This window comes from Castanea sativa, chromosome 2 (genome assembly GCF_040712315.1).
Source record: "Castanea sativa cultivar Marrone di Chiusa Pesio chromosome 2, ASM4071231v1".
Taxonomy (NCBI): Eukaryota; Viridiplantae; Streptophyta; class Magnoliopsida; order Fagales; family Fagaceae; genus Castanea; species Castanea sativa.
The window spans coordinates 34,640,145-34,712,233 of NC_134014.1; the positions used below are offsets into that span (position 1 = coordinate 34,640,145).

Below are 72,089 nucleotides of genomic sequence, written 5' to 3' on the forward strand. Positions count from 1 at the left end.
CCAAGGAAAACCTCAGGGCCCAGGTCACTAGAGTCTGCAGAGGCTACTACCTCCAAGTGTGGAATAAAGCACTGAACCAAGTTGGGCTGGATGCTTCTTCAATACTAAGGAGGGCAGAAAATGCCTTCTATCCTCCAGCTTTCGTGTGGCAAGCTCCTCCAGCTCTCGAATTGACACTACCCCCAAAGCTCCCGAGCCCAGCAAGACTACTTCTGCCAGTGCTCTTCCAGCTTCAACTGTCCCTTCCAAAGAGGTTGACCAAGCAACCGTTGTGGAGAAGGATAAGGAACCAGCGAAGGAGACAGCTCCCGAGCCAACCAAGCTTTCACCTGCACCCAAGGACTCCTCCAAGGAGAAGGGAGCATCCTAGGGCCAAGTACTGGTACTTGCCACACTCCCCTTTACCACCAAGGAAGATCCTAAGGGCAAGGGTGCAGCTCAAGCAATAGTGCCTGAGGCGCTTGCCCAAACTGCAGTGAAGGCCAACCCTCCTCCCTCCAAGACCACCTAGAACCCTATTTAGACTCTGTTTTTTTTTTTTTTTTTACATGTACTCTCGTTGCCTTTTCAAGGCTTTATCTAATAAAAAGTACTAGGTTTCTTTGCATTCTCCGCATGTTTGTGCTAAACAAAATGTTGTTTCATTATTGAACATAGTTTAATTACTATAAGTTTAATTTATAACCTCTTCCAATTGAAATGTAGTAATGCCTTCAACCTTGATAGATATCTATGCAGCTAGTAATCTAAAAGTTAAATTCTCATGCAATTGGTAACTTAATAAATTAACTGCCAAGCACTAGATAATTTACAACTTAACTTAGAAATATACGTTATGCACCTGAGAGACTTAGCTCACGAGATTGCGTGTGATTTAAGGCTCCATTCTTAACTCCAAAAGTGACATGAGGTGTTAATTTATCCGAAACATATGGTTCGAGGAGTACGGCTTAGTGAAACCAGGTTTATCACCCAAGAGTATTTTATGGATATACTTGCAAATGCTTTAAGTGATGTTCATGGACATTTTTTCAGTTAGGATATTTGACAATAGTCTTCCTTATCCATTATGGATAGGTCAAATGCTAATTTACCCAAGGTATGTGGTTCGAGAAACCAGGCATAACCGATATTCTGTTTAATACTTAAATGAATAAGAAACATTAATTTACTCTAGGTATGTGGTCCGAGGAACTAGGCATAACCGAGGTTCTGTTTAATACTTAAATGAATAAAAAGCATTACATATAATATTAGAAACGAAAAATGGCGGGATTGCCTTTCATTAAAAGTAATACCTACGTAAGTTATTTACATTCCACAAGTGTGGTACAACATTTTCATCTAAGCCTTCTAGAAAGTAAGCCCCTATACCAACCACCGATGTGATGCGGTATGACCCCTCCCAGTTGGACCCTAGTTTTCCCCATGATGAGTTCCTTGCAGTACCCACAACCTTTCTCAATACCAAATCACCTGGTGCTAATGGCCTCGCCCTCACACCTGTATCATACCCCTACTTAAGCTTTTGCTGATAATATGCCAGTTGAACCATGGTAGCTTCTCTTCGTTCATCAACTAATCTAGGATTTTCTCCAATAATCTATCATTGTTGTCATTGAAAATGATGTTTCCCTCGTTGTCTGATGAGGAGTAGTCTGATATGTCTAGAGAATGTGTGGTAGCTCCTCTACCCACCTACCATTTGCTTCGTCCAACCTCTTCTTAAGCCCACTCACCATGACTTTGTTAATTGCTTCCGCCTGCCCATTTCCTTGTGGATAAGCTGGAGTTGAATACCTGTTCCTAATACCTAATTCACAGCAGTATATCCTAAAGGCTTTACTGTCAAATTGGAGCCCGAGATGAGGGTGCGAGGAATCCCAAACTGAGTAACAATGTTTTACCAAACAAACTTTTTTGCATCTATGTCCCTAATATTGGATAGTGGCTCAGCTTCCACCCACTTCATGAAGTAGTCAGTTCTGACCAGAAGCCATCTTCGGTTTCCTACAGCCTTAGGAAATGGTCCTATAATATCCAAGCCCCACTGAGCAAATGACCATGGACTAGACAGAAGATTGAGTACGCCCCCAAGCTGATGAATGTTCGTAGCAAATCTCTGACACTGATCACACTTTTTTACATACTCTTGTGCCTCTTTTTGCATACTCAGCCACCAATATCCTTGATTAAGGGCTCTATGTGATAGCGACCTGCTCTCTGTATGACTTCCACATATCCCCTCATGCAACTCCTCTAAAAGTGGCTCCACTGCCTTAGGATGAACTCAAAGCAAATATGGTCCAAAAAAAGATCGTTTGTATAGCTTTTGCTCCTTGGACAACCAAAAACAAGGAGCTTTCCTCCATACCTTTTCTGCCTCTCCCTTCTCATTAAGCAAACACCTTCCTTGAGAAATAAGATCAAAAGGTCCATCCAGCTAGGTCTGACGATGATCTGGTGAACTTAGATTTTATCCTTCTTCTCCTCGGCGGGTTTGTGAAGGTCCTCAACAAGTATGACCCGAGGTAGGTCTTGTCCAAAGGAGGTTGCCAGGGTTGCCAAGGAATCAGCATGTGTATTCTTGCTTCTTGGGATTTGTTGTATGGTGGAAGATTCAAAGTCTGACTGCAAACACCGAGCCTGATTCAAATACCTCTACATTCTCAAATCCCTAGCTTCTAACTCTCCTGTTACTTGTCCTACAACCAACCTTGAGTCTAAGAAAACTTCCACAACCTTTCCTCCCATTTTTTGAACCATAGCAATCCCTATTAGTAGAGCTTCATACTCGGTTTCATTGTTCGTGGCTGAGAAGCCTAACCTTAAAGATTTCTCAATGGTGATCTTGTCCGGGGACATTACAACCAGCCCTACTCCAAAACCTCTTTGATTTGCCTTGCCATCAACATATAACTCCCAGGATGAGGGCCCTTGTAGAGAAATTGTCTCAAATTGCTTTCCTTCTGAGTTATGCTCCCAGTCCTCTACCCCTACTAGAGACTTAGTAGACTCTGCCACCAAATCTGCAAGAACTTGTCCTTTAATGGAGGTCTGAGGCATGTACTTAATGTCAAATGGCCCTAAAATTGTCCCCTGCTTAGCAATTCTCCTCGTATAATCAGCCTTTCGGAGCAACAACTACAAAGAAAGTTGAGTTAAAACCACCAATGTATGAGCTTGAAAGTAATGAGGGAGTTTTTGTGTAGGATGCACCACTACCAAAATGACTTTCTCTAGTGGTAAATAATGAACTTCTGCTTCATGCAATGATTTACTCACATAATAGACTGGCCGTTGTACTCCATTCTCTACTCTTACCAATACCAAACTAACTGCATGGGAAGCTATGGCAATGTAGGCAAAAAGAACCTCTTCCTCCTCGGGTCTAAACATAATAGGTGGCCGAGAAAGGTAATCCTTCAATTGTTGAAAAGCTAGGGCACATTCTTCATTCCACTCAAACCCTTACCACTTGTGCAAAAGTTGGAAGAACGGCCTATATTTGTCTGCAGATCGAAAGATAAATCTATTCAAGGTTGCAATCATTTCTGTCAACTTTTGGACTTCTCTAGGATTTCGAGGAGGTTGTAAATCATTGATTGCTTTAGTCTGATTAGGGTTAACTTCAATCCCACAATGGGTGACCATGTAACCCCAAAATTTGCTTGAACTGACGCCAAAGGAACATTTAGAAGTATTAAGGCGTAACTTATGCTTTCTCAACACCTGAAAAATATTTCCGAGGTCATTCACATGCTTAGCCTCTGCCTTGCTTTTCACCACCATGTCATCTATATAGACTTCAATATTCTTACCAAGCCGAGGTCAAACATTCTAGTCTTCATCCTCTGATAAGTAGACTCAGCATTCATAAATCCAAATGGCTTCACCTTATAATAATAGTTCACATTGGACGCTACAAAAGTGGTCTTCTCCTGGTCAGCCAGAGCTAATAGTATTTGATGGTACCCCTGAAAGGCATCCAAAAAGCTCATCTAAGGATGACCAACCGTCGCATCTACTAACTGGTATATCCGAGGTATCGGGAAGGGGTCCTTGGGGCAAGCTTTGTTCAAATCTGTGAAATTCACACACACTCGCTATTTCCCATTCTTCTTCTTTACTACCACCGTGTTCGCCAACCATTCTGGGTAAAACACTTCTTTTATTGCCCCTGCACGCTTAAGTTTCGCCACCTCTTCTTTGACAGCATCAGAATGTTCTTTAGAAGAGTGCCGAGGTGATTGCTTCTTAGGGGAGACAGATGGATTAACATTCAGATGATGACAAATGAAATTTGAATCCACCCCAGGAGCTTCATAAGTACTCCACGCAAACACATCAACATTCTTTGGAGGAAAACAACTAGCTCTTCCTTCTCTCGAGGAGGTAGTTGAACTCCCACTTGAAAATACTTTTCGTCATCATTATTGATAGTGATTTCTCTAACTCTTCACATCTTTCCCCCTTTGCTACAGCGTCCGAGGACACTATTGTTTCCTTTGATTACTACAAATCCCTTTTTGTAGTGGCCGAGGATTCACCCTTAGATTGATGTCTAATTGCCGCAACTAAACATTGTCTGGCTATAGCCTGACTTCCAATCAGTTCTTCGACCTAGTCCCTTGAAGGATATTTCACCTTCAAGTGCAAGGTGGAAGAAACAGCTCCCATGGCATGAAGCCAAGGTCTTGCCATGATAGTAGTATAGGGGAAATATGTGTCCACCACAATAAAGTCTACCTCCACAACTTCTGATCCTGCTTAAACAGAAAATTTAATCTGGCCCTTTGGGAAAACTGTCTTCCCATCAAACCCCACCAAATAGGAATCATAGTTGACCAAATCCTTGAGCTTCAGCTTAAACCCCTTATACAGGTCGAGGTACATGATCTCTGCCCCACTGCCTTAATCCACCAAGACTCTCTTCACATCATACCCCCCTATTCGGAAGGTAGCCACCAAGACATCATCATAAAAGTTCCAACTTTATCCTTGTTAGAGAAGCTTAGAGCAAGTCGGGCCTCTATTCTTCCCCTCTTAGAATTAGGGCTCAAATCCTTAGCATGCGGCCTTGCTATGGACATAACCCTTGATGGAAATAAACCAGTCTGACCTAGGGCAGCAAGAATAACACAGATTGTTCCCAGGAGTGGTCTTGAGGAAGCATCCCTCTAGTGTGCCGACCCAACCTGGCTTCCTTGCCCAACGGGCTAATATAGGAACTACTTCAACTTCCCAATCTTGAATAGCTTTTCCAGGTGGTCACGTAAAGTCCTACAATCCTCTGTAATGTGTCCTCGGTCTTGATGGTACCGGCAATGAAGACTTTGATTACGCTTCATGGGGCCTCATCCCATCTTATTTGGCCATTTAAAATATGGTTCATTCTTTATCTTCTCTAGGATTTGGGGTACAGGCTTCCTGAACACTATGTTGACTACCTGGGCAGCAGCAGGCCTAGTGTGTCTAGCAAAATCCCTCCTGGACCAATTGTTGTTATACCTCTCTGACCTAAAATCCTTTTGGTCTTGGGGAATCACCTTCACCTTCCCCTTTCCTTGTTGCTGATCCTCCTTAACCCATTTATACTCATCAACTCGGTTCATTAGCTGACACATACTTCGGGCAAGCTTTCTAGTCAAGGACTTCCTCAGATCATGTTCAGCGGGCAGACTGACCTTAAATGTCCTTATTGCCACATCATCAAAACTTCCCTCTATCTCGTTAAACATCTCCCAGTATCTATCCAAGTATGTCTTCAAAGTTTCCCCCTCTCACATAGTCATAGATAGTAAGGAGTCTAGGGGGCGAGGCACTCTACTACAGGTGACAAATCGGGCGCCAAAGGCTCTGGTAAGCTCTTGAAAAGTGCCAATTGATCCTTCCTCCAACACATCAAACCACCTCATCACCATTGGTCCCAAACTAGATGGGAATACCTTGCACATCAACGCCTCATTCTGGGAGTGGACAGTCATTCTCTAGTTAAAATGACTAACATGCTCCACTGGATCCGTCCTTCCATTATACATGGTAAACGTTGGCTGGGTAAACCGCTGAGAAAGCTTTCCCTTCTCAATCCTCCGTGTAAACGATGATTTTGAAATTTGGCGCAAAGCCTTGCTCATAGCATCATTTCCCAAGCCCTTATAGGCCAAGCTTCTACTCCTTCGCCTATGATGGCGATCTTCATCACAAGAGAAAGGCTTATTGGGGGGCGTCCTTGATCTAGGTCTATAACTATCATCATCATCAGATTGAGACCCCGAGCTTGTAGGAGTCCCTCTCCTTTGCTTACGGTGTAGCTTCCATCTTAAATGATTTATCTCCAGCTGCAGGTTTCTAGTATCTTCTCCATGAGACACATGGCTCCCACTCCTAGAATGACTCCGACTGGTATGAGTAATGTGCACACTAACTTCATGGTCTCTCCTTCGTTCAAGATTAAGAATATGATCTTGACGTTGGGATCCTACAGATTTTTCATGGTTTGGTCCTGAACCCACAATGGTTGAACAAGCTCAAGAATGCTCAATTCCCCACAGACGACACCAATTGTAAGGACCAAACTCAGTCCACAGCCCAAGCGATTTAGTCAATGGCCCAATAAGCCAAAAACAATGAATTTATTAGAGAGTGGGCCTGATACTGAACGTTCAATGAGTTAGGTGGTAGGCTAGTTTGTGTTAGGATAAACAAGATAAATAGTTTGGACAAAGAAAAATGCTCCTCAATCAGGTCCAAGGAAGGTATGTTCTTATATATTTCTCTGGACTTTATACAAATGTTCATGTTCTTTGTTACACAGTGTTTTTCTTCTCCCTTAATCTCAGATCCCCTGTCATGGAGTTCTTCCCTTTTATATGTCCTCTTCTTTCATCCCAGTCTTCCACGTGTAGATCAGATTAATAATCTTCTTGATACTTATCCCATCAGCATCTTCTTAAAGTCTCTGTGGGCAGCTATAAGACTGGAAACTACCATTCAGGTATTACTTCCACATTAAATGCGGCCAGGAGGTTAGATGCAAAGCATTCAATGCGGTAGTGGCAGTTTTCTTCCTAGATATTTCTCAATTTCCCGTTGACTCATCTCTTTCTAATGCTTATCCTCCTAAGCATGGTTGCCTGCTGCCTAGTGCGTGATGGGTAGTTGGACTTCAGGCCTCTACTCTACTAGCCGAGAAGGGGTCGCTTCTCGAACAACATCAATTGCTCATTATGACTCGACCTCTTTTTTGGCTCAATAATCTATCTGTATTTGCTAGTACTTATCTGTCCTCAAGCTATCTGACGTCCTCGAGCGCAGCCCACGACCCAATATCCTTATTAGGGCCCTTTATCCCTACAACCTAATAATATCATAAAAATTTAATTGAAAGTTTGTTTCAATTTTTAAGATATTTTAGTTAATTTTGCTAACATTTACAAATTTAATACCTTTATTTTATTTTGATTAATTACTAAATTAACTATGATATTATCACGATTTGACCTCAGTTAAATCTTGGTCTAACCTTAAAAACCTTGAACCTCTCCGTTTACCGTATCTTTGAACAGTGCGAGTTTGAAAACCATGGATTAAAATGAATTGCTGAAGAAAGTAGGTTAGACTGATGCGTGTTTGTGGATTTTCAACCTTTCATCTTGGCATAATGGGCTATTTGTGAATTAAGTCTCGAAGAATTCAATTATAAAATAGCATAGCCTAGATCAAATTAGCAGGGGTCTCTTAAGTCTTAATAAAGAAATACATATGCCATTTTATTAGAATAATAGAATGGAGGGGATACGAATATAAAGGAAGGCAGACTATTATGTCATTATATAAAAGGCTCTTGGCAACAAGGATTGAGTTGAGATACCAGTTTCACGAAAGTATAGGCCTAAATTTGCTCGAGCCCTGTAGAAGGGCTCCTTGACGACATTGGTTGGATTATTGAAATATAGGAGGGTTTAAGCTTGCCTAGCAAAATTGGCTGAATATGAGCGGACTTGGAAAGGGTTTTGAATCAAAGAGTTTTAAGAGTAAAGCATTATGGAACAATGTTCTCTTTTCATTGGTATCATAGAATGGGAAGGGGGAGTTCTTGGCTGTGCCATCGCAAATGTTGCTAGGGCTGAATCCTTTGAGACTTGGCTATCAATGGAGGTATAGAGTTTGGGCTTAGATCCGGGCTTAAAAATAATGAGTGATTTTGTGGATGAGCGAGTAGCCGAAGATGCATCTGATTATGATGGGCAAGGGCGTTTTGCTTGGAAATTGAACCTATTCTGCTCGAGGCCCAGTCTTTTTTCTTTTTCTTTTGGACAAACGAGGCCCACTCTTATCGTGGGGAATGGGGATGGTTCCGTACGGTCTGGCCAATAGGGAATTGATTAATTGAATAAATCTATCTATATCTATAAAACCAATTCAATAAATTTCTCCTTCTAAAAAAAATAAATAAATTTCTATGTTATGTTTACTCATTATTTGTGTCCAAGTGTCATTTTAATTATATTTTAGATAATTAAAATTTATGCCAAGTGTCCTTCAATTTATAATTACCTCTAGCATTTATCTTTTTCTTTTTTATAAAACCGCTTCCAATCAATTTGAAACTAGTCCAAATTTTCTATCATAATTTATAAAAAATTCAACAATAAATTTCATTGAAATAGTTTACTATGTTTTAAAAAATTAGTTGTTCACTTTAAATATATTTTCATAATAGTTTAGTTTTCATAATTATTTGGAAAAAAAAAAAATTCATCACATCACTTTAAGTTAAAGCGGAAGCTCATTAAATGTGTTAAATTAGCTTAGATGCACTCTAAATTTTGTGGCAAGAGTCATTCTAAATAGATTTCATATACTTTAATTTTATGTTAAATTAGCATATAATCCATGCAAACACATTGATACATTTAAAATTAAACACAGTTTTTATTATAAAAATATAAACAATTAGTCAAACTATTAAAAAGAAATAGTATGTAACACATGCATATGTATAGATACATTTAAAATTAAACACAATTTTTATTATAAAAATATAAATAATTAGTCAATTTTTTTATAAAGTAAATGTAATTAGTCACATATTAAAATTCTTACCAAAATTTAATACTACTTATGATAATTCTTTTTTCCTAATTTTTAATAAGATAGAACGTGTGGTGATCTTTGTTGTGTGATGATTTTTATTGAGTATATGTGATTGGTTTTTTTCTAATTTTTTTTTTAATTTTATAGTTCATTAATATTAGATTCTTAGTATTTTGTGTAAGCGCGCAATTGCACCTGCCCCCAAGAACAGTTACGGGCTCAGGCCCAACGAGCTTTAAACAATATGAATTTGTAGAGTGTGAGCTTGGAACCCAGGTTAGAAGTGACTAAGGGTTAAATGACAAGTCAAAGATTACTAACACTTGAAAACAACAAGGAGTATGGTAAATCAACCTCCTCGGACGTAAGCCGAGAGTTGTTCTTATATTATCTCTTGCCCTCTTTTCTTTCTTTTTCTTTTTGATTACAAAAAAAAGTCCGTTCCCTTTTTCTGTTCTAGGTTGCTCCTTAAATACTCTTCTTTTTGATAATTTGTACACGTGTTGCCCTAACTCCCCCTTAGCCTAGATATTTCTTTTCTCAGTGCCTTTGAATAGTAACCAGAAGTTTCCCTTCCACTGTTCAGGTGTCACTTCCCCATTAATGCGGCCAGGGTGGTAGGTGCAGGGTCTTTAATGCGGATGTGGCAGCCTTTACCTTTGGTATTTCCCTAACATCGGTGCTTCCAGGACATTCAAAGGTTCACCCCTTTTAACCATTGGTCTTGGCCGTGTCATTCCCCAACCTTTACCATGAAGTCCCTGGTCCTCCAGTGTCCGTCCGAGGAGAAATTCACCCTCGGCTGTACTCTCGAATCCTCGGCGTATGGGCCGACCCGTAGTACTAACAAATTCCAAACCCAAGAGCAGGTCGGCCTTCCTTAGCATGGCCCAAAGGCTCACATCCCCATCAGGGTCTTTTTACCCCCACAATAGCCCCTCAAAACTCTAATTTTTGACGTCCGAGGAGAAAAATAGGGTTTTGATCTGACGAGAACTTACTCTACACACTTCGTAAATGGTTGCACGTGTGGAAATCGTTTCGCGTCCCAGAAGATGCCACTTGGCGGTTTTATTTTCAAAAACGCGCGCATTTATTACTATAAGTTACACTTTGTCCCCCACGTTCAACGGCGAGATGGGCATCCAACGGTCCTCGTTACTCCACAAAAATTTGGGCGGGACAAATGTAATTTCGAGGCCGCTTTTCCGCACGTCGTGACGCTTCGGGAACCTGCGCCTTCATTTAATTCCTCAGGGGCTAATCCCATCAAAACATCAGCCATCATACTTTACCTCGCAAAACCGTGGAAATTTGCACACCTTCAACTTTGTAAGTTCTTACTCTTTCTATTCTTAACCTTTTCTCCTCGGACCTTGTCCCCGCCGTCCCTATAAACGTTCTCCCTCTTAGAGTTTATTCTTTCGTTCCTCTGTAATGGGAAGATTCAAGTGTCTAGTTGATACCGCCGCTGGGATGGAAGGCTTTAGGGCCAAGTACCGTATTCCCAGCGACGTAGGTCTAGAATATTGTCCGGCGGAAGCCGTGGCCGATTCTAGGAAGGAGGGAGAGGTTATCATCCCAATGATAGCCTTTATAGAGGGTGGGATGACCCTCCCAATGAAACCTATAACTAGGGAGTACCTTCGCAACCACCGGTTATGTCCCAATCAATGCCTCCCAAACGTTTTTAGAGTTTTGGGTAGCGTCGATGCTCTAAACGAGCAAATGGGTCTAAACCTCTCCTGGCACGATGTCATCTTTCTGTACGAGTCCCATAAACTCTCCAATGTAGGTTACTACATTAAGTCTCGTTCTAGTGTCGTTAGGCTGATCTCCTGTCTGCCCAAATCCAACAAAGGCATGAAGGACGACCACCTGATCGTCTCTGGGAACTGGCACGACGGCCTCCATTGCCCGCCACGGATGGGGGGGACCTGTGTGCGATGCCATAGGATTAATCTCCCCACAACACAACTTCCTCTAACACACACAAAAATGCGTATTCATGTTTACTTAAACTTATTACATATCTCGTGTGAATCGACTGTGCTTGTTTGTTTTGATGTCTTTTTTGTAGATAAACAACACGTGCGCTCTCGTTTCGAGTCATCGTAACGTCGCGTACCTAAACCGAGTACTGCGCTCCGAGGTGTTCGTTAGCGAAGATCTACAACTTAGGGCTGCTCATCTGATCCTAGGGTACGATCCCATTTCCTCGGACTTCCAAGAGATAGAAAACGCCATTGTCGCCGGTGACCGAAGACGAAGGAGAATAAACGTAGCCCGGCCCCACTTTTTGGACGACCACGATCTCCCTGACGCCCCTAACACCGTCTTGTACAACTGTGCCATAGCGGCAATTCCCCTCGCCGTACATTCCCAGGCAACTATTGTTCCAGAGGAGCAGGTGTCTTCTTCTCATACACTAGACGAAGAGATAGATCAATTCCAATTCGAAGACACCGAAAGACCTCGAGGGAATCAATTCGTCGTGCTTTCAGACGAGAAGGAAGAAGCTACCGAGGCCTCCGAAATTGTAGGGTTCGTAGTTGCCCAACCGGAAGACGAAGCCGAGGAAGACATGGATAGGATGCAAGATCTCCTAGTCAAGAGAGGTGCGAAGGTTGCCGAGAAAAAGACGGGGGGGTCTAAAGCTCTTCAAACTTTGCCACCTCCTCCTCCCCCAACTGAGCCAAAACTTCCAGCCGAGGATCCCAAAAAGAAGAGAAAGGGGGAGGCCGAGGGGATGATCAGCAAAGACCCCAAGAAACCGCGGCAACAACTCCCACCGGTTCAGCAGCAGAAGCTGGACAAAGGCAAGGGTAGGGCCCGCTCAGTTGAAAGCGGGGAAATCAGGGACGAGGTCGAAGTGCGCCGAGCACCGACCACCTGGTCCCCCGACTTAAGACTAGACGGCGCACCCATCTCTTGCCAGTCCAGTATAAGGGCGGTTCAACAAGGCCATGCCCACCACTTGGCCGAAGTGTTGGAGCGCCCTCTTCTGTTGCCCAAGGACATGGAGACCTTGGAAAAAATGAGCCAGCCACAACTATTCCTCTCTTTAAAAAGGGATTTAGCGCTGGTAAGTCTCCCCATTTTTAGGAAGATTCCACTCTTAAAAATATTCATAAGTTGTTTATTATTCCTGATTCCATCACACTTTGTTACAGGCCATTCAGGAGGTCTTTGTAGCCGAGAAATTTATAGAAGACACTCGGAAGAAGGCCAGATCAGCCGGAGATTAGGCCGGAGATCCGAGAAGTCCTCGGGCACCGCTCTTGCCGAGAAAGAAAAGCTTACTCGAGGTGGCCGAGCCGAGGAGAGAGAAAATGGGGTCGAGTCAAACTCAAGACCATGAAGACCCAAATAGAAGCGGCAACCGCAAGCTCCTTCGCGAAAGAGATGAAGAGCTCTCCCAAGCCCAAAGGGAGTGCTCGGATCCGAAAAGGAACTCGCGCCGATGAAGGAAAAGCCAGCCATTCCAACGCTCTTCGAGGGCCGCCAAGGCGTACGAGCTACGAGGAAGGGGTAGCAACAACCGAGGAGCAGCTGACAGAGGCCTTCGCGGCTTTGTGCCGGGAGTACTGTTAGAAGGTCTGGGGGGAAGCTTTAAACGTAGCAGGAGTTCCTCTATCTTCGGATTTGAGGAAGTCCGAGAACATTTGGCTTCCCCTGGAGATACAGGAGATTGAAGAGGCTCCTGCTACTACTCCTACCCCTGAGACAACTCTTCCTGCTCTTCCTCCCATGGTTCCGAAGCCAATTCCAGATCCTACAGAACCTTCGGGTTCCAATAAAGACAAGGAAGGAGGCGGAGATGCCGAGAAGGGCCTTAGCCAAGTCATGGAGTCCAATGTCCCTCCAACGAAAGTAGCAGACAAAGAAAAAAAGGTTCTGTCTCCTTTTGAATTGGAGTTGAAAGAGACAGAGGGAACCAGCACTTCTCAGCAAGATCCTCCTCCAAAAGCTTAGGATTTAACTTAGGGCTTCTCTTTCTCCATGTTCAGCCTTTATATGTAATGCATGTCCAAATGATTAATGAAGAACAACTTTATTTGATTTTTACTCGTGTTGCATCTGTTTTTACTTTATTCTTTTTATATTTATCGCAAAAGTTTCCCATTAATACATAACAAAAGTTTCTCAGAGTAAACAAATTTAACCCCAAGGATTGCACAATCATAACTTCCACATAATCATACGCACATTATTAAAGATTTAACAGAAGGTGATATGGTTGAGATATTTAAACAACGCCTTTGATTAAAAAAGAAGAGAAGATGTCATATAACGATTAAACCCTTGTAATGTACAGCACCTTTTCTAGTAGGATGTAAGGTCCGAGGACCGTTCCTTACACAAATTTGCTTAACACTTAAAGATATAAAACTTAAGATCCAAGTTAATAAACAGCAACACATTAACACCCAGACATAATAAGAAGTTAACTTTGATCAAAGTCGTGGTCCGAAGATAAGACTTAACCAATTTTTCGTTTGATTCTTAAAAATTGTAACTTCAAATGTTAATTTTCCCAAAGCAGGAGGTCCGAAGACCCGGCATAACTTAGTTTCTGTTTAACAAATGAGAAGACATCAATTTCCACAAGGTTTGTGGTCCGAGGACTACACTTAACCAAGTTTCTGTTTGACTCTTAAGAACAGTAGCTTCAAATGTTAATTTCCCCGAAGTAGGAGGTCCGAAGACCCGGCATAACTAAGGTTCTGTTTAACAAATGAGAAGACATCAATTTCCACAAGGTTTGTGGTCCGAGGACTGCACTTAACCAAGTTTCTGTTTGACTCTTAAGAACAGTAGCTTCAAATGTTAATTTCCCCGAAGTAGGAGGTCCGAAGACCCGGCATAACTAAGGTTCTGTTTAACAAATGACAAGACATCAATTTCCACAAGGTTTGTGGTCCGAGGACTGCACTTAACCAAGTTTCGTTTCGACTCTTAAGAACAGTAGCTTCAAATGTTAATTTCCCCGAAGTAGGAGGTCCGAAGACCCGGCATAACTAAGGTTCTGTTTAACAAATGACAAGACATCAATTTCCACAAGGTTTGTGGTCCGAGGACTGCACTTAACCAAGTTTCTGTTTGACTCTTAAGAACAGTAGCTGCATGCGTCAGAGATACTCATAACTTTGAAATGTTCATTGACAAAAGCACATTTTATTAATAATAATATCTTCTAAGATTATTTACATTCCATGGGCGTGGTACAATTCTTTTATCTAGGTCAGCTAGCCGATATGACCCTATGCCTGCTACTGACACAATGCGATAGGGGCCTTCCCAGTTGGGTCCTAGCTTACCCCAGGCTGGGTTTTTAGAGGTGCCAACAACTTTTCTTAGCACAAGATCACCAGGTGCAAGTGGCCTTAGCCTCACGTGGGCATCATATCCTCGTTTCAGCTTCTGTTGATAGTAAGCCATTTGAACCATAGCTGCCTCGCGTCGTTCCTCAAGTAAATCGAGACCTTTCTCCAGGAGTCCATCATTGTTCTCCGGGCTAAAAGAACTTGTCTTTAGGGTAGGAAAACAGTATTCCAAAGGTATCACCGCCTCGGCCCCATAAGTCATAGAGAATGGCGTTTCTCAAGTGGACCTGCGCGGTGTGGTCCGATACGTCCACAGAACATGAGGGAGCTCTTCTACCCATCTGCCTTTCGCATCGTCCAACCTTTTCTTCAGCCCACTGACAATGACCTTGTTAACGGCCTCGGCTTGCCCATTTCCTTGAGGATAAACTAGTGTGGAATATCTATTTATGATACCCATGTCACCACAATACTTCCTGAAAGCCTTACTATCGAACTGAACACCATTGTCTGAGATGAGTGTGTGTGGTATTCCGAATCTAGTGACGATGTTTTTCCAGACGAACTTCTTGGAGTCAACATCTCTAATATTTGCTAAGGGCTCGGCCACAACCCATTTAGTGAAATAGTCTGTTCCCACGAGAAGCCATCTTTTGTTACCTGTTGCCCTCGGGAATGGCCCAACTATGTCTAGTCCCCACTGTGCGAAGGGCCAAGGACCGAGCGGGGTTAAGAACTCCTCCGTGTCGATGAATATTGGGGCGAACCTCGACACTCGATCGCATTTCCCCGGCATAGTCTTGAGCCTCCCTTTGCATATATCGGGCCACCAATAACCCCGAGTTAGAGCCCCGTGGGCTAAGGATCTTCCTCCGGTGTGGCTACCACAAATCCCTTCGTGCGCCTTCCGTAAGCCCTTCCGTTGAGTCGTGTGTACACACAACAAGTACGGTCCCGAAAAGGATCGTTTGTCCGCTCGGTCCTCGACAACCAAAACGCGGCGCCTTCTCGGCGTATCTTATCTCGCCTTCAAATTTGTCCTCGTGAAGGACATCATTCCTAAGAAAAGATATGACCGGTCAATCCAACTAGGTCCAGTGCCTTATTAGATGGATGCGAGGTGCGTTGGCAATGACAACGTAGGTTGTAATAAATCCTCAACGAGGATAACCCTAGGTAAACATTGAGCCGAGGTAGTTGCCGCCGTGGCTAAGGAGTCCGCATGGGTGTTTTCGCTCCGAGAGATACGGGTTAAGGCGAAGGAATCAAACTCGCCGTCGGCGTTCGATCCGCCAAATATTCTCGCATTCGTGGGTCTCTAGCCTCCATGGTACCCATGACCCGGCCGACCACCGCTGAGAGTCCGAGAAGACATGGACTTCCTTACCACCCATCTTACGTACCATCTCGCATGCCTACCAAGATCGTCTATACTCGGCCTCATCGTTGGTAGCCGAGAAGGCCAATCTTAAAGATTTTTCAAAGACAATTCCTTCAGGGGACATTAGAACAAGTCCAATACTCGTACCTTCTATGATTAGCAAACCCCCCCATCCACATACACTTCCCAAATCGAGACACCGTGCAACGTGATTACCCCAACCGATTTTTCACCCATGCGGGCCTCTTTCGAGTTTCTTCCAAGCAATGGCTCGGCAAATTCCGCCACCAAGTCAGCGAGGACCCGGCCCTTCACCGAGGTTCGAGGCTTGTATTTAACACCAAAAGCCCAGGATGGTCCCCCACTTTGCTATCCTCGCCCGAGTAGTCCGCACTACGTAGCACCGCCGAGGGGCAATGGTCGAACAACCACTGTGCGAGATCGAAAATAATGGGGAAGCTTTCGCGTGGCATTAACCACGGCTAGGAGCGCTTTCTCTAAGGGTTGATAACGCACCTCGGCTTCACCTAAAGACTTACTAACATAATATACCGGTCTTTGCACCCCGTTATCATCTCTTATCGACCAAGTCGACCGCGTGGACGGCCACCGCCAGCATAAGCAAACAAAATCTTATGTGCCTCCGACGAGACAAAATGGGTGGCCGAGAAAGATATTGCTTCGAGCCGTTGAAAGGCCGACTCGTAGTCCTCGGTCCATTGAAACCCTTTCCACTTATTCAACAGCTTGGAAGAAAGGACGACACCGGCCACTCGACCGAGATATGAATCTATTCAAGGCGCCGATCATTCCCGTTAGCTTCTCGGATTTCTTTGGGTTCCGAGGAGACCGCAAGTCCCGAATAGCCTCGACTCGCACCGGATTTACCTCTATGCCTCTATGAGTAATCATGTATCCCAAAATTTTCCGTACCCCACGCCGAAAGAAAGCACTTTCGAGGCGTTGAGGCGCAACTTGTACTTTCTCAATATCCGAAAAGTGTCGGCCAAATCTTTCACGTGTGAGGGTATTGTTTTGCTTTTCACCACCATATCGTCAACATATACCTCAATGGTTTTCCCCATTTGCCGTTCGAACATTCTGGTCATCATTCTTTGATAGGTAGCCCCAAAGCATTCTTTAAGTCGAATGGCATGACCTTATAATGATAATTCCCCGTTGGTGTAATGAAGGCGCTTTTCTCCGGTCCTTTAATGCTGCGGAATCCGGTGGTAACCCTAGAAGGCGTCCAAAAAACTCATCCGAGGATGCCCGACAAGCTGGCATCCACCGCTGATCAATACGTGGCATCGGGAACGAATCTTTAGGACAGCCTTGTTCGATCGTGAAGTCCACACATACCCTCCACGTTCCATTCTTCTTTTGACAACAACCGTATGGGCCAACCACTCGAGGTAGAAAACCTCTTTGATAGCACCAGCTTCTCGAGTTTAAGCACCTCTTCCTTCACAGCCTCGAATGTTCTCTGTAGAGGAGCGCCGAGGTGGCCGCCTTCTCGAATAATAGCTGGGTTGACATTTAAGTGATGACAAATGAAGTTCGATCCACGCCCCTCGGAGCTTCCATAAGGATCCCACGCGAAAACATCAACATTGTCCTTCAAGAATTCTAACAATTCCATCTTCTCTTGGGTGGCAAAAGTACTCCGACTTGGAAGAATCTCTACGGGTCATCGGCTACCGGAAACTTCTCCAACCCCTCGCAACGTGTCTCATCTCCCGTCACCACCTGCATGAATCAGGAGCCGTTAACTCGCTATAAGTCCTTGGTGATTAAAGCCGAAGTCTCGGCTTCGTCCGGGTGCACATCGCGTACCGATATGCACTACCCGGCTACCGATCGTCGTCGAGGATTTCCTCAACACATTCCCCCGAGGGGAACTTAACTTTAACATGTAAGGTAGAGGAGACGCGCTCCAAGCGCGTGCAGCCAAGGTCCGGCGAGGATGGCCGTATATGGTGAGTACGCGTCAACCACAATGAAATCCACCTCAACCGTTTTGTGGATTGAACGGGCAACGGATTCGTCCCTTCGCACAACGGCTCTCCCTTCGAAGCTTATAAGCGGCGAATCATAAGGAGTAAGGTCTTCCAACTTCAACCTTAACCCTTAAATCGCATCGTGGTACATGATATTCCGCACTGCCTGATCTATCATCACCCTCCTCACATCATAGTTCCCTATTCTAAGGGTGACCACAAGAGCGTCGTCATGGGGCTGGATAGTCCCCACCTTATCCTCCTCGGAGAAATCTAAGACGGGCAAAGTACCCTTCAATCTCTTCGGCCTGCGACCCACATCATCGGCCGAAGGATGGGAAACCGCCATTACCGTAGTGGGACCTGAGCCGGTCCTACCAGGGGCAGCGAAGATAACATTAATTGTTCCCAATGCTGGCCGAGATGTATTGTTCCTCTGGTTTTTTGAGCCAACTTGACTGACCGCCGCTGGGCCGACACAAGTGCCGTTTAATTTTCCCTCACCGACGAGCCGCTCCAGATGGTTCCACAAGTCCGACGCGCTCGTAGTGTGGCCCACATCCCGGTGGTACCGGCAAGAGGTTACAATTCCTCTTCGCAGGTTCTCCGCCATCTTATCGTGCCATTTAAAAAAGGGTTCCTTACGAACTTTCTCCAAGAACTGATGTACCGGTTCCCCGAAATACGGTGTTCACGGCCCGAGGTGCCGCCGAGGCGGACCGTCCAACGTAATCTCTCCTCGGCCCATTGTTGTGGTATCCGTCCGACCCGAAATCCCTTCCTCTCTCCTACGGATAACCTTCGCCTTTCCCTTTCCTTGCCGTCGGTCTTCCTCCACTCTCTTATACTCGTCAATACGGTCCATGAGGCGACGTACACTCGCGAATGTGCTTTTTAGTCAAAGACTTTCTCAGGTCGTGATCAGTAGGGAGGCCTACCTTAAAGGTGTTAAGCGCCACCTCATCAAAGTCGCCATCTATTTCATTAAACATCTCCCAATAACGATCGGAGTATGCTTTCAACGTCTCCCCTTCCCTCATGGTCATGGATAACAGCGAGTCCAATGGCCGAGGTACTCTGCTACACGTAATGAACCGTGATGCGAATGCCCTAGTGAGCTCCCCAAACGAACTGATAGACCCCGACTTAAGGCCGTTGAACCACCTCATAGCAACAGGTCCCAGGCTAGAGGGGAAAACTTTACACATCAGGGTCTCGTTGTGAGAGTGCACCGCCATCCTCTGGTTAAAGTGACTCACATGCTCCACCGGATCAGTCCGGCCATTATAGATGGTGAAAGAGGGCTGGGTGAACCTTCTGGGAAGCCTTCCTTTCTCAATCCTCCGTGCAAATGGAGATTTGGAGAGCTGATGTAACGCCCTACTCATAGCATCGTTGCCTAAGCCCCTAGAATGTGGCTTCTTATGCCTGCGAGTTGGCTGGTCGTCCTCCTCACCGGAGGATGTTGCACTGGTGGGAGAGCACGACCTTGAGCTGTAGCCAGCTCCCCTATCCTCCTCTGAGGAAGAATTAGACGAGGACGGTGAAGACCTACGCTTGGCGCGGCGTAGCTTTCTCTTTAAACGGTTGATTTCCTTCTGCATGGATTTAGAACCCTCATCGTGGGTGGTGCTACTCCCCTCACGAATATGGCTAGCACCTGGGTATTCAGTATGGACACTCCCCTCACGATCCCTTCGATGTTCAAGACGTTCGAAATGATCTTCCGGCTGTGATCCCAGTGACTCTGCATGGTGAGCACCTAAGCCTGCCATAATATCCCTACCTCTTCTAGACTAGATTTTCCACAGACGGCGCCAATTGTAAGCGCGCAATTGCACCTGGCCCCAAGAACAGTTACGGGCTCAGGCCCAACGAGCCTTAAACAATATGAATTTGTAGAGTGTGGGCTTGGAACCCAGGTTAGAAGTGACTAAGGGTTAAATGACAAGTCAAAGATTACTAACACTTGAAAACAACAAGGAGTATGGTAAATCAACCTCCTCGGACGTAAGCCGAGAGTTGTTCTTATATTATCTCTTGCCCTCTTTTCTTTCTTTTTCTTTTTGATTACAAAAAAAAGTCCGTTCCCTTTTTCTGTTCTAGGTTGCTCCTTAAATACTCTTCTTTTTGATAATTTGTACACGTGTTGCCCTAACTCCCCCTTAGCCTAGATATTTCTTTTCTCAGTGCCTTTGAATAGTAACCGTGTTTCCCTTCCACTGTTCAGGTGTCACTTCCCCATTAATGCGGCCAGGGTGGTAGGTGCAGGGTCTTTAATGCGGATGTGGCAGCCTTTACCTTTGGTATTTCCCTAACATCGGTGCTTCCAGGACATTCAAGGGTTCACCCCTTTTAACCATTGGTCTTGGCCGTGTCATTCCCCAACCTTTACCATGAAGTCCCTGGTCCTCCAGTGTCCGTCCGAGGAGAAATTCACCCTCGGCTGTACTCTCGGATCCTCGGCGTATGGGCCGACCCGTAGTACTAACAAATTCCAAACCCAAGAGCAGGTCGGCCTTCCTTAGCATGGCCCAAAGGCCCACATCCCCATCAGGGTCTTTTTACCCCCCACATTTTGCACTCATCAAAAATTAAAAAACTTTACTAATTTTTAATAAAATATAACATGTGGTGATTTTTATTGAGTATATGTGATTAGTTTTTTTATTTTTTATTTTATAGATCATTAATATTAGATTCTTAGTATTTTTCACTCATTAACTCACTTGGCACAAAGATTAAAAAACTTAAGTGGATATATGGTACAAACTTAAGTGTATAATTATAGTATGGTTCCCACATAAATTTAGACAAATAGCTCAAAATTATATTCTAATTTCAAATTCTAATCGAATTTTTTCTAAGCCTTTACCTATATATATATATATATATATATATATATATATATATGTTATTGTAATTAGATTTTCTGTCAAATGTCCCTTGGTTCAATTTTAATGTAATTTTATTATATCTCAATTTTCATAGCTCATTTGTAAAATTAGTTATTGTTGATACTCGTTTTTGCAAATCCGTACCCAAAAGCCCATAAGGAGGAAAGCAAGCCCAAAGGCCCACCAAGAAGACCAAGAAACAAAAGCCTAGGCTTATGCCTGGGCTGAAAAAGAAATGCAAGGAAAAGTGATCTGCAGCATAATACAAATCTGCTGCAATACAGGTTTTCTAAAGAATACAAGTCTTCTGCAGAAGATAATCAAATTCATATATGGTGACTCTTACAATTTATTATGGTATATTTCAAATATAACTTAAAATGCTTATAGTCCTAACCATAAAGAATTCATTAATCTAAAATTTGACTACTAACAACAACAACAAGAATAATCATAATTATAATCATAGTCATATAAACAATATTAACTCTAATACAACTGTACATAATATTTTACAATGTATTATTAGCTTCTTATATTTACAAAGCATATATTTATATAATAATAATAATTCTGTTAATTGCTAGAGTTGTAAGATAATAAAGCAAAGCAAAAAACTCATATTAACCCAAAACGTACAATCCTAAGTTGTGCATACTAGAGCAAAGCAGAAGAGTAATAAAGTAAGAAACAATCAGAAGTAAGTAAAACAATCAGAAATGTTAATACTTTTTGTGAGGAGATGCAAAAATTGATGATGCATTTTATAACGATAGGGAGAAATAAAAAGACAAAAAAAGAATCTATACATGACATAGATTCTATGTGGTGTGATATCAATAGGTTTTATTGGGAATGAATAAGAATATATTCTATGTATTTCTTTTTACTTTTTGGAGAATAAGAATTTGTGTTTTGCTTTGACTAACTCTTCCAATTTTAGGCAACTCCATTACCACAATTCTTTTTTTTTCCCCTCCATCTTTGACAACTTAATTGCCAAAATTCTTATTAAAATTTTCTCTCTCCTCCCCCTACAATTTCGGCAATTGGATTTCCACAATTGCTTTTTTCCTTTCGAGCACTTCTTTTCTTCGAGAACTTCATCTAGGTAGCCAAATTTGGGCAGTAGAAATTTCAGTAACCCTATTACCGAAATTCAAATTTTTTCTCATTTCAGCCATCATATCATTTCTCTCTCCTCTCTCATACTTTTTGTTAGAATTGTTTCTTTTCTAATTTTTCAAAATAACTTCCAACAGTTCACATATTACAAATAAACTCACTTTTTTACAATATTCAGCCAAAAAACTCCTAATTATATTATAATTTTTTGCCAAGTACGGAGTACCCCTCTAATCTAAAAACACGGAACTACTATTTTATGATTGGGGTGCCCTGAGCTCTATCTCGTGGCCTTAGTAAGAATTATTGAACTCACATTGTTTCAGACTTTCAGTAGGTAAGAATGTGTGGTGGATGGTGAGATAGTATAGTTTTTGCATTTTGGATGGTCAAGTCTTACCCTTCATCTACTTTAATTCTTCTTCTTCTACTTTTAAAATTTTTTATGGATCTTTTTCTTCTTAATTAAGTAGAGAAAAAGATGGTCAACTCTTACCATTTGGAACGGAAATATTCTGATTTTGCCATTGAAGAGAGTAATAAGAGCATAGCATTTTAGCTTGAACTAGAAATTAATTTTACTTGGGAGGCTCGGAGCTTCGTGCTTGAATTTGCACCTTCGAGGCGACATACAAAATTATTAAATGATTTGGCGTACCGTATTATTTATATCTAGAAATTAATACGAAGGATTAAACAAATAAAAGAAGGATGCTTAACGGTCACTGCATCGGATTGGACACAATTTGTCTTGTTCTTAATTTCACTTTGAATATTTTATTTGTGTTCCCTTTTTTCCCTCATTTCTTAATTATCAATTTGTCATTGATGCCATGGAAGGACAATTGGAGAATCTTTCGGTCATTGCTATTTGCTTCATATATTCCAATGCCGGTAAAGCAAAAAAAAAAAAGACGTGGAAACAGGGCTTTTATTATTCCCCCATGACTTGAGAAACTTAAATCGAGGGCAAAGCCAAAAAAGATAATTGGTACTTCCACTTCCACATGGTACAACACAACAGACTAGATTTCAAACCAGATAAAAAAAAATTGATTCCAATTCCAATAGGGTCACGACTCATGAGTCATGATCCACAAAAAGTTCACAAAGTGGTTGAGCTTGGTGACTGACTAGTTTTGATCTTTCTAAGTCCCATTTCCTCCTGCTTAATCCAGGGGCTAGTGGGACCTGAAAACTTGGGTCCTTGTGTCTTTTTCCTCCACTGCCTCGTAATAAAAATGAAAAAAACAGAGGGCCGACAGAGTAACCCACGTGTCACCCTAATAATATAGAAAACTCGGTGAAGCTGTACTCAACTAAACTAATGCCCCAACCCAACCCAACCCTACCCTTGGGAAAAGACAGTTCTTCGAGCCAGAGTGTACACCTCGGACCCCACACCATTAACGGCTACATTTTTACTCGCCAGTCGCCACAACAGCCGGGAAGTCTTTAAAGCCACGTGACCAACACACAGATCAGATAAAATAATTAGTACTTTTCCTTTTGGCGGGAAATGGACTTGTGGGCCCATCATTGTCCATTTTCTTTTCATCCAACTATAACTGAGGCTTTGTTCAAAATCGTTGACTGTGATGGGGTGAGAGGGAGTGTGTTGAATTTTTCACTACACTCTCAAACCTTGTGGACCCTACCTACTCCCTAGGTCGGCATCAAGTTAAAAAAATGCAAATAATGGCAAAAGCATGAAAAACATTACCAATTAAAAAAAAAGGCAAGCTTTTTCTTTTTTCTTTTTTCTTTTTTTGTTCCCTCAAAAACCTCTAAAAAATTCAGCTAACTGTTACAATGAGAAATTAATAAAAACCAAAAAAAAGAAAAAGAAAAAGAAAAAAGAAACAAAATGGTTAACGTTGGTTTCGGATTATGCCGGTGAAGGTTGAGAGGTTGGATCCGCGGAAGAAGGAATATCGGGTCCGACCCGACAACCCTCTAGCATGAACACAATGTCTGACATGGTGGGTCGGTCAAGCGGGTCAGGTGCTGTGCATAGCAACCCAACTTTCACTCCTAGTAAAAACTCTTCCCATTCTGATGATTCAGGGTCAAGCTCAAGCAAACCAGGCTCTAATAGCTCTGTAATTTGACCTCTTTGCAATTGCTTTTTCACCCACTTCACAATGTCTTCGTCCTGTGTGAACATTACTGGTCGCTTTCCAGTTAATAGTTCGAGTAAAACTATGCCAAAGCTGTAGACATCTGATTCTTTTGTGGCTTCCCCCGTTAGAACTGCTTCTGGTGATACGTAGCCTAAAGTCCCAACTGAAGTGGAAGTTGAGGCGGCTTCAGCTGGAGTTGCAATTGTGAGGCGGTCTAGCCCAAAATCGGATAAATGGGCTTCGAAATCTGCATCAAATAGAACGTTTTGAGGCTTGACATCGCCATGTACCATTGAGGAAGTGTGTAGAAAGGCTAATCCACGGGCAATTCCTAGTGCAATGAGATGGCGCATTGGCCAATTGAGGACATGACCATCTTGGTGAGACGCTTCTTGAAGCAAACTTGCAAGATTTCCATTTGGCATGTAGTCATACACTAGGAGCCTCAAGTCGGGTGAAGCAGCATAGTATCCGCGAAGGACTGTCAAGTTTCGGTGCCTTACTTTCCCTAATGATTCAGCCTCTTTTCTGAACATGTTTTCGTCTAGTGATCCATCTGGGAGTCTGCGGATTGATAGCACCATTCCATCATTGTAGCTGGCCTTGAAAACCAACCCATACCGTGTTCTGCTCAGCACGTTTTCTTCATCAAATTGTCTAGTTGCTTCAATTGTCTCTGCAAGTGTGATTTTGTTGTTGAACATAACAAGCTTTGGCCCTCCATTATCAGTGCTTCCACGACCTCCACTTGCTCCCGAGCTTGCCCTTCCAGGACTCCTCTTCTTTTCCCCAGATGCTTTTTCTTTGAGTTTCTTGCGCCACCTCAAGAGGCTGAAAATGTAGAAGCAACAACACAATGACAGTAAGAGAGCTCCACCAGCAGCTATGACAATTAACAAAATCAGCCTCTTCTTCCTACCCCTATCCATTATATCCACACAATTTCGATCCAATGGCTTCCCACATAAGCCTTGATTACCCGCAAATGCAGATGGATTGTTGAATCGAGAACCCAGCATTAGGGGGATCTCACCTTGGAGATTATTATTCGAAACATTGAAGTTCACCAAGCCAGAAAGCATTGTAAGATTAGCTGGAATTGTTCCACTTAAGTTGTTAGAAGAAAGGTCCAGCATCGTCAAATTTGATAGCTTGGAGAATGAGACAGGTATGCCACCTGAAAGATGATTGAAGTCTACTAACAAAGCAGTTAACGAGGAGCATTCAGAAATTCCTGCTGGGATTTCACCTGTTAAATTGTTCATACCCAAATCAAGCACTCTCAAACGCGAGAGACCAGAGAGATCTGCTGGAATGCGAGCCGTCAAAGAATTAGACCGGAGCTCAATAACTTCAATGCCAGAACAATTTCCCAGCTCCGGTGGAATTGAGCCCGAAACATGATTATCAGACAATGACAGAACCACCAATGACTGAAGAAAACCATAATTTGCTGGAATGTGACCAGAAAACGCATTGCCACTGAGATTCAAATATCGCAAACTCATCAAACTACTAAACCCTTCAGGAACATCCCCAGACAACAAATTTTCCTGCACAGCAATAACCTGCAGATTCGGCAAACCCGAAAGCTCAAATGGCAACTCACCAGAGAGACTCTGTTTGCTCAAATCAAGACTCCTGAGCCTGAAAAGATTGCCCAAACTCGCTGGAATTTTCCCTGAAAAACCATTACCGCTCAGATTTAGAACCATTAGCCGACTCAAAGTCCCAATACTTGTAGGAATCATACCAGAAAAATTGTTCCCACTGAGGTCCAGTGTACTCAAATTGCTCAATCCCATTAGCTCTACCGGCACAATTCCATTTAACCTGTTAGCTCTCAGATTCAAAGTCTCAAGCACCGAAAGGTTGCCAAAACTCGCGGGAACTGAGCCGGTAAATGCATTTCCTCCAAGAGATAAGACCTTCAAATCTCTCAATTCTCCAAAAAATTCAGGAACATTACCGGTAAAGCGGTTTCCTTCAAAATCTAGATACTGTAACCAGCTACATTTCTTGATTTCTGTTGGAATTGCACCGCTAAACGAGTTATTCGCAATGTTGAGACTCTCCAACTTCGTGACGATTCCAATCTCAGCAGGAACTACACCAGTGAAGAAATTGTTCGAAAGATCCACCTTTGTTAACGTGGAGATACTCGTTAACCACGAAGGAAACGCGGCGTGGATTTGATTGTGTTGAAGATCTAAAACCTGGAGAACACTGAAACACGTCACTGTCTCTGGCTTAACAATGTCCGTGAACGCATTAAACCCTAACTGAACATAACGTAGCGACGACGTATAGAGCGACACATTGCAAAACATCGAAGCGGGAACCGAACCGGAGAGATTGTTTTGAGAGAGAGAGAGAACCTGAAGTTTCGGCAGAGCTCCGAGCGCCGCCGGAATCACTCCTCCGAGCGAATTGCCTTCTACGCTTAAGTGTATGAGCGACGAGCAATTCGCGATCGCCGAAGGAAGAGTTCCTTGTAATAGATTGTAGTCAAGCCAAAGGTACTGAAGCTGTTGAAGCTCTCCAAAGCTCGCCGGAATCTCACCGGAGAACTGGTTGTACGAGAGGTTGATGAGCTGAAGCTGAGTCAAGTTCGCGACACTCCTCGGAACCACACCGGTGAAGGCGTTCGATGAAAGATCAAGGTAGTTGAGGCCGCTGGGAAGTTCGCCGGAGATCTCGCCGGAGAGATGGTTCTGCGCGAGGTTGAGGATTTTCAAACCGGTGAGGTTCCCAATCTCCGGCGGAATGCTTCCGGTGAGCGAGTTGTACTGCAAGAACACGGAGCGTAGGAGCGTGCATTTGGAGAGAGAGCGAGGAATGGTTCCGTTGAAAGCGTTCGAGCGAAGACTCAGCTTCCGCAACATGGGTAGGTCAGCGAGACGGTCACTGAGTCGGCCACCGAGTTGGAGGCGAGGCAGTCGGAGCTCGGTGACTCGGTTGCTAGAGCACGCGACTCCACGCCAATCACAGGGAGCTAATGGCGTCGACGAATCCCAGCCGTTCAACGCTCCAAGTGGATCGTGGAGATTGAGTTTGAAAGATGTTAAGGCTTCAATTTCCGTTACTGTCCCGGCGCACGATAAGAAGGGTGCGCAGAGAACCACGACACAGAAAAAAAGAGCAGTAACGGCCATGGTTGGTAGTTATGGAAGAAATATCAAATATCAAAATAGTTAATAATGGCTAAAGAAGTAGTTGGGGGTGGAGGTTAAGGGAATGGGCACGAGGAGCGTATTTTAGCAGAGACGAATAGTATAACGATGAGGAAGAGAAGAGAGGAGGAGCGCCCATTTTGAGAGAGTTTACGTTAAGTGTTCAGAGAGAGAGACCCACGAATGCTGCACGGAGAGAGACACAGATACTCTCACAAGCGCAAACCCAAAACTGTCTGTTTGGTATTGTGGGGTTCCCTCTTCCCCAAAACCCTTTGAACAAATACTAAATTTTTTTTATGAAATGGCATATGGTGGGGCCTACTCACTTTTTAACCTCATATGATGTGGGATGGGTTGAATCATTGAACCTTGTGTGACCTTATCTTTGCTCTGTTGTTTTGTTTAACCCTTTTTTTCCTTTTCTTTTCCCTCCTTTTTTGGTTATTTTTGTTGTCTTTTAAAATTTTGGGTAAGTGAAATCGGTAAACAATTAAATATAGGTTGGAATAGTTTTTGTAGGTCAATTTATTGTTTGTACAAATTTTTAAATGAATATCATTTAAGATGATGTCTATTAGTTAAAAATGTAAAGGTTTTTATTTTTTTCTTACCAATTTAAATTCTAGTGGAAAAGTAGTACTACAAAATATTGTATTTTGAAGATCAATAATTTGAGATCAACAAATTATTTTATTTTGTGTTGTTGTTGCTATAAGCATTAGCATCTGGAATTGCAAAAGGAATTTTATTTTGCCATCTAAAAAGCTATTTTATCTATTATATTATCTTACTTTATAATACACCAAACATTCTAATTTTTAGTTTTACATACAACAATTAAAATAATATAAATTATATAATAAAATAATATAAAGCTATCTCTCTCTCTCTCTCTCTCTCTCTCTCTCTCTCTCTCTCTATCACTGCTTCTCTGTGTCTCTTTCTCAACCACACCACCACCAACAATAGGAGGCACCACCACACCAAAACTCATTATTTAGCCACCACCAACCTAGCCAAGAACAAAGTAGCAAACCCACTATGACCCAAGAACAAAGCAGCAACCATGTTTCCTTTTTTTCTTTTCTTTTTTCTTTCATCTTAATTTTCTTTTAAAAAATAAACCATAATCATCATCATCATCATCATCCCTTTAAAATTATGAAAGATAAATATTATTTACAAAAATATATTGAATATAAAAGACCCAGAAGATTGCCTGGAAAATAAACTACTAAACACAAACTAAAAAAATTAAGAAATTTGCCCAATTAAGAACAAATCCCAGCAAACCCACCATCACTGCAACCACCATGACCCAAGAACAAAACCATTGTGACTCATCCACAACTACAACTCCACCATGAACCACGATCTCCATTCCTCCACCATAGCGTCATCTCCATGCCAATCTATGAGAGAGAGAGAGAGAGAGAGAGAGAGAGAGAGAGAGAGAGAGAGAGAGAGAGAGAGAGAGAGAGAGAGAGAGAGAGAGAGAGAGAGAGAGAGAGAGAGAGAGTAATAAAATATAATAAAAATAATTTCACAACTTGCTATAATATCTTCTAAGAGTACCATCTTACTATAGCTAAGTTGCAAAAATTTTTAGAACTAGCATCGAGGGTAATGCTTGTTTTTGTTGATTTGATGGTAAAAAAAAATAGCAATTTGGGGGTTCTACAACCCCAATGTTAATGCTCTAAGTGTAACATTTTTTTTTTTTGGTAAAGAAGGAACCTGATATAAAAGATTAAGGACTATTAAGGGTTATTAAGTGAAATAAGCTTTTCAACATAAAAACTAATCCAAACATTTGAGCAAATTTGAAAAGCTTTATTATCACTTACTTATAAAAAAATATAGGGAAAAAAATGGAGGCAAGTTTTAATTTTAGTGTAATACCACACAAATAAGCACAAAAATTATAGAAGAAAATTGCAACTTTTTTGCTCTTTGCCCAACTATCCTACTGTACTAAAATGATTCTAAATATATATATATATATATATATATATATATATATATATATATATATATATATATATATTTTTACTAAAAGCTTGTTTGCTTATTTACTAAAAATATTGCAAAATTATAATTAAATCTAAAAGTAAAGCGATAGATTTTAAAACATTATACATAAATAGCTTGTAATCTCATGCATATGTATGAATACACTTAAAGATATATAATAAGATGCATAATATAATTCATATATATATATATATAATTTAAATATTATTGATAGTCATTTTTATATTTTATTAACTCTTTAAAAATTTTTTTAAGGATATTATTAGGTATAAAATGTAAATTGTCAATATTTTTTTTAAAAAAATTATTGTGAAGCACTTTTTTTTTTTTTACGATTCATTTATTATAAACACTTTGGCTTTTGTACTTAATAATTCACTTGGATTAATATTTATGATGTGGTTCCACATTTGATTCTAAAATTAAGAAATAAAACTCCTTAAGAATAAATAATTTAGGATACATGGCGCAAAACTATAACTTTAATTTGGAATTCTAATTTGAGTTTCTCTCAGTTTCATCTATTATTATATACTAGTTTGTAACTCTATGCATATGCATGAATACATTTAAAGATAGACAATAAGATGCATAATATAATTCTTATATATAATTTAAATACTATTGATAGTCATTTTTATATTTTGTTAACTCTTTAAAAAAATTGTAAGGATATTATTAAGTATAAAATATAAATTGTCCATTTTTTTTATTGTGAAGCACATTTTTTTTTTTACGATTCATTTATTCTCAACTTTTTAGTTTTTGTACTTAATAACTCACTTAAATGAATATTTATGATGTGGTCTCACATTTAATTTTAAAATTAAGAAATAAAATTATCTAAGAATAAATAATTTAAGACACATGTTGCAAAATTAGAACTTTAATTTGTGTTTCTTCCTATTTCACTTATTATATTACATAACATAATTGAATGACAGAATAAGTTAAAAAATTGTGTCAAAAAGATATTAGTCGGCTAGAAAATGATCACGGGCCCATTTCTGGCCGTGGATTATATCTGCCGAATAAAAATATGCCTGCTCTGGCCTTTTAGGGGGCTATTAATTTCAAATCTAAGCTACATTATTGATATAAAAAAAGGGGCTGGGGGATGTGATTTGATGCTGGTTACTCACCAAAATCCTTATTCTTTTTCTTCTTCTTTGACAAAATTTTTGCCTACTTTTCCACCTTTATTCTTTCGTCCCATTATTCTGACTAGATGTCTCTATTGCAAATCTTGCTTCCCTTTTACTTTTCTTTTTAAGTTGATTGGTCAAAAATGTCAATTGAAAAGGTGAAGAGTAAAGAGGGAAAAGACGAAAAGTTTTAGTGTTATTAATAAACATTCTCTTAATCTTGATGAAATCTTTAACTTGTCAAGAAAAGGGACACGAGCTAAAATCCGGTGGAGTTAATTTGAAAAGCAACCCAGTAGGTAGAGGTTAATCGAGTTGATTGGGCCAAAAAAAAGGCACTCAAATCATTTGAAAGATGCAAAAGATGAACCATCATTTGGGTATTTTTTGGGTAAGCATTTGGCGCTACATGTGGGAAAATTTGAATGAGTTTTCCATTGTCAAGTGGTCTAAAAACGTCCAGATACTTGGTCATCTCAAAAAGGGTCCCTTTTGAACAAGAAAAATGATTGGCACATACGACACAGACTATTGCTATAATGACATCTGAAATTCTTTCTAATTGTTCTTATTAGCACTAGGCTATACCAGGGACCATAAGAGGACTTGTCAATAGATTAAGCATCATCTTGTCAGTGCTTATTTATTAATAGCTACTTCTTGCTTGCCATACATAATCACCAGAAGAGCATGAGCTTGCATGCGTTACCAAATGCTGTTATAGTGTCATGAATTGTCTTCATTATTTGTTTCCTTCTCTCATAAATTATTATTGTCGAGTCACTGCCATGGAACAAGTGTAAAGAGAGACTGTTATATCTATTTATGGTGTATTTTGTTGCCGATGAATCGGACTACCATTGGTAATTGAATCATTTAAGGTTTCAAAAGCCTTTTGGTGTACCCACCAAACGCTATTGTTGGAAGTTGGAACATTGATGGGGTTATGCCTGGCAGAACTGTAAGTGAATTTGGTGGAGGCTATTACATTTACAGATTCGAACGTTTTTAGTTAAGTTGTACTATATATAAGTTCAGTGCAGAAGTAAATTTCATTGCCAACTTCTCCCAACACATATTGTCCTAATTTCAATATCATTGCCAAGTTCTTGCTAGCTAATAGCCTAATACAGGAGTTAAATGCAGTAGGTTTTAACAGCTTGCAAACTTTTTCTTAATGTCCTGAAATTGCAAGCCTTTTCGGTCTTTAAAAATTGCCAGCTGAGAAACTCACAATTTTCTAGATTTTTGAGCCCAAATGCTGCGCAGGCCCAGCTATTACTTGCAAACTCAAAGTCAAACCAAGGTCCAACCAGCTTGAAGTATGCTGCCTAATGGCATATCTATAATATATAATCTATTCATACTCTATAAAATTGAAGTCATTTCATATTGGGACATGTTAACAGATTCCCTTAGAGCAATAGTTGACAATCTATTTTTGAAAAGTTTTGACATAACTTTTATAAGAAATGGAAAAAATTGTCAAAACATTAATTGTTTTTGTGAAATACTAACGAATGCTCTTAGGTCATTGATTAATAATCTATGTAAAGAAAGTTTTTATGAGAAAAGAAAAAAGTATGCTGCCTAATGGCATATCTAGAATATATAATCTATTTATACTCTATAAAATTGAAGTCATTTCACGTTGGGACATGCTAACAGGTTCCCTTAAGGAAATGATTAACAATCTATTTTAGGAAAGTTTTGACATAATTTTTATAAGAAATGGAAAAAACTGTCAAAACATTAATTGTTTTTGTGAAATACTAACGAATGCTCTTAGGTCATTGGTTAATAATTTATATAAAGAAAGTTTTTATGGGAAAAGAAAAAAGTAATTAATATTTTGACATTTTTTTCATTTCTCATAAAAATTGTATCAAAATTTTCCTAAAGTGGATTGTTAACCAATGCCTTAAGAGCACTTGTTAGCATGACCCATTGTTTTTTTTTTTCCTTTCACCATAAAAACTTTCTTTAAATGAATTATTAACCATTACCCTAAGGGCATCCATTAGATTTTTCCTAAGGTTTGGGTCATGCTAACGGTGCCCTTAGGACAATGGTTAATAATTCATTTATATGTCATTATTTATATATATATATATATATATATATATATATATATATATATATAGCATTCACTTTATGATAATTGCGCTTTAGTATTAAGCAAAGACACCAATCAGGTTTTAGTTACTAGTTCGAATCATAGATCTTTTATTAAACAATAAGAAATTTTATTAGCTGAGCTAACTAAAACTTACAAATATATATTAATTGAATTTAGATTCTATTTATATGCAAACTCTCCATTAGAAATCTTAGTACATCATATTTTCTTTAAATAATAAAATATATAATTCCATAGACAAAAACAATCACAATCAATGCTTAATGCTAGAATATATGAACATAATCATAATAAAAACTCAAAACACATACTATATAATAAAAGTTGGTTCAAGAAATTATGGTAATGCCAACTGATTATCTTCTCTTTATAAGAAGTGGTTACACTCTCATGATAATTTAGTGTAAATGAAACTTTGTTACCAAAACATCAAATTGCTTATTAGTTAATATGATAGTTTATTCCAAGTAAACCTCTATTACCTAAATTTCAAGAAATATTAAATTTTTTGTTAAAAAAATAAATTTAAAATTCTTTGCAACTCAAACTCAATTACCAAAAATTTTAAGAGATTTAAAATAAATTTTTTAATATTATGATAGTTTTTCTAACTTAAAAAAAATTAAAATTTTACTCCAACTATATTTCTATTACCAAAATTTTAAAGACATTTTAAAGAAAATTTAATATTTATTTTGATCATCTATTATAATAATTATTATTATTATGTGTTTTAATATAGTAAAGCTTACATGGTACATGTCATACTTATGATAGGTGGCTCAAAATATGTATGTTTTACGTTGAAAATTAATACATTTTTGTCATGTGATAAATTAGTTAGTACTTAGTACGATTGTTAATTTGCAAATGACTCATTGATTATTAAAATTAGTTGCTAGAATAAAATGATTTCTTTCTTTTACATATAATTTTTAATTAAGTAGTGCATCACTCCAAAATTATACTAGTATTAAAATATTGTAAATTAATATATTTGTTTAAATAAGGGTGAGACAAAAAGGCTTATTGAAGCACTAATAATTATCTTATAAGTCCACTTCACTCATAGACAGCGAGTGGCTTCACACACCTATGGAACCCACCATACGTGAGCTGACCACTCCTTGTAATGGGCTCACAAAATATCACCTCCTATTGAAGAGGCCTAGTGGAAAGAAAATTAAACAGGCCATTATTTCTTTATGGGCGGAAAGAAAAACTCAATAGTATACTTAAACATGGGCAAACGGGCGGGTACGATTGGGTCAGGTTTAGTTCGGATCAATCGGGTTTGTAAGTCAATTGAGTTGCCGATCAAAACGGGTCATTTTTAAACTGGTCAATCGGGTCGTGGGTCGGGTTAGGTTGACCCGTATTTTTCAAACAAGTTTTTTTTTTTTTTTCAATTAAAAAAACAAATCAATGACATTGACAACCTGTTTAGAGAGAATGAATAAAATCAATTAAGGAAATGAATTGCACTTAATGCCACTTGTTAATATCCTTTCAATTATGATAATTTTGAGCATGATAAATAATATTTATAGTAATAAACTCATGATAGAAAAAGTCTTCAATGTTAATAGTTTACTGTCAAAATGCATATAATTACAAGTTTACAACTTCAAAAAGAGATAGATCTTAAAAGAAACAAGTTTAGATCACTAATAATATCATTCCTACAAAAGAAAAAGAAAAAAAACTACATTTCATGGATCATATATCGGCCTTCTTAAGTGCACGTGTTCCTGTTGCATTTAAAATAATAGTAAAGTTAGATTACTTAGAAAGATAAACTAAACAAAAAAGATTTAAAAATAAACATAACATACTAATTAAAGAAGAATAAGTAAATATTTTATAAGAATTACACCTCAATCTCAATCTACTCAATATTGGTAGCAGATTCAACACTGCAAATATTCATACTTGCAAATTGTAGCTCAAGTTGGCCAATTTCGTCAGCATCTTTATCTACAATACAATATTTTAATAAAATTTAAGGTACCATGAAAGCAAATCAATAAAAAATTAAAATTGAATAATTATGACTATAAATAAATTAAATTACCTTCAAATCCATATAGCCAACTTTTAATACATAACGTAGCTTTCACATTCTCAGGTAAAAGACGTGATTGATACGAAGTAAGAATTTTTTTCCCAGTGCTAAAACTTGATTCAGAAGCAACAATGGTTATCAGAATGCTCATGAGATCCCGTGCTATTAAAGAGAACTCTAGAAACTGATTATAATTCTCTTTCCACCGAGAGAGAACTTTCAACTTTGAATTTTTCTTCTTGCTAAGTCTAGGCTCTTCTAAATACAAGTCCAGCTGAGATTTTTTTGTTTTTTGTTTTGGCACCACGACCACTTTCATAATGCTCAAATTCCTAATCATTAAAAAAAATTGCAATGAAAAATAATACCACACAACATTACAATCTTTATTATTAAAAAAACATAGCACAACATATACCAAACAAAATGCAATTCACTTACATCATCTTTCATATCTTTATCATCATCAGGATCATCCACAGCACCGCTAGTATGACTAGAACTCTCAACATAAGATGAAACATTTGTAGTGGCCTTAGGCTTGGGGCATTCATATTCTGAAAAAGCTTATATAATGTAATTTGAACACTCTCCGCCTTCATTTCAATAATGTGTTCAATTGGCTCTATTTTGTTGAAAGTAAAGTCCACATAATCTAACTTATACATACCTTGGATCAAGAACAATGGCACAAGCTAGCACCACACTATAACAATCCCAATATTTGTCAAATTTATCTTTCATCTATTTTGCATGTTATTGATAAATGAATCTTGACTCTCCATTTCTTCAAGTAAGAGCAATTCATTTTGAGACACTCCTTGAAAATATAGATTTGTTGTAGGGTAATCAATTCCAGAAAATAGAGTTGTAATGTCATTGAAAGGTTTTAAAAACCAAGTTATCCTTTCAACTCTATTCCATTCATCCCTTGATGGACAATGCTTGAAATTAGCATCTTCCTTTGCTAAACGATTCAACACAGAACGATATCTCGTAGCACTGTCAATCATGTCATATGTTGCATTCCATCTTGTACACACATCTAAACGTAAACCATTTGTTCTCTTCATACCAACTATCTTGGCACATTCATCAAATTTGCACATTCATCAAATTTGCACATTCTACTCTCTGATCCTTTAGGATATTTCATAGTTTCTCAGATCTTAATCAACGAGTCATCTATTACTTTCAATCCTTCTTAAACAATAAGATTCAATATATGAGTACCACAATGCACATGGAAAAAGATACCATCACATAACAATACTCCCTCTTTAAGCTTTTTCTTTATAAAATCTTGACAATTATCATTATTAGATGCATTATCTAAAGTAATGGAAAATATTTTCTTCTCAATACCCCATTCTTCCAAGAAACTTAAAATTTCCTCTAATAAAAGAGTTCTCGTGTGTGGAGGTGGCATATGACAAAATTCAAGATGATGTTTTCAATTCCCAATTTTCATCCACATAATGCGCTGTAAGACAAATATATCCCTCACTTGTAACAGAGGTAAATAAATCCAAAGTCAAACATATTCTACCAGGAATTGATTTCAACTTATTTTTAACGTCATCCTTCTCTTTCTTGTAAAGTTTTAGAACATCAGCTTTTGAAGTATTCCTAGAATATGTTTAACATCTGAATTTAGATAGCTGAAAAATTTTCTAATGCCCTCATACTCAACAAAGCTAAATGGTAAATTATGTTTAGGGGTAATTACACATAATCCACATGTGGTTTGGGCGAAAATCACTTTGCCTACCCGTGGTTTGAAAAGTGTCACTTAACCCACTTGTGGTATGTTTCCGTCAATCTCCGTAGCCCATCTTAAGCCCAGCCGTTATAAAACACCTCTTAACCCCAAAACACAACATAACGCGAATCAAAACACCTAAAACTCAGAAACTTTTCGAGAGAGAGACCTGTGGTGAGATCAACGAGTTCTTAGTGGTTTGGAGTGTCTGGAGGGGGAGAAAATACAAGTTTCACAACATCAAAGCTAGGGAAGGTAGTTTCGGTAAAGAAAATCAAAGTATTTGTGTCTGTTCTCAATTTAGGGTTTCAGATTTTGTTCAAGTGCCAACTTACTGTGTGAAGCTCTAAATTTGTACTTCCTAGGAATCGTGTTTTGTTGATATGTCTTCATCAAATGGTAATTTCTTGGGTTCATGTGGGCATATGTACAATGAGCAGACTTGTATTTTGAGAACAAGTTTGAGTTTGTATAATTTTGGGAGGAGGTTCTTGGGCTGTAGCCATTATAAGGTTGGTCCTAAGTGTCCTTTCTTTGTGTGGCTTGATAACCCAACTTGTCCTCGTGGGAATGAAATTGCACCTTTGGCTCTAGAGAGGATGTCTAGGCTTCAGAGTGCTCTCCAACTTGCCAATGAGAGGGAAAGGACATCTCTGGAAACTAGGCAAATGACAAAAAAAGCTCTTGAAGAGGAAGCCAAAGCCAAGGAGAGTGAGATAAAGGCTCGAGCTATCTATGCAAAAGCTAAGGAAAATGCCATGTTTGCTGAAGAGAAGCAGAGAGTGTGGAAGTTTGCATGCATTTTGTCATGGATCATTGTAATAGCACTAGCCTCCTGATGTAATGTTTTGATGTGTCAATAAATGAAGAATTGGTCAATTATTGAGTATTTTGTGCATACCATAACAACCATTCAATGTTTCATACAAACTGTTTTGGACAAATAATATTCCATACAAACTGTTTTGGACACAATCTGTAGCAGCAATAAATAAACTTCCATATAATTTGATTTGGACAAATAATATTCCATACAAACTGTTTTAGACAAATAACGTTCCATACAAATTTTTTTGGACACAATCTGTAGCAGCAATAAATAAACTTCCATATAATTTGATTTGGACAAATAATGTTCCATACAAACTATTTTGGACAAATAATGTTCCATACAAACTATTTTGAATAAATACCACAACTTCCATACCATAACAATCACAACTTCCAAATAATACCACAACTTCCATATAATACCACAAAATTTCATACCATAATAACAACTTGGAGTGTATTGTACCTTAACTTCTAGTAAATTACAAAAAAGCACATTCCAAGGTCAGCTACATAGACACACACACACACACACACACACACACACACACACATATAATTGCTCAAAACAAGGTGATTGTTTTTTACACTAATTGATAATTACAAAAACCCAACAGTGATCTTCACAAAAAACACTAGCTGCAGGCCCACATGTTCTCCTGCCCCTGCCTTTACTCCCAATGCTGGCATGCGTACCCACTCGCTTCATTTCTTGACTTTACTCTTTCCACCCACTGAATTCATTTTTGGTGGCCTTTGTGTAGCAAGCTATCCTCTAGTTCTCACACCACCAGTGCTCCTATTTGCATGTGAAAGCTACAAAATAAAAAATAGATCCATTTGTTAAAAAATATCTCGATCTACATAACCATCCAGGAAAGAAGCAACTCAACTAAGTTACCTGTGAAGAACTTAGTAGGGTATCTCAAGTCTCCTTTGGTGTGTGAAACTCTGGCTATAAGGAAGAGAACCATCCTGCTCTCTTGTGAGATGGCCTAGCTTGATTTCCTTGCTGTGAGGATAAAGGTTGAGTGGCAAATCTTATGTTGTAAGTCTGGGTAGGCTGTTGGGATGGTGGTTGGGGTGCAGGCTGAGGTGCAGATCCAGATCTGGTACTAGGTGTAGGCACCCCTCCCCTTGTCTGCAACAAAACTCAGTTTCAGTACATGAATACCTTTGTATGTTTAAAAACAAGTTTTTTTTGCTATTTAAATCCCAATTACTTACAGTTTTTTTTCTCTTCGAAGCCTCTATCTCCTCTGCCATGGTGTCTCCCCAATGATGCTAGCCTTGCACCTTCTTGAGTTATGTCCTTCCTTTTTGCATTTCCCACACCTTACAGGTCTGTTTAGCCTACTCGCTTTGTAAGGGTTCCTAGGCTCATCAGGAGCCCTCTTTCTTTGCTTGGGTGGCCTGCTTGGTGGTTTATATATGTGAGGTGCTAAGAAAGTAGGCTGTCCAGTCTCAACTCATTCTAACTAGTTAGGCATGGGAGGAAGTACTTCCTTGTATATCTCCATGAAAGTTTCTTTATGGTAGCATGGGTAGGTGTAGTCTTTCGGTGTCTCAATGTTTGTATAAATGGTTGTTATGGTATGTTTGCATGGAATGCCATTTAAATCCCAAGACTTATAACTGCATGTCTTCTAGACAAGATCAACTACATGCCTCTCATACTGACTGACTACCTCATAAAGGAAACCACCAACTGGGGTAGCACTAAATGACTTGCTTTCAAGCTTCAATTTCTCCAACTTATCTTGTATGCTTCGACACAACTTTCCAGCATACTTCTCTATCCCTTGCCTTTTTGTGTAAATCCTAATCATAAGTCTAACCCTAATCCACTCCAACATTGCCAAGATAGGCTTATCCCTAGACTTCAATATCATTGAGTTAAAAGACTCACTCAAGTTATTTACCAAACAATCTGTTAAGGCCCTAGGAATGAAGTGTGACCTTGTCCACTGTGCAAGTGCAATGTTTGCAGGATACTGATATGCTTCTTCATCCAAATCCTTTATGTATTGCATGCCTCTCTCAAACTCCCTTACTGTTATGGCAGTAGCACACCTCCACAATGCATCCTTCAACTCTAATCCCTTGTGATCAACTTTGAAATTGTTGTAGATGTGTTACACACAGTATCTATGCTCCACAGTAGGGAATAGTGTCTCTATTGCAGGTATAAGCCCTTGCAAATAACCAAACAAACAAACAAAACATGTTAGTTCAACAAACGAAGTAAACCATTAAAGTATAACTGAACAAAACTTCCGTACCTTCTGCCTATTAGAAATAAAGACCAACTGAAGCTCCTCTGGCCTCCTTATATCATCAGCAAATATTTCCAAAAACCATATCCAAGACTCCTTGTTTTCTTGTTCCACAATAGCCATGGCTACTGGAAAAATGTTGTCATTTGCATCCTTGGTAGTGGCAGATAAGATTTGCCCACCAAATATGTGCTTTATGTGACAACCATCTAAACCTATAAATGACCTGCATCTACCTAAAAATCTTACCTTCTGAGCATTGAATCTAACATACATCCTTAACATATATCCTCTTAAATTTTGGCTGGAAAGTCTCATCAGCCATTTGTGTCTGTAGTACAACCCTGTACCCCTTGTCTATAGTGTTTATCATTTTTGCATAGTCCCTAAGGACACCATATTGCAGTTGCTCATCTCCATTGATCAAATCCTTTGCCTTTCTCTTTGACCTATACACTTGGTTTACACTTAGGTTAATAGATAAATTTTGCATCACATGGTTATGTACACCACTCACCTCCTAACAGATAAGCTGATGTTGCTTGGATATTTTTAAAAGACTTAGGGCAAGAACACTCATCAGTCAAGGTCTTAATCTGAAATGTTAGCTCCACTTATCTGAGATGCATAACATCTTCACCCACATTCATTCTTGCAGTGAACTGATATCTTGGTCCTCTCATTCAGCTTGAATTTGATGTCAACAGGTTTTTTAATTGCATACTCCTTTAAAGCAGCTTTGAATACTTTTACATTAGGAAACTTCATCTCCTTCTTCAGTACAACATTTCTCATGTCACTCTTAGCATTAAACTCTGGTTGTTCAGGTACCTGCTCATCATCAAACCCATCCATGCTTATTAGGTCATCCTCAAGAGCTGGCTCAGCCCACTCAAGGGCTACATAGGGTTCATTGCTTGATTCTGGGGTTGTATTGGGAGCATTACCTAATGTTGGGGCTATATTGAGAGCATCACTTGATTCTAGAGCAGAACCTTGTGGAGCTGAGTTTGGAGCAGCAAATATGTCATCACCAAAGTCCTCCCCCTCTAGGCCTTCATATAGCCAATCATCATCATCATCTCCTTCAACATTCGGTTCTTCAACTCTTGCACCAACCTCAACATCCTCAACATCTTCTTCTTCTTTCAAAAAAGCTCTCTCATAATCACTCTCCAAATCTATTTCATCCACCCCTCCATTACCACCTACACCACCATCTGCCACTCCCCCTCCATTAGGATGCTCAACTGCCAGTGGCTCCACATTTATGTCAGTATAGATTATGATTTTGTTAGCTGGCCATGCCTATGAAGGGTACTCATGTTCACCGCATCTGGATCTGTTTCTATGATCCTTAAATCATGCTCTAGATCACCTTTAGGAAGTGAATACCTATATCTACTGTGTTCTTTAAGAGCACCAACTAGATGGCATAAATCTCGAATTTCAAAGAAACTCAACTTGTCAAGGTCAATCTCTGTCCATGTATGTACAAACCCACCCACATATCGTGGGGTTGGGTACTCCACAAAACATCCCCTAACATGAATTTCAATGTCAAATGTGAAGTCAACCATTTGTAATTAAAATAAGTAGTTTGTTTACATACTGACATGTAGAAAACGACAACAAGTCAAAAGAGATAACAATCCAAACATAGTGCTATTTTTTTTTCATATAAAATTTGTTTTGTTGTTAAAAGACAACACATGGACAAAGGACCACATATAACACATGCAAAACCAGATTCTCAAAAAATTCATAGGGACCACACTACCCACAGTTCACAAACAAGTGTAATCATTGACAAATAAACTTGATTCTTTCAGGTATTAGCATTATATAAACAACCATAACAGTACATTAGTGATTCTACATATAAATAGCAAAATGCACATTTAATATACACCAATTTTGAGAAAATTTTACAAACCCTAACTATGTGGGTGGGTCGTGATAAAAAAATGCCATCAAGAACCCAAATGCAGATCAACAGCAGTCACACATACCTTCCCTAGCTTCAATGTTGAGAAACTTGTGTTTTCTCCCCCTCCAGACACTCCAGACCACGAAGAACACATTGATCTCACAACAGGTCTCTCTCTTGGAAAGTTTCTGAGTTTTGGTTGTTTTGATTCGCGTTATGTTATGTTTTGGGGTTAAGATGTGTTTTTGTAACAGCTGGGCTTGAGGTGGGTTACGGAGATTGACAGAAACATACTACAGGTGGGTTAAGTGACACTTTTCAGACCACGGGTAGACAAATTGATTTTTGCTCAAACTATAGGTGAGTTATGTGTAATTACCCCTTATGTTTAATGATAGCCTCCGCTAACATCTCACGAAACTCTTCTTGAGTTATCTTGTTTTGTAATACCCTACCCTCTTCTTCACCATCTTTTTTTACTTCATTTTGTTTTAAGAATTTGAGAAGATGGTGATGCAAGTTTGTTGTTCCATTATGACTATCTGCCAAAAAAAATTTCCTACACCATTGACAAATAGCCTTACTTAATCCTTCTTCATCAATAGGCAATTTCACAAATTTAGTTTCAATTGAAGAAGTGCGTTGCTTTTCCTTTTTTTTTTTCCCCCCTGAAACACTTTTTGGTTTCTTAACCTTTGATTTTGAATTAACTCTTAAAGATGGTGAAGGATTAGTAGAAGTATCCATAATTACGGCATCATCACCACTTTCCAAATTTATAGCCGAAGAAGCCACTGTGCTCTAATTATCAAAGCAAAATATATAATTAAAATTCTAGTCTATTTAAAACATCTAAAGAAATTGTGAACATAAGACATTCATCCAAATGACAATGAGTCAATGACATTTTCAATTTTTTCAACAATCAAACACACAAACAATTAAATATTATGTTAGCAGAGCAGTATACTATATTACTATTGCTAAATCATAATATTAAAAAATCAATCCAAAAACTAAAAACATTTAGAGATTTAAGAGAATGATGAAAATGATTTAACTTACCTTCACCATAGTTGATAATTTGTGGTTGTGCTCCTCTTAAATAGGTCAACAGGTGGCGAGATCTAAGCTGTGTGGCATGTGGGTGGCAAGAGATAGAGAAGTGAGAAAGCAAAGCAGTGGAGTGTGGAGCATCCGAGCATATATGTCGAGAAAGAGAAAGATTGGACTGAAGATTTAAGGACTGAAAGAACTAAGAAGAGAAGATTAAAAAAAAAAAGTAGAGGCACAATTGCACAGAGAGAAGAGAGTAGAGGGCAGAGGTGGAGAAAAGCTGAAAGGGTAAAGGCAGAGGCACAAGCTTTGTGTGAAACTAAGAAAGTGTGAAAAGAATGGCAAAGGTGCAAGAGACAAGAGTAGAGAACCACGTTTCACGTTTGTGCCTTTGGCTTTGGAGTACAACTAGTCTTTTTTTTTTTTTTTTTGAGATTGAGAGAACTAAGAAAGGTTGCTTCGTTTGGAGTACAAATAGTCAAATTGAATGAGATTTTTTTTAATGGTTGTCTTTTGTTTTGTCTTGTCTCATTCTCTTATGTCTGTGAAACTTTATTGGTTGTGAGGCTCAAATAGTCAAATTGAATGTGAAGCTATTGTCTCGTCTTGTCTGTTGTCTATATCTATAATTTATTGATTTTTGGTTCTGGTGCTTTGAGCTTTAAGCACATAGTATCAGGTCGTAGTCTAAATATTTTTTTAGCAAATTTTTTAACGGGTCGAGTCACAGGTTATCCGGGTTGGGTTGAGTTGACCCACAAAAAATCGGGTCGGGTCATGAGTCAACCTGTTTTTACTTTGGGTCAAAAAAATCAGGTTCGGGTCGAGTCAGAAAATTCTAACCCGTTTTGTCATGTCTAAGTGTATACTAGTAGAGGTCTCTCAAATGACTAGAAATGTTTACAACGTATACTAAAAAAACATAAAATAGAAGTAGATTTGCCATCAAACGTACCGTTGTTAAGGTGAAGCCTTATTACGACATTGCATAAAAAAGAAGTAATTTTATCTTCATTTTAAAAAAGTTACGATCTTTTCATTAAAAAAAATGTTTAGACACTGAATTTCTATCACGACATTTATACACCAAGCTCAACTAAAATTTTTTCCACTATTTTTTAAAAAGTAGGTAAAATGGGGTATAGTTTTGCAATAGAGAAAAAGAAAGGAGAAACATTGGAGAGAGAGAGAGAGAGAGAGAGAGAGAGAGAGTGGGAGAGACTTCTATCGTAGCAAGAGAGAGATGGCTAATTAATTTTTCTTCCTTAAGTCCTTCGTTATTTTATAGTGCTGAAGGTAAGCATGTGTGACTTTTCTATTGGGTAAGATGTTGGCTTTCCAAGGACGTGACAAAGTCTTGACAAAATAGAACCACATGCATTTAGTGCTTTTATGTATGCATGCTTGTGCATGTATTGCATGTAGTGATGCTGTTTTGATAGTTATTATAGTCATTGACCGATTTTACCATTATTTTTACCCACTATCTGTGCGATGGACAATAACTAATGGCTATATGTTTTCTCATTTTATACATACAAGCCTATATACGTATAAAGCTAAGCAAAGTTGGCCATGTATAAGCCATATAAGGGGCTCTTTAACCAATTGAGTCATACTGAGTTAACTTAGCTAGTTGAAGATTTTGGTTTTATCTTTCTTCCCTTCTTATTATTTTGTTATACCTTGGACACGCAATGATGGCAGATTGGCCCACTATTTTACCAATTAACACCATCCCCTACAATAACATACAAAATTATCAATTTTGTTGTATGTATATTTACTAATTTTGTTCAAGAAAACTTATCATTTTTAGAACTCTAATAAACATATAAAAGTTGTTTAATTCAATATTAGACATACAAAAATATAAAAATAAAAGCAGAACTTATTATCTCTTATACGAATTATGCTCAATAAAAATATTATGCATCTTCATAGTGAAATTCTTAAGAATTTTATTTTTAATATAAATTACCAATTTTTTACCAAAGTGAATAAAAAAATTACAATGAAATCTTCAAAACCACAAATGATCCAAACTTAATCAATCGTAAGAGTAAAATTTACAATAACAAATCAAAATTGAGGGGGAAAAAATAGTTGCCTCTATAACCACTAAATTAACTCAATTACTATTATTATTTTCTACATATTGTTCTGCCCCTGCAAATGATTTGGTAGCTAGACCTGTAAGGTTTGCTCTTCGGAAGCCAAGATTGGTAGAGGTGCAACCTTTTTCATTCTGGAAGCTTCAGTGATTGAATTGACAAAGTCTACTACAACAGCAATGAAGCCAATAACCCAAAATATGATCAGCATGATAATTCCAATGAAAACGAAGGTCGCCTTTTGGTTTTTGTGCCTATTGCATATGTCTTCGAGTGCTACATATACCCCCATACCGCATACAACTGTGCATGTGACAAATACGAAAGCTCGAAACCAAATAGGCTTGCCTTCAGTATTGCTTTCCATGATGCTTGAGAGAGAGATCGAGAGGTGAGATTTTTCTCTTTTAATAGTGTATGAGAGAGAGATACTTGAGAAAGACTTGACTCTTTTACACAGTTGAATATCATATATGTAAATGGAGCAGATTTTGGAAAGTCGCATATAAATGGAAAGTCTGAGTTGGTTTATGAAAACAGAAGGGCCATTGCAGTTTTATTATTTGGGTCTTAACAAACCAGCAGATCACAGGTTTCTGCTGAAAATTTATGACTTAATAACTAAATTGGAATGTGTAAACTAGCTTGTAATCTTTTTTTGGTGTTTCCACATAGATCTGAACTAATTTCTATAGGTTAGGAAATTTATGGCACTTCACGGTTGAACCTTGAACGCCCAACCATTCTTATTTTGAGAATCAGGACATCAATTTCATTTCAAAAAAACTATCAGAAAAATCTTATGCAAACAAGCAGGAAAAAACCATGTCTCTGATGAGTAATGACCATGTAATACCTTACCCCTACACCAAAAATAAAATCAAATATAGACATAGGACGGACTAAAAATCTTCTTCTAAATGGATACACACTTTTGACTCTACCACACACTTTAACGTAACTTGTACATTTGTCAATATATGATTAGATTACATAACTTATACATAAGATCACTGCTAATATTTGTGAAAATTAATCAAATCACTACTTGACACGCAGGGACGGAGCCATGTTGAAGGGTGGGGGGCCATGGCCCCACCCCCCAATTTTGAAATTAAAAAAAAAAATATATATATATATATATATATAACTATTTTAATGTTTTCAAAATTTAGTCTATAAAAATATATATTTAATCACACTTTTGACTCTACCACATACTTTGACATAACTTGTACATTTGTCAATATATGATTAGATTACATAACTTACACAAAAGATTACTGCTGATATTTGTGAAAATTAATCAAATCACTACTTGACACGCAGGGGCGGAGCCATGTTGAAGGGTGTGCGGCCATGGCCCCACCCCCCAATTTTGAAATTAAAAAAAAAATATATATATATATATATATATAACTATTTTAATGTTTTCAAAATTTAGTCTATAAAAATAAGAGTTAGCTCTCCCAAATATTTGAATTAATTCAATGATGCTCTTAAAAAACATAATTGATCTAATAGTTATAGAGATATAACTTTATTATTCGCAATTCTATTTTTTATTGAAAAATGTGCTCTTTTATTTATTAAATATTTGATAAAGTTTGGCATCAAACATATTTGAATCTGTCTTTTTTGACCCATTATGTAGCGATTAACAAGTCATTAACTCATTAAAAAAAACCTTGTCACCAAAACTATACATGAAATGTGTCTTTAGTTGCTACATAATAGGTTAGAGTAAGATAATTTCAAATATGTTTGGAGACTAATTTATTCATTCATGTTTTGGATCATTCATGTTTTTGAAAATTCACAAGTTCAATTGAAAGATTTTTTATTTACTTTAGTATAAAATTTGATAATTTGTATTTAAAATGAAACTTTTTAAGAATTTCACTATGAAGATGGAAAAAATGAATTTTATTTTATGAAAAATCGCAATCAAATATAATTTTGATTGGAAATACTAAGCTTTTTTTTTTTTTGTGTTTATATATATATGACTTATCAAATAAAAAAGTGTGTGTATATAATAAAAAAAGTGTGTGTAGGTATATGTATGTGGGGGTTGTCTTGATAAATATATTAGTGCCACAACTTAGCCCCCAAACAAAAATTCTTAGTTTCGCCCTTGTTGACATGCATGTGTACTGGTTGTGGCAAAGTATGTATAAGAGTATATTCTTTTTAAAAAAGAATGTATAAAAGTATATCTCTCTAGACTTTTTGCAAATGTAAATAAATGAAATATATTTTATTAATATATTCATAATTTATGAGTCATTTGAAATTTTAATAGAGTTTCACATAAAATAAACGAACGAGTAAAAATAAAAAGCGCATTAATTTATGTCGTGCAATACATACATATATTGGTCACTTGGTAGTTCGTACACTCGCTGCATAGTGGGTAAGTTTTAATATAGGCAAAAATGCAAAACTCACTATCTAAGTTTCATTACTTTTCATTTCAGTCCTTTAAGTTTGAGTTTTGTCATTTCAATTTTCTAAGTTTCATTTATTCTCATCATCCCTTAACAATCTATTAAATGTTGCCGTTATTTACCTGTTTTGTCATTTTTTAAAAATTTTAATTTATTATTTTAAGAAAACGTTAATTTCAAAAAAAAAAAAAAACCCCCCGAAATTATACTAAGAAACGATTGAAGAACAAAATTGAATCCCTACCCCATACCTCAGCCCAATACCGAGAGATTGAGAAAGAGAACAGGAGACCATCACGCTCAGATTGTGGAGCAGTGAGGTCAAGGTGTAGGAGGTACTGGTTTTTGGGGTGGTAGGTGGCTAAGAGAAGACGGAGGATTCGACCCCAGTCGCCGGCGGATCCGGAGATGAGGTAGGCGATGGAGGGAGGGGAAGGGTCGGAGGAGGTTTGGTGGGTCGGGAAGAGATATGGATCGGGTCGGATTTGGGAGGTGGAGGTGGAGGTGGAGGTGGAGGTGGAGGTGGAAGAGGAAGAAGAGGAGAGAGAAGAGAGAAGTGGCTAGGATGATGTAGAGTGTGGTTTTGTGATCTTTGGGACTGGGAATTGGAATGGTGGTGAAGAAGGGGTGTTGTGTCGGTGGTGAAGGTGAGGGTGAGGGTGATGGTGATGGTAATGGTGACGATGAAGGTGACGATTGGTTTTGCATTTTTTCTCTGTTTCTTTTCTTTTCTTTTTGAATTTCTGGATTGGGTTTTGGGGGTTCTTTTCTCAGTCTGTGCTCAAAAGCCTCAGAGACTTAATTAAAGCTTGTGGAATGGGATCGATCGAGAGCTTCCTCTGCTGATCCAGCGCTGTTCGGTTGGCCGGTGAGCGACATGATCGACGGAGGAGGTCGGAGTTCGTATTCGAAGCAGTAGATCTTATGGAATGGGATCGATGGCGGCGGCGGCGGCGGCGGTGTGGTTTGAGGATTTGGTGCTTCTGAGTTTACCCTTTTTCAAGCGTTTGATCTTCGCGATGAGAGATACAGATCTGAGTAACAGGAGGGGCAGATTCCCTCCATCGATTTGCATTCGCCATTTCCGACATTTTTTTTTTTTAAAGTTTTCTCTTAACTATGAAAATTATTATTAAAAAAAAAAAGTCAAAACGGTGTAGTTTTGATCACCTAACAGAAAAAGATAACTGAGTTATAACGGAAGATTACATTGACAAAAATTGAAACTTAGAGGACTGAAATGACAAAACTGAAAGTTAGAAGACTGAAATGACAAAAACTGAAAATTAGAAGGCCAATTTTGTATTTTTGTCTTTAATATATTAATACACAAATTATGGTATATAATTAAAATAGATATTAATTTATTTTAAACTACTTTTAAATTTTGGTATTATAAATTTTTGGTGTAAATTTGGTAATAGAATTTGAAATTGCTTAACTTGTGTAATAGTTTTTTTTTTTTGAGAACCGTGTAATAGAGTCTTTGTTAGAGCAAACTTCTTAACAATTAATAAGTTGGTATTTTGGTAATAAAGTTTAATCTAAATTCTCTTAATAATTAAAAAAGGTAGAGTCATTCGGTGCAACCATAATTTTTTAAACCAAACTTTTATTATATAGTATATAAATCAAAACCATTCACTAGGATTTTTAGTAATATTTTCTATAAATAAAAGGATTTTTAGTAATCAATAAATTGAGGGATATGAGACTTGGGGTCAAAGATGGCATGGGACAGAAGACCATAGTTTGGAAAATGAATCTGTTAAATTTTTCAAAAAAAAAAAAAAAAAAAAAGTAGTTTCAAGGTATTGAGTTTGAATTAAGGCTGGATTAGTCGATTAGAGGTCAAACTATAATGATGTTATAAATAAACCAACAATTAATTAAAATACCTATCTTTTTTTTTAGAAGAATTAAAATACTAATCAATATGTCATGTTTATTAGAAATAACAATATAAATTAAAAAAAATCTAAAATACTATTTAATAGATCATGTTTATTAAAAAAATTTAGCAAAATTGATAAATAAAAAATCTTAAATAAATTATTAAATAACTTTCACAAACTTTTATAAGACAAATAGAAAACAATCATAAAGCATAAATAATCGTAAACAAGTACAACCTACCTTATTATAACATTCAAATACAAAAAAAAAAAACACCACACACACACACAAACAAAGTAGACGTAAAACTAAGGACTAATTGCTTTAAGAATTGATGGAGCGCTGCCTATTGGAGTTTTGGGGTACTTTTCTCATGTTTGTACCGTAGAGAGACTGACCTCGAGTAAGAGAAGGAATATGGGCTACAATTAATTACTAAAGCGAGTATAATATTCGGTAGAGACTAGAGAATGGGAGGACATGATTATGAAATTACGTGTGCTTTATATGGCCGCTCCTCTCTCTCGCTGAAAAGTAAAAAATAGGAAACTTTAAAGCAGTGATGCTGCTGGAAAACTCCAAGTTAGTAAAGCCTTAACAGCTTGGTTTGAAGGAGTTATGTAATTGTAAATGAAGTTAACAGCTTGGTTTGAAGGAGTTATGTAATTGTAAATGAAGATTTTAGGGGAGAATATCCCATCTGAAAATGCCCAAAAAAACAAAAATAGTTTCCATCTTTAAAAGGTTGCTTTATCTATTTTATATTTCTACTTTTATCGATACATCCTACATCTCATATGGACAAAATAGGTAAATATTCTTAATTTTAAAATTATGTAGTAAAATTTCTCTCTTTCCAAAGTATTTAGCAAAATACCTTCATTTTGGAATTCAATTTTAATAAAATCGAGTTTTATATAAAACTCAATATCCTCAAAATCGAGTTCTATGTGTATTTTTAAGTATTGAAGTGGCAAAATATAAATAAAACTTAACGCATTGAAAAATGGGTATTTTGTTATGTAGTTTAAAAATTAAGGGTATTTACCCATTTTACCCATCCCATACTTTATTCTCTTTACATTTTATTAATTTTTTTATTAATTCTATGAGAGAGAGAGAGAGAGAGAGAGAGAGAGAGAGAGAGAGAGCAATCTAAGTTTAAAATAATAAGGGTACAGTAAAATTACAGTATTTAAGTGATAAAGCTTATTACAATGAGGGCGTTTGGATAGCACTTCTGTGCGTCCACGTCCGCGTTTGCTTCTTTTTTTTTTTTTTTTTTTTTAACCCAGCCGCAAGGTTGGACTTTTCAACCATGAACAGTGCACAAATGCACTGTTCATGGGTCCCACAAATTTTACTTTTTAACAACTTTTTCATTAAAAATGGGTCCCACGGTACTATTCACACATTTAAAAATTATTTTGCTACAGTGTTTTCAGTTTTCAGTTTTTAGTTTTAGAACTTACTTTAGCAAAATATAAAAATATGAATAAAAATAAAGCTTCGGATGTGGAACTTTTTATAAGCTTTTGGTGATAAGATAGAGGCAAAATAGATAAAATTCGAAGTAAAACCCGGATGGGAATACTATGGCTAGTGTGGAATGACCATTTGAAGAATTGATGGTTTACTACTTGTTAGAGTTTTGGGTACTTGTAGACATCTCATCTTGTACCCATTAATAACTTTTGGTCTCTAGTCCTAATAATGAGTTTGACATATGTTAACTAAGGATAATTAAAGAGTTTACAATAATTTGGAAGTAATCACAACTCAAAAGTGCTCAAATTTCTTTGAAAACGATGTTAAAAAATGACGATTTCTCACTGTTTTGACCATAACTTTTGATCTATAAAGAATTTTTAAGTAAGGTTTCTTTCATTGGAAATTATACAACTGAGGCTTCAATTTGAACATAAATTTTGCCTAATTTAAATTTATATTGAGTGAGTTATGACCATTTAAAATTTGGCCAACACAGCAGTTAAAATTAGGGATTTTTAAAAACATGCGTAAGCATGAATCAAGGGTGCATGCACACCCACAAAACTTGCGTACACAGACACGTTTCTTGGTCATTAAAACATGATTTTTGGGCCCCCAAAACATCATTCTTTGATGGGGGCTGACCCCTATAGACACTTGAGAACGCCCAAAGACCTCTAAAAACTAAAAAGCGTTTTAATGTATAAATACTCACCTTATGTTTCCAATCCAAATCCTAGCTAGAGAGGGTTTATTTTTTTTCCTCCGTCTCAAACTCTAGTTCATCTTTAATAAACATATACACAACACCTTTGTACATTTTATACAAATTAAAAACCGTTCTCTAGTAGTTTTTCAAGGCAGAAACTAATGTTCTAATTTAATTTCTCAAAACCTTTTCAAAACCTTTGGTTCTTGAGTTGTGATTACCTAAACTATTGTGTTCTTTTGATTATTCTTGCTCTTTCAATCTAATCTTTGTGTTATAGGAACTGAGGGGTCAGTTAAAAATCTCAAACTTGTGATCCTAAGCAAAGTGAATGTTCTTTCTATAAACTCCTCCTTTGCATAATATGATTTACATGAGTTTCTTAATATAGTTTATTCTAATTGTTATGTTTGATTTGTTTGATGTTTTTAATTATGTTTGATATGTATTAAATTAATTTTGGGCTGATTATAATCTGTTTTGCTTGTTCTTGTTTTATTATTTTAGTTTTATGTAAAGTTAAACATGTTTATTTATTTTATGTTAGTTTAGTATATTTATTTGGTTTGTTCATGGTTATTTGCTTAGGTTGATGCTTGTTTTATTTCTTTATGTTAGTTTAGTGTTTATGGTTTATAACAAGCTTATTTGATCTTACATGCTATACCTTTATTTGTTCAAATCTTGTAAAATGTGATTTTTTCAGATCTGTGCTAAAGGATGCGTACGCATCATCGAGTATGTGTGTGCATGGTTTCGGCCATGTGTACACATAGTTAAGTATGCATACACGCCCTTGAACCTAGATTTGACAAAAATCTCATTTTTATTGTTTTAATAATTTTTCCATTTGTTCTTTGATTTTGTTTGACTCTATTTAGGTTAATTATTCATGTTTATCTGCTTTCCATATTTTATTTGGTCAATGTTGCCATGTTTAGTTTATTTGTGATATTTTTCCTTTTGTGTTTATTTAATTGTTATCTTTTCCTTTTTAGTATCATATGTTTGATTTTGTTTAATTCGTTTCCTTTTCTATTATTATGTGATATTTAACATGTTGTGTGTGTTATTTTATTTAAGTGCATGATGTATATTTAGGATAAGGATTAGGGCTCTCTTAATAAATTTTTTAATTAAATATGGCTAAGCAACACATAATGGAGACCGACCCACATGCTGGACGGTCTTGGGTGCCTAACACCTTTCCAAAGTGTACCCAAATTCCGACTTATAATCTCGTATCCAGACCTATGCATGTAAGTAAGTGTTGCTAGGCCAAATGGCGACTCCATTTTTTCACCTTCCGCCCGATCCACTCTAGGCCAAGGCATACTTCCTACGAGGAAACAACTCGTCACAGCACTTATGCCTATAGTACTCTTATCCTATTTATACCGATGGGAGATTAACCTTACTGGAAAGACTTGCCTTTACAAATAAATGATAATATAGCTCTTTACACCTTGGGCAAAGAACTTGCATAGGTGAGTGAGTTGGTAGTACTTTTACCTAATTAGGGATCTTCAGTTGCTTAGGTTTACTTTGGTTTTATCAAAATGGAGAAGATTTTGCTAAATAAGGTGGGTTAGGGTTGTTAGGCATTTAATGCTCAACGCTATTGAGACACGCCATAAGAACTATTTGATAGCAGTGTTTAAGTTTTGATTTTAAAATTATGTGAAAATTGTGATATAAAAAGTATAGTTAAAAAAAAAAAGTATTCTGAGTAGTTGTAATGCAAAAAAAAAAAAAAAGTAATTAGTACCATGTTTCTATAACTTTTTTTCAAAATTGAAAATACACAATTGAGTGTTTAGTATGATTATTTGTTTTGTGATGTCAACATCATGTGGGTCACATGGTTTTCAAAATAATTATAACAAAGTCACTCTAAATTGTTAGTTGAAAATTGAAAACACTTAAAAGTGTTCTCAAAATACATTAAACACTCTAAATTAGGAATTGTGACTCAAACGCTCTGTGTTAAATATTGTTACAATTTTTTTTTAAAACCCATAGTTTTAAACACTTAAATACTAAAAACTATGTTTTAAACTCTGCTACCAAATAGGCCCTAAGATCATTGCTTTTTAAGATCTTGTCTGGTAAGAGATTTTAAATAAAAATTTTCAGTGTTTAAATACTGAAAACTATGGGCCAAAAGAAGGAAAAAAAAAAAAAAAAGAGTTTAGGAGTGTTTAAATTACATTTTTCATTTTAGAGTATTTGAACATTAAATTTAGAGAACTTTTCATACTAGTTTTCAGTTTTCAAATAACTTTGTTTAATGACATTTTTGTAAATGTTAAAAACTGTAGGCTCCACATGATAAGACTACATGTACTATACTCATCAAATAAAATGAGGGAATTTTCTCTCTTCAAATAAAATAATAATACTTTTACAGTTTTACTATACTCATGTTTTTTTTTTTAAAACACATACACAAACCAACACAATTGTGTTTATTCACATTTTAAAATATATTATTTGAAACATGGTACTAAACACTTTTTTTTTTTTTACATTATGAATACTTTAAACTCTTATTTTCACATCATTTTAAACAGCCATTCTTGAAATTGTATCTCAAAAAAAAAAAAACTTGAAATCGGCTACCAAAGAGGCGCCTGCTTTATTTTGCAAACATATATCAAAAGAAAAAAAAAAAGGGGCTTATAGGCCATTTGCTGGAATGCTATGCGGCCTTAATAGCTTGTTATTATTTACTTATTTATTTGATGTGAAGATTGAAAGCTTGTTAATTTGTTCAGACAAGAAAAAACCCAAACAAATGTAACGGGGATTTTATTTGGTCTTGAGGCTCAATACCATGTGGTGTAGTCTGCCGCTCCTATTGGGTCATGAGCCCAATGTGTATAGTGCCTTTCGTTAAATGTAATTGGGATTGGAGACCCAACCTTGTGCAATTTCATCCGTTGTTAACATTGGGCTTAGGCTAAGAAAAGCCCACTTAAAAAAGACCCATGAACAATAAAAATTAAAAAAGAGCATTAAATGCGCTTAGGCAAAAGTACATTAGGGTTCTTATTTATTTATTTCTCATTTCACTCTTTTATTTTATGATAACAGATTGCTTCCTTTACAATTACCTGCTAAGAAGAAATTGATTCCAAAACCAATCGAGGCCTAATAATTTTATAATCTGAAGTGGCATCTTAAAATTTTGTTCTTATATTGATCAAACATTGATAGCCAAAGGTTTTTTTTTTTTTTTTTTTTTTTTGAGAGGAAGGCAAGAAGCTAGCCAGAGGTAATGGTGGGAATAAGTAAGTAAATAAATAATTATATCAGGAAAAAGAAAAAAAAATTTAATTTAAAGCAAAACTTAATAATATCTTTGGGAGGAAGAGAATTTGCACTAATTTTCATTGAAATTTAAGCATTGTCTACAAAGATTGTGACTATAAACGCCTCCATCAATTAATATAAATATATATATATATATATATTTTTAATAACAAGTTACTGCATTACTTCATTAATAAAATTCAAAATCTGTCTAGTGCATCTGAGCAATAATAGTTTCTAAGAAACTGGGTTTCCTCAACGCTTGGGTCATAATATAGTAGCAAGCTGCCAATGCCATAGCTAGGAGGAGAAAAAGAATGATATTAAGAGTTAGGACAATGAGAACAATAGTGAAGGTCACACTCAATTAATGCAAATATTGATTTGGCAAGTGGCAACTAGTTTGGATGTTCCATCGCCCTCATTATAAAGTATAAACTGAATTATCAACCACACAGCAAAACTGGCAATCGCTGCGTTCTCATGATTTCATTGCATAAAATATAGACGTCTGCCTTTTCTTTAATTTCCTCCATGTCATTGTCCACAACCATCACTGGGAGAGAGAGAGAAACATATGGTGATTAGAATCATTAGATGAGCATTTGTGTAAATCCTGTATTCATTTCTACTACTACAGTGAGATTTGCGTGCGTGTTTATATTTTTCAGTTTTCACTGAAATCCTAATGCAAATCAAAGCAACAATAGAAAGCATTGAAGAGGATAAAATAGGAGACGGATCGCTCCTTGAAGCATGACAGTACGGTATTGGCATATGGAGGGTCGACGGGTCAATGTTAAAAGGATACGTAGTGGACGGTTGTAACATCTAGCCTCCATTTGTATTGATTAGGCTTTAAGGATTCCTAACCGGAATCAACTTGCATCTCGCGATAAGTCTGATATGACTTTGCTTGATCTCCACGCAAACCCGAATAAGGAGAGTTCTTGCGTTACACGTTTAACCATAATCAAAAGACTCCTATAAGGAAAAGAACTCTATAAGGTATGCAGAATCGAAGAGGTGCTATCCGAAAAGGAAAGGGTTTCCTAGCCAAGGCATGGATGATAACCCTACACTAATATAAATACCCCAAAACCCTCATAAATCAAGGTATGCATAATTGACTCAACTCTGGCACTTTAGGGTTGTAAAAAGCTCTAACTTGACCTTTGGAGGGTTGTTGGCCAGCACCACACCGGTGCTCTCTGTTAGGTCTTCTTTTTTTGTTTTGTAGGTGTTGTTTCAATCTAGGAATACATGCAGCTTATTGGTGATTTTTCGGCTTCATCAGTTGGCGCCGTCTGTGGGGAACATTATCAACACTGGAGGGTAATCAGCCTTTGCTCTATCCCTGAGACAAAAAGTTGCATGGTACTCACTTGATCGATGGCAACAACCAACAATCAAGGCGACGAACCGCACGCCACAGCTTTAGAGAGGCAAGTCCAAACGCTTGCGGCAGCGGTTGAGCGCCTAACCAAGCAGAATAATGATCTAGAAAAGCAACTGCGGCAAAGGAATGCACACCTAAGTGCACCAGAGGAAGACCAGGAAGGTGCAAGCGCGAAAGGGAGGAACCTGTAAGGGCCTGAGGGTAGCAACACTCCGAGTAGATCGGAACGGCAAGACACTAACTGGTCATCCATCTTGGACACCCTACCACATCACATAGCAGCTGAGACGCAGGAGATGAGGGAATGGATGGATGTGATGATGAACGCCCTAAGGGGTCGAATCTCCAGCGACCTAGATGGCTTAGTCCATAGAACTGATTCGCCTTTCACAGCGCTCGTAAGTTCATGCCCCTTTCCCCCAAAATTTCGCATGCCTCAGGTGGAGAATTACGACGGATCCAAGGACCCATTAGATCACTTGGAATCTTACCCTAATGCATCTTCAGGGTGTACCGAATGAAATCATGTGTAGGGTTTTTCCCACCACATTGAAAGGACCTGCGAGGGACTGGTACAGTAGGCTGACGCCCAATTCCATCGGCACTTTTAAGGAATTAGGTGCACAGTTTATATCACACTTTATCGGGAGTCACCGGCATAAGAAGTCTACCATGTGTCTGATGAACATTAGACAATGAGAAGACGAGACTCTAAGATCATACATATCTCGCTTTAACAAGGAAGCCCTCTTGATAGACAAAGCGGATGACAAGATACTTGTAGCAGCGTTCACAATTAGGCTGCGGAAGGGTAAGTTCCTGTTTTCTCTGTATAAGAATGACCCAAAGACTATGTCCGAAGTGTTTTACAGGGCAACGAAGTACATGAACGCTAAAGACGCCTTGCTGGCCCGAGAGGAAAAGCCTAGAAAAAGGGAAAGGCAGGAATATACACGACCGGATAAGGGACGGAAGATGGCTAGAACCGGAGAGCGACGGGAAGATCGACGACCCAAACCGCCTGCGGGAAGATTCACGAACTTCTCCCTTCTCACAGCCCCAATCGACCAAGTGTTAATGCAGATCAAAGATGAGGGAACCCTGACGTTTCTTGGCAAGCTGAAGGGAGATCCGAACAAGAGGCCAAAAGACAAATACTGTCATTTTCATGGTGATCATGGCCACGAGACGACGGATTGTTATGACTTAAAACAGCAAATTGAAGCCCTCATTAGGCAAGGAAGGTTGCAGAGGTTTGTGAGGAAGGAGAGAACGGATCAACTCCAAGAACAAAATCCCCGACGGGAGAACGAGCGTCCTAGACCACCTGTAGGAGACATACGGATGATTGTAGGGGGCACTACTTTTGTAGGGTCGTCCAAAAAGGCCAGAAAAACCTATTTGCGGATGGTTCAAAGCGTCCAGTTGACAAGTTCCTCACTAAAAATGACGCAACGTGATAACCCCAGCGTCAGGTTTTCGGAAGAAGATGCACAACGCCTTCACCACCCGCATGACGACGCGCTCGTCGTCAGCATACGGGCAGGGGACTACAACATGCATCGAGTTTTGATGGACAACGGAAGCTCAGCGGATATCCTCTACTACCCCGCATTCCAGCAAATGGGGATTGGTAGGGAACGACTAGTCCCAATGAATGCACCCCTTATTGGCTTCGAAGGGACAAGGGTCTACCCTTTGGGCGTCGTCACGTTGTCCGTGACGGTCGGGGATTACCCACAGCAAGTAACCAAGGATGTAGCTTTTCTTGTGGTCGACTGCTCTTTTGCTTATAACGCCATCCTCAGACGACCCATTCTCAATGCATGGAAGGCTGTTACCTCGACCTACTATCTAATGGTCAAATTCCCCACCGAATACGGAGTTGGAGAGCTGCATGGAAATCAGGTGGCTGCACAGGAATGCTACATCGCCATGATGGAAATGGATAACTACCTACAAGCAATGAGCATCGAGGAACAGCGAACGGTGGCAGAACCGATGAAAGAGTTAGAAGAAGTACACCTAGATGATTCTAGGCCCGAACGAACCACAAGAATCGGCACCTTGGCCAGCCAAACAGTCCGACAAGCGCTCGCATTATTCCTCAAGGAAAACCAAGATATTTTTGCATGTAGTCACGAGGACATGCCGGGAATAGACCCGTCGGTCATAGTTCACAAGTTGAACGTGTCACCCTCTTTCTCCCCTATCCGACAGAAGAAACGAGTGTTTGCCCTTGAATGAGATCGAGCCATAGCAGAAGAAGTACGGAAGCTACAAGAAGCGGACTTCATACACGAGGTGTACTACCCTGATTGGTTGGCAAATGTAGTAATGGTCAAGAAGACCAATGGGAAGTGGAGAATGTGTGTTGACTTCACAGATCTAAATAGGGCCTGCCCTAAGGATAATTACCCACTCCCACATATTGACACCCTGGTAGACTCCACCGCAAGACATGAACTCTTGAGCTTCATGGATGCCTTCTTCGGCTACAACCAAATTAAGTTGGATAAGGTTGATCAGGAGAAAACCTCGTTCGTAACGAGTCAAGGGCTTTTCTGCTACAAAGTAATGCCTTTCGGGCTTAAAAACGCAGGAGCCACATATCAGAGATTGATGAACAAGATGTTCACGCATCAAATTGGCGGAAACGTGTAGGTTTACGTAGATGATATGTTGGTAAAAAGCGTGCGGGAGTCCGATCACCTGAGGGACCTCCAGGAGACTTTCAATACTGTTCGGTCATACAAAATGAAGCTGAATCCGAGCAAATGCGTGTTCGGAGTAACCGCAGGAAAATTCTTGGGATTTATGGTATCCTAGAGGGGCATTGAAGTCAACCCAGAGAAGGTAAAGGTGATCATAGAACTATCTCCTCCAAGAACGGTAAAGAAAGTACAAAGCTTGACCGGCAAAATAGCAGCCTTAAACAAATTCGTATCAAGAGTAACGGACAAATGCCTCCCATTCTTCCGCACACTGAAAAGATCATTTGAATGGACAGACGAGTGCCAAGAGGAATTTGAAGAGTTAAAGGTGTATCTCTCCCCTTTGCCGTTGCTTAGCCCATCTATGCCGAGGGAAGAATTATTCATATACCGTGTCGTCTCCTCAGCAGCAGCCAGTGCAGCTCTCATTAGAGAAGAAGGTAAGGTACAAAGGCCCGTGTACTTTATAAGCCGGGCACTGAGAGGAGCAGAAGAGAGATACCCTTAGATGGAAAAACTCACATTTGCTCTAGTAACTGCAGCTCGAAAACTCAAACCATACTTTCAAGCGCATACCATAAATGTCCTGACAGATAAACCCTTACGAAGAGCCATGAGTAGTCTTGGAGCTGCCGGACGAATAGCGCTGTGGGCGATCGAGCTAAGTGAATTCGATATTCGATACCAACCACGGGCAGCCGTGAAAGGACAGATATTGGCAGACCTCATCGCTGAATTCACTGTCATAAAAGACCAGGGGGCAGAAGAGACGCCCATATGGAGAGTCCATACAGACGGATCTTCCAATAAACATGCTGGAGGTGTTGGAGTTGTACTTTATACCCCAGAGGGAGATAAGATCGAATGCATGATCCGTCTGGACTACTCTACTACCAATAACGAGGCGGAATACAAGGCCTTGGTAGCAGGACTGGACCTTGCAATAGCGGCAGGAGCTAAAAGTGTGGTCGTATACTCCGATTCTCAAATCGTGATCAGCCAGGTTAATGGGAGCTATGACTGCAAAAATGAAAGAATGAAAAGGTATCTTGAGGAAGTGAAAGGTCGAACAGATAACCTCCAAATCAAGATGATTCCAATCCCAAGGGAGGAGAACCAAGAAGCCGACCGACTCGCAAAGGTGGCTTCGGCCGAATCCATGATCATCCCTAAACAAGTATTGTCCTTCGTCCAGCTCTCATCATTATTAGATGACATTAGCACGCAGGAGGTAAGCAATGAGTGTTTTTGGATGGCTCCAATAGTGGCGTATCTCAAGGAAGGCAAGCTACCCAATAACAAAGAGGACGCAAGGAAGTTGAAGGTTAAAGCTGCCCGGTTCATTTTGATTAAAGAAGTCTTATACAAAAGAGGATTCTCCCGACCATACCTAAGATGCCTCGGCAGCGAAGAAGCGGACTACGTGATGAGGGAGGTCCATGAAGGAGTTTGTGGAAACCATTCTGGATCAAGGTCTTTAATGCACAAGCTACTCTGAGCAGAATACTACTGGCCAACAATGCAGAAGGATGCCCATACATATGTTAGAGCTTGCGACAAGTGCCAATGATTTGGCAATTTTATAAGGCAACCAACGAAAGAACTTACCCCTATGACGGCCCCATGGCCATTTGCACAATGGGGATTAGACATCATGGGTCCATTCCCGACAGCGGTGAGGTAGCTAAAGTTCTTAGTGGTTGGTATTGACTACTTCACCAAATGGGTGGAAGCAGAGGCTCTAGCCACTATCACGGAGAAGAATATCCGTAGTTTTGTGTGGAGAAGTATTATTTGCAGGTATGGAATTTCGAGGGTGCTGGTTTCGGACAATGGGAAACAATTCGACAACGACACATTTAGAGACTTTTGTTCCCAGCTTGGGATCAAGAATCACTACTCATCACCCGCTCACCCGTAGGCCAACGGATAGGTTGAAGTCACGAACCAATCCTTGCTTAAGATTATCAAGACCCGGCTCGAGGGGGCAAAGGGCATATAGCCAGACGAATTACCAAGTGTTTTATGGGCGTACAGGACAACGGCGAGAACTCCGACAGGGGAAAAACTGTTTCGATTGGCGTATGGTAGTGAGGCTCTCATACTGGCAGAGGTAGGGTTAACAAGCTACCGTGTGGAGAACTACGACAAGAGCACGAATGACGAAGCTTTGCATTTACAGCTCGACCTAGTGGACGAAGTCAGGGACGCAGCTGAGCAGAGATTAGCACGATACCAGGACTTGATGGCAAAGCATTACAACTCCAAGGTCAGGCACAGGGACTTCTAGGTGGGAGATTCTGATGGTACTGGCAAAAAAGATTCTGATTCCACTTCGTAGGGTCCCCTGCCATCTTACTGGGCCATTTGAAGTAGGGTTCCTTACGGACTTCTCCAGTAGTTGGTGCACTGGTTCTCGGAATACAGTATTAACTGCTTGAGGAGTGGCTGAGCTGGACTGCCGAGAGTAATCTCTTCTCGGCTTATTGTTGTGGTACCTGTCTGACCTGAAATCCCTTCTTTCCTGCGGGATAACCTTCGCCTTACCCTTACCCTTCTGTTGATCTTCCTCAACCTTTTTGTACTCGTCAATACGGTCCATGAGGCAACGTACACTCCGTACGGGCTTTTTGGTCAAGGATTTCCTCAAATCATGATCAGTGGGAAGGCCCACTTTAAAAGTATTAATCGCCACCTCGTCAAAATCTCCATCTATCTCGTTGAACATCTTCAATACCTGTTAGAGTATGCTTTCAACGTCTCACCCTCCCTCATGGCCATAGATAATAGCGAGTCCAACGGTCGAGGAACTCTGCTGCATATAATGAACCGAGACATGAATGCCCTAGTAAGTTCCCTGAACGAACCGACAGACCCTGACTTTAGTCCATTGAACCATCTCATAGCAACAGGTGAGCAGAGATTAGCACGATATCAGGACCTGATGGCAAAGCATTACAACTTTAAGGTCAGGCACAGGGACTTCCAGGTGGGAGATTCTGATGGTACTATCAAAAAAAATTCTGATTCCGCTTTGTAGGGTCCCCTGCCATCTTACTGGGCCATTTGAAGTAGGGTTCCTTACGGACTTTCTCCAGTAGTTGGTGCACTGGTTCTCGGAATACAGTATTAACTGCTTGAGGAGTGGTTGAGCCGGACTGTCAAGAGTAATCTCTTCTTGGCTTATTGTTGTGGTACTTGTCCGACCTGAAATCCCTTCTCTCCTGTGGGATAACCTTCGCCTTACCCTTACCCTGCTGTTGATCTTCCTCAACCCTTTTGTACTCGTCAATACGGTCCATGAGGCGACGTACACTCCGTACGGACTTTTTGGTCAAGGATTTCCTCAAATCATGATCAGTGGGAAGGCCCACTTTAAAAGTATTAATCGCCACCTCGTCAAAATCTCCATCTATCTCGTTGAACATCTCCCAATACCTGTCGGAGTATGCTTTCAACGTCTCACCCTCCTTCATGGCCATAGATAATAGCGAGTCCAACGGTCGAGGAACTCTGCTGCATATAATGAACCGAGACACGAATGCCTTAGTAAGTTCCCTAAACGAACCAACAGACCCCGAATTTAGTCCATTGAATTATCTCATAGCAACAGGTGAGCAGAGATTAGCACGATACGAGGACCTGATGGCAAAGCATTACAACTCCAAGGTCAGGCACAGGGACTTCCAAGTGGGAGATTCTGATGGTACTAGCAAAAAAGATTCTGATTCCGCTTCGTAGGGTCCCCCGCCATCTTACTGGGCCATTTGAAGTAGGGTTCCTTACGGACTTTCTCCAGTAGTTGGTGCACTGGTTCTTAGAATACAATATTAACTGCTTGAGGAGTGGCTGAGCCGGATTGCCGAGAGTAATCTCTTCTCGGCTTATTGTTGTGGTACCTGTCCAACCTGAAATCCCTTCTCTCCTGCGGGATAACCTTCGCCTTACCCTTACCTTGCTGTTGATCTTCCTCAACCTTTTTGTACTTATCAATACGGTCTATGAGGCGACGTACACTCCGTACGGGCTTTTTGGTCAAGGATTTCCTCAAATCATGATCAATGGGAAGGCCCACTTTAAAAGTATTAATCGCCACCTCGCCAAAATCTCCATCTATCTCGTTGAACATCTCCCAATACCTGTCAGAGTATACTTTCAACGTCTCACCCTCCTTCATGGCCATAGATAATAGCGAGTCCAACGGTCGAGGAACTCTGCTGCATATAATGAACTGAGACACGAATGCCCTAGTAAGTTCCCTGAACGAACCAACAGACCCCGACTTTAGTCCATTGAACCATCTCATAGCAACAGGTCCCAAGCTAGAAGGAAAGACTTTGCACATCAAGGTTTCATTGTGAGAATGCACCGCCATCCTTTGATTAAAGTGGCTCACATGTTCCACCGGGTCTATCCGACCATTATAAATGGTGAAAGTGGGCTGGGTGAACCGCTTGGGGAGCCTTCCATTCTCAATCCTGCGTGAAAAGGGCGATTTAGAGAGTTGGTGTAACGCTCGGCTCATAGCGTCATTCCTCAAGCCCCTAGAGGGAAGCTTCCTATGCTTACGACCCGATAAGTCATCCTCTTCGCAAGAGAAGGTTTTGCTGGGGGGAGTCCTGGACCTTGAACTGTAACTGCTTCCCCGGGATTCCCCTGAAGAAGGATTGGATGGGGGTGAAGCCTGCCTTCGTCTGACACGGCGCAGCTTCTTCTTGAGGTGGTCAATCTCCCTCTGCATGGCCTTGGCATCATCCTCATGGGTAGCACTGCCTCCGCCGCGCGCAAGACTCGCTCTAGGATATACAGTATGAATACTTCCCTCTCGATCCCTCCGGCGCTCGAGACGCTCAAAAAGATCTTCGGGCTGTGATCCTTGAGATTCTGCATGATGCAAACCCAAGCCTGCCATGATGTTCCAATTCCTTTAACGCTAGATTTCCCACAGATAGCGCCAATTGTAGGTGCACAATTGTACCCGGTCCCAAAAACAAGTGTTGGGCTCGGGCCCAATGAGCCTTATATAATAAAACTTGTAGAGAATGGATTTGAAATCTAAGTTCGGGATGTTGGAAGTTTGATTAACAAACTAGAGTGCCACAATCTAAATAAATGGTAGACGAATATGACAAAGAGACCTCCTCGGACGTAAGCCAAGGACGATATGTGTATATATATTCTCTTTCTATGCCAAAGTTTACAATTCTTAGTTCTTGTTTTCTCAGCAGAAAGTGCAGATCCCCCTCTCTTTCCTCTTTCGTTTCCTTATATATTTCTTCTTCACTAGTTCATCCACGTATCATACAAATCTTCGCCTTGGATACTTGTCCCATCCACCACCTTCTTGAAGTCTTCAAATAATAGCAGGGAGGGTGAATCCTACTGTTCAGAGGTCATTTTCCCATTAATGCAGCCAGGGAGGTAGATGCAAAGCCTTTAATGTGGTGGTAGCAGCTTTTTCCTTAGATATTTCTCACATGTCTCTGCTTCTAAAGGGTGCTTGGATCACCCTCTTACCCACCAGTTCTTCCAGAGTTCTGCCTCTAACTCATTTAGCAAGTCTCAGGGTCATTGCTAGACCTGTCCGAGGAGACACTTCTCCTCGGACAACTCCTCGAACTACTACAATGCGAATTGACTTGTGGACCTAGAGGCTCTGATCAAATCAAACTGGTACCAGCCAATCAGGCCCAAAGCCCAAATGTTTATTCAAGAGTTTTTACCCCCCACAATTTCTATTATTACTCAATGAATGAAAAAATGTATAAGAGGTCCTATATATATAGCAACAGAAAAGGAAAACTAATTTCCACGTTATGAGGTAATCAGTTATGGCACGTGTATTAATCACGTGTGAGCATAAATAACTAATCTTCTATAAACTGCACAGTACAATCAATACACAACAGGTTTTGCAGTTTAGGCAGCTCCTCATGTTGTTTATGCAGCAGTCTATGCACTTCACCACACTGATGCACTACACTTCACTGCACTAACTTCTTTTCCTTCTTTTGACTTCTAGCATCTTTGCATTTAACATTTTTACAAAATTAAACACTAAAAATGGTATTGGAGATTTCTATTCCTAAGGTGATGTTTTAATGAGATTGTTAAGGTGAAATGTTGATTTTTTTTTCCCCCAAAATGTGGATCACAACATCAAAATCATCCAATAAATATGTTAAAAAGAGACTACGCCTTACTGCAATAACGTGACTAGGGCCAATTTCTATGGGTGAGACATCTCCAAAATATAGAACACTTCAATATTTTTTTTAATAGCCCATTTGGATGGACAAGAAGGAAGGAGGAGTAGAGTAAAGTAAGCCAAAAATTGCAGCCAATTGCCGGCCAACTCTACTCTACTCTGCCTCCATCCAATAGGAATAAGAATTTTTTTTTTTTGTTATTTTTAGTTTCTTTCTATGGGAAATTAAAAACAATCTCTCAAAATATTGAAATATATATATATATATATATCTTAAGGAAATTATTCATTTAAAAGAAAAAGGAATTTGGAAAATCTCTCCATTACAAGGTGGAAGGCAATTTTCAATTGTGGTTATTAGTTTTAGTTTCCACCCCATAATTTTACAAATCCATAGGTAGAACTCACTCTTGAAAAACGGTTTGCAAGGGGAAGGTGTTCAAGAACTTATAAATACATGTTTAAGCTTATGCTTAAACAATATGGGACACTATAATTAATAAGCTTAAACAATATGGGACACTATAATTATAACACAAGAATTAAGGGAAAGTTAAATCGGATAGGTTTGATCTCAAACCTCCTTAGTATTAATATTTTTTTTTAAAAGAGTGAGAGAAATTTGTTATTTGATAATTTGATAGCTACAATGGGAGAGAGGGAATTTAAACCCTAGATATTTTTGTCAAAAACACCAATAGGTGCCAACATCTCAGATGAGTGAGAGCTTTGTATAGTAAAATTATTTGAGACAAATTTGTTTGAGGGAGATCTATTGATGATAATGACATTTGTTGTATTGATCGTCTTTACCCGTAAGTCCTTAAGCAACTCTGCATTCAATCTCATGCATCTAGCTCTTTCTACAAAGATTATGTTCACTATGTCCGCAACTCTGTTTTGCTATGGAGTTTCTATGATTTTAAAATGACAAATGATACCCTCTAATTCACAAAATTCTAATAATTCATTTTCTCTGTACTTTATGTTAGTATCAGTTTCAAAGTTTTTTATTTTTCTGCTAGTTTGATTTTCAATTTGTTTCTCATTTTTTAAATAAGTTTTATACTTGTGCTTTATAATTAAAATAAATCCATATATTCTTAGGGTAATTAACAATAAAACATTCTCAATTATTTGTAAAGTAAAAGAAGATTTCACCCTTCCATAGATTTTTTTTTTTGAGAATAAACGGCAGAAAAAAAAACAGTAAAATTCAAGGTTTGGAGTTTAACTTCATGAGAACTACTATAGTCTATAGATACAAATAGTATCAATCATAGATTAAGTTCTCAATTTCAGTATATTAGTTAAATAGTCAAGGCAAAATCTTAAAGAAATTCAAGGATGTGAATTTGGATACTCTTCCTAATGATAACACCAATACAACAAATCTCAATGCCATCATTGGCAGAAGAAGTGCCAAAATAACAATATAGAACCCAAAAAAAAAAAAAAAAAGTAAAATTCAAGGTTTGGAGTTTAACTTCATGAGAACTACTATAGTCTATAGATACAAATAGTATCAATCATCCTGTTGACAATTATCTTGGGAGAGAAAATTACCAAAGGGAAAACCTTACCACTAAAACGACTATGACGAAACCATAATCATTTACAAAGATAATTGCAGAATAGGTGCTACACCATAGATGGATCGGTACCATCCACCGATGCTTGAGTATGTATAGGTGTGATATTTACGGCCCCAAAGAGTGGAGGTAAGGGAGGTGCAGTCTTCCACCAATTCAGAAACACCTCAACGCAAACTGCAGCAGCAGGGATGAGAAAAATACAGCAAGTGATGATGCCAAAAATCATGGTGAGACATATGTATGGAATGTTGCGATATGAATTATCTGGATGTATAATCTCCATTACAGCTTCCCAGATCAAACTACCGCCAACAACCAAACATACAAAACCCGTGAGAATCGAAAGGAGGAGATAGAGTTTCTCAGTCCAATACATAGATACACACATGATTAATTTCTCAAATAGCCTGTGGAGTGATATTCAGGTAAGTTCTCTGTAATGTGTCAGCCAAAACTAAAATGTAAAAACACCACCATTCTAGCTCGTTTATATTTTTCCTTTTACAAAATATTATTTTCTAGGTCCAAAGAAAAGAAAAGACAAGAAATAAGAGATACACACGTACCAGATTGAAATTGCTAGCTAAACTAGCTGTTGGTTAGTGCATTCAAAACAAACGTCCAAGACATGTAAATTTGTAATTTATTTATCAAATTCAGTTCATGTTTCATGGCTGAGAGGTGACCGAATGTTACCTGTTCGTGAAAGAGACAAGACTTCTGTTATATGTTAGAGCAAGACTGCAATCATCTTTGGAGAAAAAGTTTAAAAAAATATAAAGAGGGAGTTGCCATTATGCATCAGCTTGAAAAGTTGAACTAATAAAAATAAGAGAAGCTATGTTTAGGTGAGGGAGAGTCTAATTGTTCAAAATTTTCACTTTTAAAGTAAGAATATCAATCAAGAAAAGGGAAATAGTCTCCCTCCATAATTAAATTAATTAAAAAAATAACCCATTTTTCAGTCTTGTTGTGGAGATGGTATCTCATGCACCCATTATTGTAATTGTATGCCGCAGATCAAAGCGAAAATCATGGACACACTTAGACGAGGGGGCCATGACCCTCCTTCGCAGTATAATTTTTGTTTAAAGATTATACTATGTATGCATGTGTAAAAGAAAATTATATGTGTGTTGCCCCATAGGGTCAAAATTTCACATAAGTGCCCTACTTTTTTTTTTTTTTTTTTTTAGAAAGAGTTTTAACCTATGTCGTCCGCTTTTAATAATAACTCTATCATTAGACCAAGACACCAATCGGTTTTTAGTATAGGTGAGGATTGAACCCTTGATCTCTTATTCAACTATCAGAGACTTTACTAGTTGAGTTAACTGGAACCCACTTATAAATACCCTACCTAACAAAGAAAGTTGGTGGAATAAAAATCAAAGAAAGTTGGCCAAGATGATCGAAAAAAATAAAAGCCAACAGAGTCACAGACCCATATGCTTCAACCCCTTTAAAAATAAAAAACAACAAAGTTTGCTTCCAAAAAAAATAAAAAACCCAAAAATTTTGATATCGACAAGAACAACTTTCTTCAATCCATATGTATTTGTGGTTCTTTGCTTATCGCCACTCACAAACTTGTCCATGATCAACATTTAGTCACCGTCCTCTAAATCTCCTCAAGTGGTGTTACATAGTAGATTTTGTAATTATCTCTCAAAAAAAAAAAACACACTATAATGTGTCTTTATGTAAGAAATACCGTTCTTTATAATAAATAAATTTTATTCAATGAAAGATAATCATTGACTCTATCTTTTATGGAAGACGGTAAGTTCCATTTTTAAATATTTTCTGTATGTGTTAATAGCATATAATATATTAGACTATTTTGATATAATAATTTTATTCGGTGTATTTATGAGTTATGAATAATGTTAATGTATGAATATATAATTCGACATCCAAGTAAAAATGCAAGGTTGGTATTGATTGAACTATGGTTGGGGGAGATTCAAAGATGGTGGTGCAAGCTTTGATGTCGAAGAATGCAAGTCTGTCCTCTTATAGTTTGCCGGTACAAGAATGGTTTTTAAACCTAGACCAGACCGTATGGTCTAACCTGGTTAATTGAGAATCTCTCATTAATACAGTTCTTTTAATTCTAAAAACCGATCTAGGTAAGAAAAGTAAGGAACTGTTCAAACCGTGGTTGAAACCGCCCTGGTTTGAAAACCGTGGTCATTTTTTACAGTTCAAGTCAAAACTATTTTTATTTTAAAAAAATAAAAGTATTTACAGACTCACATACAAAATGTGGGTTTTTTTTTGTGTGGATAAAGACGCTTTTGTTTTTGCAAGAGATTTTTCTGAATTGTCCTACTTTCATACAAAAAGAGAGGGCAACAAAGTAGTGCATAATTTGACTAAGTTAGCTGTTAATTTTCTGTAATGTGTTGTTTAGATGGAATATGTTCCTTCCTCAATTATTTCTTTTGTTCAGGCAGATTTAGCCTCTGTTTCTTAATAATATTATTCGAGGTCTTCTTTCTCCACAAAAAAAAAAAAGAAAAAAAAAAAAGGAAAATGCATAGTTACACTACACTTACATGCCGAACCACACTTCAGCCCAAATGAACAGGCCGAGCCCAAAACTCACGCACCCAATGTCAGGCTATATATAAGTTTTTTTTTCTTCTAAGAAGAGGCTATAAATAATTTGATTGGTGAATATGATCCTAAATACTAATATGAAGAAAAAAGAAAAGCTGAATGTTGATAATATATATATATATATATACACACACACACTACACTATACTATACTATATAATAAAAGTTGGACATAAAAACCGTAATTGCATCATGTGACTATTTTTACTAATTAGTAATTAATTTTGTAGGGATAAAGGGCCCAAACATGGGTATTGGACCGTGGGTTGTGTCCGAGGACCTCAGGTAGTCCAAGTACATGTAATAATGATGGAGGCCTACAGAGCAATAGCTTGTGGAAGTTGTTTGGTCATGAGGAATTGTAGATGTTGTCCGAGGAGAAGTACCTCCTCGGCTGGGCAGAGTAGAGGTCATACGTTCGACCTTTCGTCAAGAATAAAGCAATAGACGATCATTCTGGCAATGATAAACATCAGGAGGGGATAAGACAAAAGAGAGTTGAGAAATATTTGAGGAGAAAGCTGTTGCCACTGCATTGAATGCTCTGCACCTAACCTCCTGACCACATTAATGTAAAGGTAATACCTAAACAGTAACCTCCAGCCTTCTAGCTATCCTCAAAGACTTCAAGAAGGTGCTGATGGGACAAGTATCAAAGCCAGCAATTTGGTCTACACGTGGAGGACTGAGATGGAATGGGGAAGGGGGATATAAAGAAAAAAAATCCCATTACAAGGGGATCATCAGATAATTTGTGGAAAAATTATTGTACACTCAAGAACTGTAATTGTACTTAAGTTTAAGAGAAATATATAAGAATTACCATCCTCGGACTTTGCCGAGGAGGATTTTCATTGCACAAAACTGCTTATTCATGCTTTCAAGTATCATTTGGCCTATTGCGATTACTGTCCAACTCATTGAAGTTCAGTTTCTAGCTCACTCTCTACAAATTCATTGCTTTGGGCTCTTTGGACCTTAGTCCTTTTCACTTTTGGGCTTTGAATTCAAAACTTGCCCTTACAAATTTCATATTATTTGATAGGATTTTTTTTTTCAAATTAAGGGATAATATATAACAATTGTTTAATTTTAGTAAAAATTTATCATTTAAATTTCAACAAATTTAAATTCTATTCAAACTAAAAGTTTATTAAAAAATTTCTAAACTTAAATCCCAAACAACAACCCACGTTTTTTTTTATATAAAAAAAGAATCACGTTTTGACTTCAACTTCAACTAAATGTCTATTATCAATATTTTAAGAACAATTAATTAATAAATTAATTTTATACATTTAAACTTAACAAATTTAAATTCTATTCAAACTAAAAGTCTACTATCAAAAATTTCTAAACTTAAATATTTAAACAAATTTAAATTCTATCAAAACTAAAATTTTATTATAAAAAATTCTAAACTTAGATTTCATATAACAACCCATGTTTTCTTTCTTAAAAAAACAACATTTTCACTTCTACTCCAACTAAAAGTCTATTATCAACATTTTAAGAACAACTAATTAGTAAATTACTTTTATATTATTTGTTATGATATATTTTCTCAAATTAAAGGATAACATTTAACAATTGTTCAATTTAAATAAAACTAAAAGTCTATCATCAAAATTTTCTAGACTTAAATCCCACACAATCCACTTTTTTCCCCTTAACTTACGCTTATGTTTTAATTTAGTAAATTCATTTTACTTTTTTTTTTTTTTTAATTTGCTACAAGATTTACTACAAATAAGCAAAACAGTGGACACCTATTTAAGTTTTTGGTTATGTTATGTAAGTTTTAAATTAATTTTATATTATTTGTTAGGAAATATTTCTTTAAATTAAGAAATAACATTTAACAATTGTTTAATTTTAGTAAAACATTGTCATTTAAATTTCAACAAATTTAAATTCTATTCAAACTAAAAGTTTATCAAAAAAAATCTAAACTTAAATCCCAAATAGCAACCCACATTTTTTTTATATATAAAAAAAAACCACGTTTTGACTTCTACTCCAACTAAAAGTCTATTATCAATATTTTAAAAACAACTAATTAGTAAATTAGTTTTATATATTTAAACTTAAAAAATATAAAGTTTATTCAAACTAAAAGTCTATTATCAAAAATTTCTAAACCTAAATATTTAAACAAATTTAAATTCTGTTCAAACTAAAAGTTTATTATAAAAAAATGCTAAACCTAAATTTCATATAACAACCCACTTTTCTTTCTTAAAAAAACAACATTTTGACTTCTACTCCAACTAAAAGTCTATTATCAACATTTTAAGAACAACTAATTAGTAAATTAATTTTATAATATTTGTTATGATATATTTTCTCAAATTAAAGGATAACATTTAACAATTGTTTAATTTAAATAAAACTAAAAGTATATCATCAAAATTTTCTAAACTTAAATCCCACACAACTCACTTTTGCTCCCTAAGATTCAATTTACACTTACGCTTATGTTTTAATATTATAAATTCATCTTATTTATTTATTTTGCTTCTGAATTTGCGTGCAATATTTACTATAAATAGGCAAAACAGTAGACACCTATTTAAGTTCTTGATTCTCTTATGTAAGTGTGGTTAGGGGGGGGGGGGTCTAAATAAGGGATATTACCCAAATAAGTTTGGGTCGAGGAGGCAGTTGGGCCTAACTACTCATAATCTCAAGCCTAGCACAATAAGGGTAATCCAGATAGAGAAATCGAAGAAGTTGATCCACCCAAGGAACCCGAGGAATGTACATTCCTTAGGAGACTATAAATACCTGGGTCATGTGGCTGAAGACCAAGGAAGGAAGTAAAGATGTGCAAGCAACGCAAGGAAGAAGTTTCTGGATAAAGCACCTATCACCTCCAGATTTAATGCATTGCACCAACTTAGCCAGTCGCATTAATGACAAAATGACCCTTAAATAGTGTCACAACACCTTTTATCCTACTCTACCGCCACCAGCATAGCAATGATGGGACAAGTATTTCTGAAATGATCAACAACCCTCCAAGTGTAAGGCAAGGATGCGATCCAAGTAGCTATATATAGTAGGAAATATCCTCCTAGAAGTGGATCGAAAAAGGAAAAAGAAAGCAAAGAGAAAGGAGAGAAAAGGATAGGGAATTGTGTAACCTAAAAGCTTGACTATCATAAGAAATATCTATTCCTCGAACAGGCCCGAGAAAAGAGTTT

General features: G+C 38.2%; 1 protein-coding gene across 1 annotated transcript; it reads right to left on the reverse strand.

The window, feature by feature from the left end:
* Nucleotides 1–23,555: 23,555 nt before the first annotated feature.
* LOC142625884 (uncharacterized) lies at nucleotides 23,556–27,256 on the reverse strand. Its single transcript, XM_075799627.1, has 2 exons — nucleotides 26,331–27,256; nucleotides 23,556–26,168 (listed from the first exon to the last, which is right to left on the reverse strand). Exons 1-2 carry the CDS (start codon nucleotides 27,105–27,107, stop codon nucleotides 23,718–23,720), a joined length of 3,228 nt encoding a protein of 1,075 aa, XP_075655742.1. The 5' UTR covers nucleotides 27,108–27,256; the 3' UTR covers nucleotides 23,556–23,717.
* Between the last annotated feature and the right edge of the window lie 44,833 nt (nucleotides 27,257–72,089).

What these genes read in the sequence shown, in the direction of transcription:
- LOC142625884 (XM_075799627.1), bottom strand. Translation starts at nt 27,107, where the DNA reads ATGGCCGTTACTGCTCTTTTTTTCTGTGTCGTGGTTCTCTGCGCACCC. An exon ending in GAGCTCTGCCGAAACTTCAG is followed by an intron (nt 26,169 to 26,330) that starts GTTCTCTCTCTC and finishes AGTGTTCTCCAG; the next exon opens with GTTTTAGATCTTCAACACAA.